Genomic DNA, 72089 nt, shown 5'->3' on the forward strand with positions numbered 1-72089 from the left:
ATTGGTCCATTCATTTTTTCCTATTTCTTCTTGGTTAGTCTTGGAAGATTGTACTTTTCTAAGAATTTGTCCATTTCTTCCACGTTGTCCTTTTTTTTTTTTTTTTGATATATAGTTGCTTGTAGTAGTCTTTTATAATCCTTTGTATTTCTGTCATATTTGCTGTAATTTTTCTTTTTTCATTTCTAATTTTATTGATTTGAATCCTCTCTTTTTTTTTCCTATGAGTCTGGCTAAAGGTTTATCAATTTTTTTGATTTTTTTTTGTAAGAACCAGCTTTTAGTTTCATTGATCTTTTCTATGGTTTTCTTTTTCTATTTCTGTTTCATTTATCTGTTCTGTCCTTTGTGATTCCTTTCCTTCTGATAATTTTTGGATTTGTTTGTTATTTCTCTAGTTGATTTTGGTATAAATTTAGGTTGTTTATTTGAACTGTTTCTTGTTTCTTGGGGTAGGCTTGTATTGCTATAAACTTACCTCTTAGAAATGATTTTGGTTTATCCCATAGATTTTGGCTTGTTGTCATTTGCTTCTAGGTATTTTTTTTTTTTATTTTCTCTTTGATTTCTTCAGTGATCCACTGGTTGTTTAGCAGTGTATTGCTTAGTCTCCACGTGTTTTTTGCAGGTTTGTCTTATTGTTGATTTCTAGTCTTATAGCATTGTGGTTTGGAAAGATGCCTGATATGACTTCAATTTCCTTCAAGTTACCAACGTTTAACTTGTGGTCCAGAATGTGATCTATCCTAGAGAATCTTCCATGTGCATCTGAGATAAATTCATATTCTGCTGCTTTTGGATTAGATATTCTATACATTTATATTAAGTCCTGTCTAATGCATCATTTAAGGCCTGTGCTTCCCTATTAATTTTCTGTCTGGATGACCTGTCCAGTGCTGTAAGTGGGAGGTTAAATTCCCCCTCTATTGTTGTGTTATTGTCAATTTCTCCTCTTAAGACTCTTAGCAGTTGCCTTATATATTGAGGTGATCTTATGCTGGGTGTATACACCTTTTTCTTCTTGAATTGATCCTTTGATCACTATGTAATGTCCTTCTTTTTTGCTTATAATATTCTTTATTTTAAGTCTATTTTGTCTGATATGAGTATTGCTACTCCATCTTTCTTTTGATTCCCTTTTGCATAGCATATTTTCTTCCATCCTCTCTTTTAGTTTGTATATGTCCCTAGAACTGAAGTAGGTCTCCTGAAGACAGCATGTATATGGGGCTTGTCTTTTTAATCCATTCACCCAGCCCTATGTCTTTTTATTGGGACATTTAATACATTTATTTAGAATTAATTATTGATAGGTATGTTCTTATTGCCATTTTGTTGATTGTTTTGGATTTGTTTTTATTGGTCCTTTTTCTTCTCTTCTCTTGTGGTTTGATGACTATCTTTAGTGTTGTGTTTGGATTGCTTTTTCTTATTTGTGTGTCTCTCTTGCAGTTTTTTGGTTTGCACTTACCATGAAGTTTTGTTATAAAAGTATCTATATATGCGAAATTGCTTTAAGCTGCTAGTCTCTTAATTGCCAGTGTATCTCCAGCATCCTGAACTTGTACCATCCTCTTATGATTTCTTGTTTTTGTAGCATATTTGTATGTGGATGATTTCCTAACTTTACTATATATATACCTTTACTTTAAGCCTATTCATTTTTAATTTTCTAATTTCTCGTTTTGGCTTTTTCTTTTCCACCTAGGTAAGTTTCTACAGCATTTGTTGTAAAGGTGGTTTAGAGGTGCTGAATTCTCTGAGCTTTTCCTTTTCTGGTAAGCCTTTGATTTCTTCTTCAAATCAAAATGAAAGGCTTGCTGGGTGGAATAATTTTGGCTGGAGGTTTTTTCATTTTATCACTTTAAGTATATCTTGCTATTCCCTTCTGGCCTGAAGAATTTCTGCTGAAAAATCAGCAGATAACGTTATTGTGGTTCCCGTTTATGTTATTGGTTTCTTTTCGCTAGCTGCTTTCAATATTTTCTTTTTGTTTTTAATTTTGCTCAGTTTGATTAATACATGTCTTGGGGTATTCCTCCTTGCATTTATTTTATATGGTAGTCATTGTTCTTCCTCAATTTGAGTAAGTGATTCCTCTCACATGTTAGGGAAGTTTTCAGCTATTATCTCATCAACCATATTTTTCCTGGCCCTTTCCCTCACTCTTCTCCTTCTGGTACCCCTATAATGTTGATGTGTTCAAAATAGTCACAGAGCTCTCTTAGACTGTATTCATTTCTTTTAAATCTTTTTTTCTCTTTTCTGTCTTACATCAGTGATTTCCACCAGTTTGTCTTTCATCTCACTTATTCGTTCTCCTGCCTCCTGTCATCTGCACTTTGTTCCTTCTAGTGATTTTTTTACCTCAGTTATTGTATTTTGCATCTCTGTTTTCTTAATCTTTAAATCTTCTATTTCTTTTTCAGTGTTTCTTGTAATTTATCAATTTTTGCCTCTAGTTTATTTCCAAGATCTTGAATCTTCTTTACTATCATTAGCCTAAGGTCTTTTTAAGGGATGTAAGACATCTACAGATCACTTAGATGTTTTTCCTGGGTTTTTTTTTATTTTTCCCTTTTCCGAGTTATAATTCTCTGCCTTTTCATTTTGTATAGATTTTGTGTGTGTGTGTGGTCTCCTTTTTGCAGGCAATAGGGTTATAACCTCTCCTGCACCTGATATCTGCCCCCTTGTGGCTGAAATTGGTATTGGAGCTTTGCAGGCTTCCTGATGGGAGGGACTGGTGCCTATCCACTGTTAGGTGGAGCTGATTCTTATCCCTCTGGTGGATGGGGCTTTGCCCCTGGGTGTGATTAGCAGTGGCTGTGTGCCTGGGACATCTTTAGGGAGGTTGTTTGCTGATAGGTGTGTCTATTTTCTCTCCCAGTTTTTTGTTTGCCTGGGACTTTTCAGCCCTGACTGGTGGGGCCAGATTTTTTCAAAATTACCACCGCTAGGGGAGCTCTTGATGATGATTACCCCTGAGACTTCTGCCCCACAATAAGCCACAGATGCTGCCTGTTTTCCCAGGAGATCAACCAAGATCACCAGGTAGGTCTGTCCCATACTGCTATGGAGTCTCTCCTTTGCCCTGGGACCCAGTGCACACAAAAGGGTGTGTGTGCCTTTCAAGAGGGTAGTCACCATTTTCTACAGTCTGGAGGAGCTCCTGCACCTAAGCTCCACTGGCCCTCAATACCAAATGTTCTGGGAGTTCCTCCTCCCAATGCCAGACCCCCAGTGTGGGAACATGGTGTGGGGCTCAGAACTGTCACACCTGTGGGTGAGCCTCTGTGATATAGTTACTTTCCAGTCTCTGGGCCACCTAGTGGGTGGGTGGGTTTGTTTATATAGTGCACCTCCTACACTCTCAATGTAGCCTCCTCTTTGTCTTTTGCTGTAAGATATCTTTTTTGGTAGTTTACAAACTATTCTGTTGATGGATGTTCAGCAGTTGGTTGTAATTTTGTTGTTTTCATGAGAGACAGTGACCTCCAATCCCTCTACTCATCCATTTTAACCCCATTCCTTTATACCCACATTATTGATAAATATCCCAGTATTTTAATTGGAGAAAAAAACTTGAAATTAATATAAATCTCAATCACTAGGAGATGATTTAATTAAATGTGTTATATTCATAGAATAGATCACTGTGTAGTCCTTATAAAGAACAAGGTAAAATATTATAAATTAATATGGTAAATATCTACATTATATTACCAGGTAAAAATGTGCTAGTTCAGAATAGTATATAATGTATGAACTCACTTGTGTTAAAGCATAATCTTATTTAAAATGCTGAAATGTATATAGAAAGTTAAAGAAAATTATATCTGGAATGATATCCATGAAACACTTAGTCTAATTTTGAGAATTGACTGGGGGAGAAGGAATGGGACATTATATTTTTACTTGGTGTTTAAGTAGTGTTTTTATTTTAAATATTTATTGCATAGCATTAATATATGACTCTGCCTTTAGGTACTATTCCTGTCATAAACAACATGCAAATAGCCATGTTATAATCAAAATAACTTTAACATTAGATGGATTTTCTTTTAAACAGTAATCAGACATTATTTTTGTAATTACTTAAGTCATGAAAATTTGATATTTTTACATTAAAATTTTAATTTTTTTAATTTTATACTTTCTCATTCTGTTTTCTTTATTATCTAATCTATTATTTTTTCTTCAGATCTCCTAGGAATATTGATATTTTATTTGAAAGATGCATTTGTGGAGAAAAAATCCTACATTGTCATATAAACAAATTTAAAAATTTGTCATCTTGCTAAAATTTTAATGATTTCTCTTTGGGTATTACATATTCAGGATTATAGGCATGAAGATATTACTAGTAGTCTGAATGAATGTTTCATTTGTTCCAGTTATAAAGAAATCCCTACTTGTTTACAATGTTCACATAGGTTCTGTACCCCGGGTCTCTTTATTTTCATAATTCAACTTACATAGGTTCAAAAGTTATGATGGTTATGCAATAAAGTAATAGTGCTTTAATGATATCCTGATGCATTAAAATGGTTAATTAATTTTCATAGGTGAGAAGTATATTCAGGAATAGTCATGTAGTTTGCTTACTCACAAAATGTTTACAAAGAGCTCCAAACTTTCCTAGTAAACTAGTCAACTGCAGGCCAACCAGCTATTTTTGCTTAGTGTCCTTTTACAGTTTTGTTAGGTAATTAGAGAGACAGAGATAGAGACAGAGACAGAGAAAGTGATAGAGAAAGATCCTTAACTTCCAGCCAATATGCAAAGCAACTTTCACTTTCTCAAATAATATGGTACTTTAAACTGAAGCCATGTTTTTCACCAGTGCATTTAAGACCACAAATAACATTTTTATGGAAATATTCTAATATCTGCTAACAATCACATTTTAGAATGTCAAAGCCTTGAGCATTAAATAACATTCTAGAATAAGTCATATTATTTTGGGTGTTGATTTATACACCTCTCTAAAACTACAATTTATACTAGTCAGAGCAATCAGACAAACAAAAGAAATAAAAGGCATCCAAATAGGAAGAGAAGAGGTAAAACTGTCACTGTATGCAGATGAAATGATACTATATACAGAAAACCCTAAGTACTCAACCCCAAAACTATTTGAACTGATCAGCTAATTCAGCAAAGTAGCAGGATATAAGATTGACATTCAGAAATTAGTCACATTTCTGTATGCTAACAATGAAATATTAGAAAAGGAATACAAAAATAAAATACCTTTTCAAATTGCACCCCCAAAAATTATATACATGGGAATAAACCTGACCAAGGAGGTGGAAGACATATGCTGAGAACTACAAACCATTAATCAAGGAAATTAAAGAAGATGCAAAGAAATGGAAAGATATTCCATGCTCCTGGGTTGGAAAAATTAACATTGTAAAAATGGCCATACTACCCAAAGCAATCTACAGAGTCAATGCAATCCCTATCAAATCACCCAGGATATTTTTCACAGAGCTAGAATAAACAATCCAAAAATTTATATGGAATCACAAAAGACCCAGAATTGCCAAAGCAATTCGGAGGAACAAAAACCAAGCATGGGGCAATATTACAAAGCCACAGTCACCAAGATAGTGTGGTACTGGTGCCAAAACAGACATACAGACCCAGACACCTATGGTCCATTAATCTTTGACAAAGGTGTTAAGAACATAAAATGGGAAAAAGACAGTCCTTTCAGCAAGTATTGCTGGTGCTGAGACCAGTTCAGCAGGTGAGGGCTGAAGAACAGGGGCTATGGAACTTTAGAAAAAAATTAACATAAAACAAGACACAGAGACATTTATCTAAAATAAAGGTGGGAACCGGGGGACTCAAGGTCTCAGGGACCAAGAGCACACCTCAAGAAATCACACTGCTTTTATTGTGCTCTTTAGGATTACATCAAGTGAGGAGGGGGCTATAGGTTCAGGATATATTTTTTTATTATTATTTTAAAAGTCACATAGCTGGTAGATGATTAAGCTTTTACTCTGACCTTTAGGCATTTAACAATCATTAGCATTTGAGGAAGATTGGCATTAGCTATCTGTGCATAGCATCTAGAGAATCATCACTGTGCTTCCACAAAAGGCATGCCTATCTGCGGCAAGCCCATGTGCCTAGGTTTGCACCTTGGTTCTCTTTGCTGATGCATAGTCTGCTAACTACCACTCATAAACCACTCGGGGCCATGAATTTCCTCTTATTTTAACAGGACATATCATTCTGTGCAAATGGCATGCCAATCTGGACAGGTCCAGCATGTCTAGACCAACGCATTATGTCCTCATTCAGCTGACTATATGAATAACTTATGACTTTTGGTCTTTGTTCTTAAGCTTAAGTCATTTACCATCACTGCAACTGTTTTTCAAGCAGGAATATGGGGTAAAATAAAGCAGGACAAGATGAAGTTTTCAGCATGGAAAATAGAAGAGAAGAGGCTAAGAAAAATTGTAGAAACATGTCTCCCGGCAGCTGGGAAACCTATACAGCTGCATGCAAATCTCAATGAAACCAGAATACACCCTCGCACCATGCACAAAAATAAACTCAAAATGGCTGAAAGACCTAAATATAAGACAAGACACCATCAAACTCCTGGAAGAGAACATAGGCAAAACATTCTCTAACATCAATCTTACAAATGTTTTCTCAGGTCAGTCTCCCAAAGCAATAGAAATAAAAGCAAAAATAAACCAGGGACCTAATCAAACTGACAAGTTTTGCACAGCAAAGGAAACCAAAAAGACAACTTATAGAATGGGAGAAAATAGTTTCCACTGAAGCAACTTACAAAGGCTTAATCTCTAAAATACACAAACAACTTCTACAACTCAACAGCAAAAAAGCCAACAACCCAATGGAAAAATGGGCAAAGCCTGAATAGACATTTCTCCAAGGAAGATATACAGATGGCCAACCAACACATGCAAAAATTCTCAACATCACTGATTATTAGAGAAATGCAAATCATAACTACCATGAAATACCACCTCACACCAGTCAGAATGGCCATTATTAATAAGCCCACAAATAACAAGTGCTGGAGGGGCTGTGGAGAAAAGGGAACCTCCTGCACTGTTGGTGGGAATGTAGGTTGGTACAAGCACTATGGAAAACAGTATGGAGGTACCTTAGAAAGCTATACATTGACCTACCATATGATACAGCAATCCCACTCTTGGGCATATACCCTGACAAAACTTTCCTTGAAAAAGACACATGCACCCACATGTTCATTGCAGCTCTATTCACAATAGCCAAGATATGGAAGCAACCTACATGTTCATCAACAGATGATTGGATCAGGAAGATGTGTTATATATACACAATGGAATACTACTTGGCCATAAAAAATAACAAAATAATGCCATTTGCAGCAACATGGATGGGACTAGAGACTCTCATCCTGAGTGAAGTAAGTCAGAAAGAGAAAGACAAATACCATATGCTATCACTCACATCTGGAATCTAATATATGGCACAAAGGGACCTTTCCACAGAAAAGAAAATCATGGACCTGGAGAATAGACTTGTGGTTGCCAAGGAGGAAGGGGAGGAAGTGGGATGGATTGGGAATTTGGGGTTAATAGACTAAGACTATTGCCTTTGGAATGGATAAACAATGAGATCCTGCTGTGTAACACTGGGAACTATATCTAGTCACTTATGATGGAGCATGATAACATGAGAAAAAAGAATCTGTACATGTATGTGTAACTAGGTCACCATGCTGTACAGTAGAAAATTGACAGAACACTATAAACCAGCTGTAATAAAAGAAAAACACATAATATAAAAAATAAATAAGCATAGAGGAAAATATATATATTTATGCAATTCATATGTGAAATATTATTATCCACATTCAAGTTTTTTATTAGAATTTAAAACCATTTTAAAAAGCAGAGTTTTTAGAAGTGCTTTTCTATGACTAGTCAATCAATTTATATTTAGTATTTATTTCCTACTTTGGATTTCAGTACTTGCCATGAAATTTAATACCTTAAATAATTTTGAACTAGTAATTATTTGTATGTACAAATAATGTTCCCATGGGAGAATATGCAATGTTATATGACATTCTTATTATGAAGATAAATAGGACCAACTATAGGTGTTGAGAATAAAGATGTACCATTTATTTAATACTTTAATTTGATAGAAAGCATGTGGTAGTGAAATAGAGTTTTAACTAAAGAACAACCCCCCTTGGCTAAGAAGGCAGCTGCAAGCCTTTCCAGCTATGCTCATCACTATACCACCCTTCTTGTAATAATGTAACAACTGTGTGCCCTATGTCCAAGCCAGCAGCTCTGCTAATCATGTACCCAACATTGCTTATCAGTTCTGCTTCTGTAACCTTGCTCGCTCAGTTTCTTAGGGAGGAACACTGTCTGCTTGGGAATGGGGGGAGGTCTGGGATGTTTATATGGGAAAATCAAGACCTTGTAGTGCATAAAAGTTACTGAGAACAAAGACCTGGTGCTCAGACTCTGGAGGTGCTGAGTTCACATCGGTGCTGAATAAAGCTTGCTTTTCCATGTCTCTCTCTGAGTGCTGTTTGCCTCCTTCCATTGACACGGTTTTTGCGGTTTCCACAACATTTTTGGTGTGTTGGCCGGTAAGCCGACAACCGAGCTGGCCTCTTGTGCTACCATTGTCGGGGAACCAGGGGAGGCCACAGTCGCTGGCCCGGTGACAGGTGGATAGCGTGCACCAGCCATTTTGCCGGATCCAGACCCTCACTCATGCCGTGCTGACCTTGGCTCACACCACTTCCTGAACGGACTCAGAAGGAGAGTGGAAATAGGTTCCAGGACAGGACGATGGACTGGTGAGTGCCCCGGGGACATCTGCCTGAGTCAGGACCCGTCATATGGCAGAAGGAGAGATTGATCACCTCTCAGTGATCAAAGGGTCACTTAGGTCAGGGTTTGAGACCTTGGGATCAGGAGGCTTGTCAATTCTGGTGTGTGTGTGTGTGTGTGTGTGTGTGTGTGTGTGTGTGTGTGTGTGTGTGTGAGACTGGAGAGAACGAGAGCCCATGCTCCACTGTCTTTGGACTATGGAGCCAGAGTGAGTCCTAACCGGCAGTTCCGTGGCGACCCTCATACAGCTTATGGTGGCCCTCTTTGGGGGGGATCCTGACATTGGGGTTTATACAGTCCCACCTATGCTAAGAGGTGCCTGAAATATCTCCTCTGGGGGAGTTGTCAGGCGGACTCAGCGATTGTTACCTTGTCCTCACTCTTTGTCTTGTGTCACCGTCACAGGGTGGAACTTCACACAATGGGTAAATCGGCTTCCAAGCCCACTGTCTTAGAGTGTATGGTTAAGAATTTTAAGAAAGGATTTTCTAGAGATTATGGTGTTAAACTGAGTCCTGGAAAACTGTGTACCCTCTGTACCCTAGAGTGGCCCTCCTTTGGTGTTGGCTGGCCTCTGGAAGGGACCTTAGATGTGTTCACAGTTGGAAGAGTATATAATGTTATAACAGAAGACCCTGGACACACAGACCAATTTCCGTATATTGATCAATGGTTGGAAATTGCCTATCTGAGGCCCCCATGGGTTCGGTTCTGCACCACAGACCAGGGACAATGTAGGGTGCTAGTAGCCCAGTCCAAGAAGAAAACCTTGTCTCAAAAAAAGGTGCCACCTATTTATCAAGGGGAACCTGAGGACTCGCCCCCTACGCCACCACCTTATGTGCTGCCGGCCCCACCTCTGGGAGCCGAAGGTCCCCAAATGCCAGATAGCCCACCGCCTTCTGTTTCTCCTCCTCCTCTGCTTCTGAAGTTCCCAAGGCAATGTCACCCCCACAGCCAGATTCTCCAGAACCAATGAGCAGGCGCCTCCAGTCAGCTCAGGGAGCAGCCACTCCAGCATTGCAAATGCCCTTGTGGGAGACACAGGGACCATGGCAAGTTGCCCCCAATGGGACCATACAAGAGGGGGGATGAGTTTTTTATTACCAGCCCTTTTCCACTGCCAATCTCCTCAAGTGGAAACACCATACTCCCTTATATTCTGAAAAACCTCAGGTGCTGATTGATCTCTTAGAATTCATTTTCCAGACACACTCTCCCACCTGGACAGACTGCCAGTAACTTCTTTTTACTCTGTTTGACACTGAAGAGCACTGGTGAATTGTAACAGAAGCCCAAAAATGGCTTCAGGCCAATGGGGGGGGGGTCAAGCAGACTTGGCAAACTGGGTAAGGGAAGGCTTACCAGAAGAAAACCCCCACTGGGATTATGACACTGAAGAAGGAAAACGTAACCTAGAGAGGTACCAGCAGGCCTTCCTATAGGGGGCAAAAGCTGGGGTTAAAAGGCCTACCAATATAGCTAAGATCAGTGAGATACTACAAGAGCCAAATGAAAGCCCAGCCAAATTCTTTGAGAGACTATGTGAGGCTTTCTGAATCTACACCCCTTTTGATCCCGAGGCCCCTTGAGAATCAACAGATGATAAATGCTGCCTTTGTGGGACAAGCCCAATCAGATATCCCTAAAAAGCTACAGAAATTAGAAGGATTTGCAGGAGAGAATGCCACTAAACTGTTGGAAATAGCCAACAAGGTTTTTATTAACCGAGACCAGGTGGCCCGCCATGATGGAGAAAAGAGAATGAAACAAAGTGACTCTTTTGGCAGCCGCCCTGTCAAAACCGGTGCCCCCAGTGGGACCACCCCGTAGGGGACAAGGCACAAGGCCAGGGAAAAGGAGTCCCCTGGAACATGACCAATGCGTTTACTGCAAAGAAAAGGGACATTGGAAAAATGAATACCCAAACTGTCCTGAGAAAAAGACCAAGTCCCCACCTAGCCAGTACCAATCTGAGCCATTCAGCACCAACATGATCGGCCTAGCTGAGTTTGATTAGGGGGGACCAGGCTCTCTCCAACTGGGCCCCCGAGAGCCTATGGTCAGAATTCAAGTAGGGGGCCACCCTATAGACTTTATGGTTGACACAGGTGCTGAACTTTCTGTGGTTACACAACCTGTGGCTCCCCTCTGGGGAAAGAAACCACCATTGTTGGGGCCACAGGTAACCAAACCCACAGACCCTTTTCAGTCCTCGACGATGTCGGTTAGGAGGCCATGGAGTAATACATGAATTTCTTTACCTGCCTGACTGCCCAGTCCCCCTGATGGGAGGAGACCTGCTGGCTAAAACGGGGGCACAAATTTCCTTTTCTACTGACGGATCGGCCCAACTCAAATTGACAGAACCCCCCTCTCCTTTAATCATGGCTCTTGCTGTAAAAAGGGAAGAGGAATGGCGCTTGTACTCTTCCCCTTCAGAAATGGGGACCATTCCCCCAGAACTGGAGACTAAATACCCATTGGTTTGGGCTGAAGGAAATCCACCAGGACTGGCAAAACACCATGCTCCTGTCTTGATTGATCTAAAACCCGGGGCTCAACCGGTAAAGCTATGACAATACTCAATTCCCAGAGAAGCTCGACTGGGAATCCAGGTTCACCTGGATAGGCTGCTTCAGCACAGACTGTTAATAAAATGTCAGTCTCCTTGGAACACCCCTTTACTGCCCGTAAAAAAACCAGGAACACAAGACTACCACCCAATTCAGGACTTGAGAGCCTGAAGCAACAGCCACATTACACCTGTCCGTCCCTAACACTTATACCCTGCTAGGGCTGATCCCCTCCACTGCTGAGTGGTTTACTTGCCTGGACTTAAAAGACACATTTTTCTGCCTCCGGGTGGCACCTGCCAGTCAGCCCTTGTTTGCTTTTGAATAGGAAAATCCATATACAGGGACAAAGGAACAGCTCACCTGGACTAGACTCCCACAAGGATTCAAAAACTCTCCCACTCTTTTTAGCGGCGCCCTAGCCACTGACCTGGCTGAATTTCCTGGACAAAAACTAGGCTGTGTTTTACTACAATATGTTGATGACCTCTTACTAGCTGGCACCACGGAGCCTCAGTACCTAGAGAGAACAAGAGCTCTCCTTTCCCTACTGATGGAGGCAGGGTATGGGGTATCAAAGAAAAAGGCACAAATCTGTAAAAAACAAGTCAAGTATCTGGGCTTTAACATCATGCAGGGCCGACAAATGCTGGGGATGGAAAGAAAGCAGGCAGTTTGTGCCATTCCTATCCCTACCACCCGCTGGAATGTTTGTGAGTTCCTAGGGGCAGCAGGATTCTGCTGGATATAGATCCCCGGGTTTTCAGACTTGGCCAGGCCTCTGTATGAGGCTCTAAAAGGGGAAGAAAAGGCTCCCCTTGAATGGGGACCAAGCCAGGAGGCAGCATTTCAGACAATCAAAACCAAACTCACTGAGGCTCCAGCCTTGGGACTTCCTGATGTAACCAGAGAATTTAACCTTTTTGTTCATGAGAAAAATGGGATGGCTTTAGGAGTCTTAACTCAAGAATTTGGGCCTTGGCAGAGGCCAGTGGCATATCTGTCTAAACAAATTGACTCAGTTGCGGCTGGATGGCCTCCCTGCCTCCGAGCGCTGGCAGCTACCATCTTGTTGGTGAGAGAGGCTGACAAGTTGACCCTGGGACAAAACCTCAATGTTTAAGTCCCACACTCAGTTGTAACCCTAATGGATACCAGCGGCCATCATTGGCTCACGCATGCACGAATGACTCAATATCAAGTGTTACTATGTGAAAACCCACGGTAAAACTGGAGGTTGTACGAACTCTGAACCCAGCCACTTTTCTGCCAGATGAAGTGGGGCCCCCAGACCATAACTACCTGGAGGTACTAGATGAGGTGTTTTCCAGCAGTCCTGACTTGACTGATAAACCATTCCAAAATCCTGACCTGGTTTTATATACTGATGGCAGCAGCTTTATGGAGGATGGAAAAAGGATGGCAGGATATGCTGTGGTATCTGACTTAAAAGTGATAGAAGCAGAGGTCTTTCCTCAAGGCTGGTCAGCACAGAGAGCAGAATTATGGGCCTTAATCAGAGCACTGGAGCTCAGCCGAGACCAGTGAGTTAATATCTATATTGACTCATGGTATGCCTTTGCAATTTTGCATGTTCACGGAGCCTTATATAAAGAAAGAGGACTCCTCACTGCTGAAGGAAAAGGGATTAAAAACCAGGCTGAAATCTTAAAGCTCCTAGAGGCAGTATGGGAACCTAAAGAAGTTGTAGTTATCCACTGTAAAGGCCACCAAAAGGGAGATGACCCAGTGACAAAAGGAAACTGTAGTGCTGATGCAGCTGCCAGACAGGCAGCCCGGGGACAACAGCCAGACAAACCTAAGGTCTTGCTGGCCCCAGAAGTGCCAGCTGTCCCCAGATATTCTCCAGAGGAAGAAAAATGGATAAGGGAGGAAGGAGGAACTAAAACTATAACAGGATGGTGGGTCACACGGGACCACCGAGTTTATGTTCCAGAACAGCTGGCCTACAAACTAGTCCACCAACAACACGAGCTAACCCACATGGGCAAAACTGCCTTAGAGACCCTACTGGGCCGGTACTATCTCATTGCTCATCTTCCTGCACTCTGCTCCACTGTCTCCCAAAGATACATAACCTGTTTGCAGAATAATGCCCACCAGGGGCCCAATAGATCAGCTGGGGCACAATACTGTGGACTGTCCCCATTTGAGGATATGGAAGTGGACTTCACTAAGGTCACCCCTCATAAGGGGTACAAATATTTACTAATTTTTATCTGTAATTTTTCAGGATGGTATAGGCCTTCCCTACCTGAACTGAAAAGGCAAGGGAAGTAACCAAGGCACTCCTGAGAGACACTATTCCCAGATATGGAATGCCTCTGACCATTGGGTCAGATAACGGACCAGCATTTGTGGCCAAAACAGTACAACAGGTGGCAAAAGCTTTACAGATCCGATGGAAACTACACTCTGCTTATCGCCCTCAAATTTCAGGGAAAGTAGAATGCATGAACCAGACCCTTAAACAGACATTAGCAAAGTTATGTCAGGAAACTAGCTTGCCCTGGATAGACATGTTGCCGGTGGCCCTCCTAAAAGTGAGATGCTCACCCTGAGTGGGAATAGGATTCTAACCATTTGAAATCTTATATGGGAGGCCACCTCCACTAATCAGTTTAAAAGGAAACACCTGGGAGTTGGGAGACTTGGAATTACACAAACAATTACAAGGATTGGGGATCACTATTTCTCAGATACATAAATGGGTCACAGACAGAATACCTGTGTCCTTAGGTATAACAGTACACCCCCACAAGCCAGGGGACCAGGTGTGGATAAAGGACTGGAGAAAGGAGCCTTTGAGGCCGGTATGGAAGGGCCCCTATACTGTAATTCTAACCACCCCCACTGCTCTTAAAGTAACAGGAATAGATGCTTGGATCCATCATTCCAGAGTTAAACTGGCTGGCCCAGCTGACAACTGTGGAGAGTGGGAGACTGCCCTTGATCTGGAGAGACCTCTTCACCCGACAATACAGAGGAGGAGACAATGATCTCAAAGCCCTGCCCTGACTGCACCAGAAGCTGGTCAGTCAACGCAGGGCTGAAGCTTGAGGAATCAGCTGCCTGGTAAAATAAACTGCCTTACCTACCTTCCACAAGAGACTTTCTTACTGTTATATACTGTTGTCTTATGACCAACATGAATTTTTGCTGCCTGTTGCTGTTAATCTGGTCCCCTTTGGTTCTGCCAGGATCCATTTCCTTATGTGACCCATGCATTCGAGTGATCCGATCAGATCAAGGGGTTCCACAGACTTTGCTTTACTCCACTCATTTCTCCTGTTCTGGAGAAATTCATGGAAATTGTACTCACAACAGGACCACTTATTCTATCTGTCAACAGGGGGACCAATATACTTGCTTTGATCCACTATACTCACCAACTGAGGAATGGTTAGAAGTCCGGTGCTCTCATAAATCAGGGCAGCTAATTAGTTGGACTCAAATTACCAACCCCAAGTTGCCAGTATCAATATTTTTTGATGCCTGTGAAACTATGAATGGGTCATGGACTTCTACTAAACCATGTGGAAGCCCATCATGGGAAAGAGAATATAGGCTCCAGCATAAATATGTGTGCTGGGGGACCACCTGGAGTGGTTGCCAGGAATGCACTTACTGGAGCTGCGTGACCTGGGCAACCTGGAATAAGGGAGACAAAACAGCTGTCTTTCAAAAGGGTACAGCCCCTCCAGACTGTCAGACAAAAGCTTATAACCCATTGACGGAAGAGGCCTAGACCCTGGAGCTGTGCTACATTTCCAGAGAATCGTGTTTGCACTCCAAGCTGCCTCTCACAGGGTCTTTCACTCCTTTTATGAAGAGATAAAAAACACCCCACCTCCCATTCTGGACACAACTAAGAACTTGTTCTTAGCCCTGGCAGAAACTATTGCACAAACTCTCAAGGTCTCCTCTTGTTATGTATGCAGGGGAACGAACATAGGAGACCACTGGCCTTGGCAAGCCAGAAAACTGGACCCATTAGAGCCTCATAATGAGACTGCATACCCCCAACTCACCAATGGGGTATGGCTCCTCAGAACTGCTATTAGAGGGAGAAATTGTCTTGCGGGGTGGGGAGGACAGTTTAATGTTTCAGTTGGAAGCCTAACATGTTTAGGTCTAACATATTATAATCTGACTGCCCAAAAGACTCAATGGTCTGCCCAATCTCTCAGAGCCCAAGCCTAATCCCTTGTCTAACATTTCCCACCTTCGACAAGCATGGGAAGATATCGGTACTAATATCCAGTGGTGGGCACCAAAGGGACTATATTGGATTTGTGGAAAAATGGCCTATTGCATACTCCCCCCGAACTGGGCTGGGGCATGTGTACTGGGAACAATCAGACCTTCCTTCTTCCTGCTCCCGCTGTCACTAGGGGAGCAACTGGGAGTTCCTATATATAGGGCACAGGGTGGCCAGAGACTGGAGGGTTCTTCAAATTGGAGACTGGAAAGATGATGAATGGCCCCCAGAATGGATAATTCAATATTATGGGGCTGCCACCTGGGCAGAGAATGGCTCTTGGGAATTTCGCACCCCTATCTATATGCTGAACCACATCATCAGACTACAGGTGGTTTGGGAAGTTATAACAACTGACACTGCAAGGGCCTTGACAACAAACTAAAATGCATAGTGCAATCTACCAAAATCACTTGGCCTTGGATTATTTACTTGCTTCTGAAGGAGGGGTTTGTGGAAAACTTAACTTAAGTAATTGCTGTCTACAAATAGATGACACTGGAAAGGTGGTAGAAGAAATTGCTGACCGCATGACTAAACTTGCCCATGTGCCTGTACAAACTTGGAAAGGATGGGATACAGTCTCTTTGGTAAATGGTTCTCTTGGTTGGGAGGAGTTAAGACAATGGTTGAAATAATCATGGTTGTACTCGCAGGGTGCCTGCCTTGTACCTCTCCTGATAAATATTATAAAAGGTTTTATAAAAACCATGGTTGAAAGAAGAATGGCCTCCCACCTGCTATTTATCAGAGGGTAACAAAGGGTTATGACTGATGATGATCTCTAAAGTGTGCAGATGCACCCTGAACATCAAGAGGAGGGAATGAAATAGAGTTTTAACTAAAGAACAACCCCCCTTGGCTAAGAAGGCAGCTGCAAGCCTTTCCAGCTATGCTCATCACTATACCACCCTTCTTGTAATAATGTAACAACTGTGTGCCCTATGTCCAAGCCAGCAGCCCTGCTAATCATGTACCCAACATTGCTTATCAGTTCTGCTTCTGTAACCTTGCTCGCTCAGTTTCTTAGGGAGGAACACTGTCTGCTTGGGAATGGGGGGAGGTCTGGGATGTTTATATGGGAAAATCAAGACCTTGTAGTGCATAAAAGTTACAGAGAACAAAGACCTGGTGCTCAGACTCTAGAGGTGACTCCTCTGAGTCCACATCGGTGCTGAATAAAGCTTGCTTTTCCATGTCTCTGAGTGCTGTTTGTTTCCTTCCATTGCCATGGTTTTTGCAGTTTCCACAACAGTAGAGTTTGTAACAAATTCAAATTCACTGACAAAGTACAACATTCTCTCAAGGTAGGAAAGTTTGCCAGAGGCATGTAAAGAAATAAGTTAAATAGAAATAAAGGAATCAATGTAACTGACCCAGTCACTAAGACCATGATGAGTATGGCCAAGTCATTGCCAAAGTTTTTTGTTTATTGAACTAATATTGGGATCTATGGTGGGAGACTTTAGAAAGCTGTTTTTTTACTCATCGTTAGAAAATTTTACATTAAACATAGGATTTGTGGATTTCCTTCTATTGCATAATGGGATCAGTGGCATCTTGGGAGCACTGGGAGACAGGTTTGATCCTTGGCCCGGCACAGTGGCTTAAGGATCCAGCATTGCTGGAGCTACAGCTTAGGTTGCAACTACAGCCCAGATCTGATCCCTGGCCTGGGAATTCTGTATGCTGTGGGGCAGCCAAAAAAGAAAAAAAAAATAGGATTTGTAATTCTGTTCTTCAGGAAAAGTAAAGTGCAGAATAAAAGCCAGTTGTAACATTTATAGACACTTCAAAACCAATCAATAGAGGGATTATCACTGTTTCTGACCCTTCAGCAATGAATATTTTTTATTTTTTTAATTTTATTATTTTTTTTATTTTTAGGGCTATACCCATGGCATATGGAAGTTCCAAGGCTAAGGGTCTATTTGGAGCTAGAGCTGTCAGCCTATGTCACACAATGCCAGATTCAAGCCATATATGTTACTTGCACCATGGCTCACATCAATGCTTGATCCTCAACCCATTGAGCAGGGCCAGGGATGGAACCTGCATCCTCCTGTGAGGTTCATTAAAAGTGAGCCACAATGGGAACCCCAGTAATGATCATTTTATAGTTAAAAGTATAAATATTTTACTCTGTTTTGAATCTTTAAATGTCACTTATGTTAAAAGTTTTCTTTATGATACTATAGAATTAAGGCAAGAATTGTCTTTATTAACAGACTATTCCTTATTTGGATTATGTTTCCCTTTAAGCACTGTAAGATAAATAAATATACATATAGAATAGCCTCGAATTTTTCTCAATTTCTCTTAAAATTATGGACATTCCAAAGTGCTGTGTGCCAGTGTTGGCATGTGTATTATATAAGATTCTTTTATTATTGAGTTACAGAAAAATGCAACTGACAATATGCAAGATCAATTAAATACAAGTCTACATGACACATGTAGCTTGCTCTTCACATCTGTATGTGTCATGGAGATTTACTTGGACATTAATCCTAACAGTTCATTCTATAATCATTCTTTTCCCATACCCAGTAGATGGACTACAAGCTCCCTCACCTCAGAGGAAATTAAAGAAAAGCACCTTTTTGACTTTTGCTATTGAATTTCCCTGCTTCTGGGAAGGATTATCCTGGGATAAGAGAGAGTGGATTTATCTAGACTGGGAGGGCTACAGAGGTCAGGAGGGAAATTCAAGGTCAGAGGCACTGCTTTACCTTGGATCTCATGAAACTTTCCCTTTGGAGTTTCAGGTGCAGGAAAGTGTTGCAGGACCCTGAGCTTCATTTCAAAATCATATTTTTTCCTCAACTTTTTCTTGCCATATAACATTGGCATGACAAAAATTCACACATCCTAAATGATTTTAGTCCTAATATATGTGTCCTTCTAACCACCATCTAGATCAAGATAAAGAAATTATATAAATTAATTGTATATAATTTCTTTATATTTATATCTTTAGATAAATAATATATTTATATGATATATTTATACTTTTTTCCTTTTCTCAAAAGGAGTTTTTCGAACTATGTATGTTCAAGTTCCTAAAACACTTGGATTCTTGCTTTTTATAAAGATAAAAAGTGAGAGGACTGAGATGAAGGCACTGGGGTCAGCAGATAGATCTCTACTTTTTTTTTTTTTCTAGGGCCACACCCTATGGAGGTTCCTAGGGTAGGGGTCAAATCAGAGTTGTAGCTACTAGCCTATGCCACAGCCACAGCAACACCAGATCTGAGCCGTGTCTGCAACTTACACTGCAGCTGATAGCAATGCTAGATCCTTAACCTACTGGGAGAGGCCAGGGATTGACTAGTGTTCTCATGGAGGCTAGTCAGATTCATTTCCACTGAGCCATGATGGGAACTCCTCTCTGATTTTTTTTCTTTCTTTCTTCTCCCCCCAACCCCCCGCCCCCTCTGGGCATGGTGTACACAGAGAGGAGCAGGGTTCCCACCCTCCAACAAGGTTATTGGCTACAAAGAGGATTCAGGAGAACAGTCAAGTCTTGACTATTCACTGCCAGATAGCCCTGGATGGTCTTTCCCAGAGATAATTATCAGTAAGACAAGACCAAAGAGTATTCCCTGACATTAAATTTTTGGATAAAATATCAGAATATTGGTAAAATTTAGGGTATGGCAAGTTAACTACAATACAGAATAACATAAAATTCATTTCCAACAAAACAGGATGGAGGCTTCAAGTTAAATTCTAGATTCTTATTCAGTGATAAAAACAGATAAAGGAATGAGATTTTCTTTTTCTTTTCCAGCCTGAACTTGTGTAAATAAATTTGCAATTGTTAGTGTTGCTGAACATTGGCCTTTGTTCACCAGTACCAAATAGAAATGTAGAAACAGAGTTTTGGGCAAAGGAGAAAAAAAGATAGCTTTTTTGCTTTGCCAGTCAAAGGAGGCCACAGCAAGTTAAAGAGTGTCCACCTTAGGGAGAAATTAAGAGGTGATTTTATAGTTTTAGGAGAGGAAAATAGGACCAAAGACAAGGATCATTCTTCAAAGTTGGTGTTTAGCAGACTCAGGACTTGCTCTGGTGGTCCTCCCCTCTGGTTTTCATTTGTTGGGGGTTTTATTTCTGCAGAAGAACTGAAAGATACTGTTATATATATATATTCCTTGAAGTGGAACCAGAACCCTGCCTCAAGGCTGCATGATTGTTCCTTGACCACTCCTCCCTGGTCTCTGTATTCCCTCAGTTCCCTGATTAGAAACTGTTAGAACCTGCCCTTTGGAACTCAGGGAAGGTCATGGAGGCTGCAGCTTAATCCCTAAAAATAAGAAATGGGGAATACAGAAAGGCTTATGCTCAGGAGCCCCACAGGGTCTTGCTCAGTTTCATTAGATCAGGTTGTGACAAAGCACATCACCAACAGCCAAGTCCTAAATCTCAGAAACTTAACACAATATAAATGCACTTATCGGCCTGGCAGACAGACACCTGCTTGCCTTGTCCATCTGTGGTCAGGGCATCAGAGGAAGGAAATATGGCCAAAAGTACAGGGGCTCCTAGAGCTGGTGCCCAGAAATTACATGTCACAAGATCTCCTTCAAGTTCAAAACTAAAAAGTATAGCCCTACCACATTTGGGTGATTGACACTAACCAGCACCACATAATTCATCCCAGTTACACACACTATAGCTTTCCCATTTCCCTCCAGGACCTATTTGAATGCTAATGCAGAAAGAAGCTTATTACCTTTTTTTTCATTTTAGAATATTCTCAATGAACATACTAATCTCTTCTGTGTGCCATTTCATTGTACTTCCATTTTTCCTGCCTGTCAGTGGAGAAAGTAATAACTGTTTTTCAATTTCCCAAAGCTGACTTGCCACCAGAGAGATTTTATCATGTTTTAGAATTTTATTCCAAGACAACCTAAGTATATATTTCACTTCTTTTATTGTTTCTTGAACATATAGTTGCTATATTCCTTTAGATGCTGATTTTAAGGAAGTACTTTATAAGAGTTTTGTGATTTATGCTTTATTTTGTATTCCATTTTTATTAGAAACAGACCAGTGGCTTCTAGTGTTTGAATTGGAATTTTGGTTCACTGACAGTGAAATAACAACCATTTATCATAAACTTTCAATCCATTCTTGTTCTCTTCATTATTTGAATGTTTCTCAGATCCATAAAAATGAAAAACAGCTTTCACACTCCAGGATAGACATTCTACTTAATGTTTGAGAGTCAATGGTGTATTTAAGTACATACATTCAGAAGCCAGACTGCCTGAGTTTGAATCCCAGCCTTGCCACCGTGTTACATTGGGAAGTTTGCCTAAACTCTCCATAATTCAATTTCCTCATCTGGGGGAGATAATAATAACTGCCTTGATATATTGCAGAGTCCATGAATAGACTTTAAACGAATGAATACTTGCAAAGTGTTAAGAGCATTTTCTACATAATAAATGATACATGAGTTTTTACTAATACTGTTACTGTTATCATGGCCATTATTATTTAAATCTGGGGTGAACCCTAAATGACTTTTTGCCAATCAAACTGTTTCACTGTATTATATAAAATTATGGCATTTGAAGAATGATTCCAAAGTATAATGTTACTGGAAATATTGTCACACAGTTTCAACTGCTCCCCCCTCCCCTGGCAAAAGAGACAGAAGAGGTTCAGTAATTTGTATAACGTTATATATTTCATAAATGATTTTTTATTACAGTTGATTTACAATGTTCTGTCAAGTTCTTCTGTACAGCACAGTGACCCAGTCATGCATATATATACATACATTCTTTTTCTCATTATTATCTTCTATCATGTTCTATCACAAGTGATTGTTTAGAGTCCCCTGTGCTGTACAACAGGACCTCAATTCTTATCCATTCTAAATGTAATAGGTTGCATCTACCAACACCAAACTCCCAGTCCATCCCACTACTTACGCCTCCCCTTCTCCACTTCTGAAACCACGGTTCAGTTCTCTAGGTCCGTGAGTCTGTTTCTGTTCTGCAGATAAGCTCATCAGTGCCATATTTTAGATTCTACCTATAAGTGATATCATATGGTATTTGTCATTCTATTTCTGACTCACTTCACTTAGCATGAGAATCTCTAGGTCCATCCATTTTGCTGCAAATATTGTTAATTCATTCTTTTTTTATGGCTGAGTAGTGTTCCATTGTGTATATGTACCACATCTTCTTATCCATTCATCTGTCAATGGACATTTAGGTTATTTCCATATCTTGGCTATTGTGAATAGTGCTGCAATGAACATACAGGCACATGTATCTCTTTGAATTAGAGTTTTCTCTGGATAGATGCCCAGGAGTGGGATTACTGGATCATATGGTAGTTCTTTATTTAGTTTTCTGAGGAAGCTCCATACTGTTTTCCATAGTGGTTTGTGTACATGTACTGAGACAGTCCAGTGCAGAATCAAAGCTCTCAATACAGTACACATTGCACCCCATACTGTGATTGACAGATAGTTCCAAAACATGTGGCTGATAAAAAGTGAGCTTTATGGGGAAAAAAGCCAGCTGAGTTAGGGCTGCAATAGCAATTGAAAATGTAGTGATTTTATTCTTGACACTTTGGCAAGAGTGTTACTTTACTCCTGGGCTATCTATCTGATGATAGCATTCCTAAAATAACCTCTTCATTTGGAAATAAATAGATCCACCATTCTATTATATACAAATATATTTCCTAATCAAAGAAATTTGTATAAATCTTCCTTTACTTTCTTTCTTTCTTTTTCTTTTTACACATGTATCAATGGCATATGGAGTTTTCAGGCCAGGGTCACATTGGAGCTGCAGGCCCACACCACAGCTACAGCAATGCCAGATTCGAGCTGCATCTGTAACCTATACTTCAGCTTATAGCAGCGCTGGATCCTTAACCCACTGAGCAAAGCCAGGAATCTAATCCACAACCTCATGGACACTGTGTTGGGTTCTTAACCCACTGAGTCATAAAAGAGAATTCAAAAGATGTTTTATTTCTTTCTTTCTTGGCTGCCCTGGAACACATGTAGTTTCCAAGCCAGGGATCAGATCTCAGCCATAATTGCAACCTAAGCTGCAGCTATGCCATGACAGATCCTTAACATACTGTGCTGGGCCAAGGATTGAACCTGCATTCCCAGATGCCACCAATCCTGTTGTGCCATGGCAGGAACTCCATAAATTTTCTTTCTTGATCAAAATGTTTCATGCTTGCTTGCTTTTAGTTTTGCTTTTGTTTTTCTGCTCTTTATGTTTCTCTTTGATACCAACTAACTAAAACCCCCTTTTTTTTATTGTATTTTCAGAGATAACTATTCTAAAAATTAGTCCTTCCATTGTAGAACTATTTTTTTTTGTCACACCTGGGGCATGTGGAAATTCCCAGGCCAGGGATAAAACTTAAGCCACAGCAGCAACCTGAGTGGCTGCAGTGACAACATCAGATCTTTAACCTGCTGCTTCACAAGAGAACTCCTAGAGCTGCTTTTGCCCACAAATTTAGGTATCTTGAGAAACAGACTCTTGATATTTGAATATTCTCTAAAATGTATAACATATGTTATATTTTCTATAGATGAGACTACTTCGTTGTTTTTGTTTTGCTTTTTTTTTCTGAAAAGTTTATCTCCATGAAAGAGTTAAGGATGATAGCCATTAGCTTGTGAAATCTTGTATAATGGCAGTTGAAAGGGGCTGAAATTTGGAAAAATTTGAAATTTATTGACTCCGATAGATTCTCTTGCTATGTAACCCCTAAGAATCCTCTCTTTTTACCTAGAGTGAAAATGGATGGATTTGAAAATGCATGATAGTATTTTAATTCATTCACTAACAGGATTTTATGATACCCATCATGTAGAAGACTGTTTCAATATTTTAGAAAATAGATAAAAGCCTTAGTCCCTGCTTTTAGGGCCATCACAATGCAATGGGAGGAAAATCCAATTAAAGTTATGATGATAATAGTGTGTGACATTTATATGGTAACTTATGGGAGCTGATGTGGAACAAGGTGAGGAAGCCTTCTTTGAAGATGTCACATCTAAGCCAAATCTTGAAACATAAATAGGAACTATACCCTTAAACTTTAGAAGAATCTTCTTTCCAGTGAAAAGAAGGAACGACAGGTGTAAACACTTAGAAGCAAGAAAGAGTGTGGCAGGTCAAGGAAGTGGAAATAGTTTATATGGGCTGGAGCATAGCGGGAGAGGTAGGGAAAGATGAGGATTAAACTGGAGAAGCAGATGGGGCTTGCTAGATCCAGCTAGTTAGTCTGTTCTAACTTGCTAACCGAATCTGGTCTGAAGCCTCAATCTGTGAATAAAACTTTACAGAAACACAGCCATATCTGTTTATATCTGTGTGGTCCATGGCTTTTTGTACAAGAACAGAGTTGAGTTGCTCCATCAGAGACCTATCATCCTCAAAGCCTAAACTATTTACAGTGTAGCTACCCTTTGTGTTCAGTTTTAAGATGGATGATATAGAGCCACAAACACCTTCCTAATTTTCTTTTTTTTTTCAGTTTTACCATGAGGAAAATTTAAAAAGCTATTAAATAACTTCAAACACAGGATTAGGCTGCATTGTGCATAATGCAGGGAGAGACTTTGCAAGTACAGCAACAAGGTCACCAGCTATGAAGTTGTACATGAAATGCTCCAACAGGCCTAGACTTGAGGTCAAGCAACTCAGGGAGAATGAAAAGGAGGAAGTGGGTTTGAGAGGCTCTAAACTCATCCCATCATTATGAGACTGTTAATTGGATATGTGGACTAAGAGAAAGAGACCCTGATGTCAAACAGGTGTTGGGTGTTTGAACATATCTGAACTCACTCATTACCGTGTGAAACTCAGGATGGATGGATTAGAGGAAAATCCATGATGATGAATTCTGTTTGAAACCTACTGAGTTGGGAGGTGGTTATAGAAAAGTAATTGTCCAGATCAAGAAGGCCTTTTCATATGTGGGCATAGAACTGATTAGAAATAAAGACTGAGATAACATCAGTTTGGTAGTTGAAAGTCACTGAGGAAGAGTTGGCAAAACAGAGGGGATGATGGCTCAGGATGTAGATGGAGCAGTACATGGAGTTGGGAGGTAGAAGGTATAGCAGGACAGTGTTCTGTTTTGGAAATTAGGGAGGGAGTACATGACAAAAAAAAAAAGAAAGGAAGGAATAAGCGACAGGCTGGAGATGAGCGAAGTCACAGAGAGGGCAGGAGGTGGCCGTCAGACCATCAAGCAGTAAGTCATTGCTGACCACAGAGCATTGGTGATAGAAACCAAACAGAATGGGGCTTAGGAGTGAAGGTGAGGAAAGGAAGGTGAAGCAATACATAAAATTGATTATGTTTATAAAGTTGGCCACAAAGAAAAGAGGAGAAAAAAATATTAAGGATTACTTCAGGAATAAAATGAAAAAAAGACTATTACATTTAGAATGGATAAGCAATGAGGTCCTACTGTACAGCCCAGGGAACTATATCCAGTCTCTTGGGACAGACCATGATGGAAGATAGTAAGAGAAAAATAATGTGTATATATATGGCTGGGTTGCTATGCTGTACAACAGAAATTGTACAACACTGTAAATCAAATATACTCTAATAAAAAAGAGAAGATGTGGTCAAGGTTTTGTTTAGGGATCTACCATTTTTATAGGGCAAATAAATGTGAGAAGAGATGGTTGCAATGTAAATTGCACAGACTTTAGAGTTCATGAGCCTTAGTTTGATTTCTGCTCTGTCATGGCTGGCTCTGCAGACTTTACGTTTTGCTAAACTATCCTGAGCTTCATTTTTTTTTTTTTTTTTAATGTAAATGCAGGCAGTCATTTCTATCTTGCAGGTTTATATTTTGAGTGAAGTGAAATAAAGTTGGTCAAGTATTGCATGATGCTTGCCACATAGAGGGGAGTTCAAGAAATTATATCATTAGTTATTTTTGTTAATAATGGTAATAATGATTTTTACACACTCATTAGTTGGTACTAATGTAGGTTATATCTTAGTGAACCAAGCTCTCAGGCATTTAGAGGGCAGGAACTTAATATATAGCACAGAAACATAAGACTATGAAGAGATTTTACTTATTATGAACTTGGAACATGATAAGGGTACAGGATGACTGTCCTGAAAAGAAAAAGTGGGATAGCTATTTCTGAATGAAGTTTTCTGAAGAGTGGTGTGTGGCATCCTTTAGGCAGGCTTACTTCTTTTAATTTTAATTTTTGTAAAAATGCATTTAGTGAAAGTGTTATTTGGATAAAAAAATGTGTTCTGGGTTATCATAATGGAAGTGCTCTTTATCTTTGGTCTAGAAGATGAAAATCAATTTCTCACAAGCAGCTGTGTACTTAGAAAAATCCTTGTCAATGTCTCATGAATTTGTGGAACAGCTCAAGGATCAGCTTCTTGATCCTTACAAAGAAAGGAGAAAACTCATTATATGTGATTCCAGACCTATTTACAAGTCATTCTTGGACCACAGAAATAGCACAGCCATGAATTCATCAATTTAAGGAAATTCCCTACTTTGTTTCCTTGGCTTGACTATAACGTATGTTTGTTTCACAGCACAGAGCTTAGAAATTCTTATGATTCCTTATTTGGAATTACCCTTCTGAGTCAAAACCAGATCATAAATTCTGTAATGGTACAGACTAAACATGAACAACATGCTTCCACTACTCTGACCAGAAGAAAAACGTTCTCTCTTGGTGTGGTAACTTCAGAGAAGATAAATATCCTAACACAAAACCAGGCAGAAACCTTAAGCATGTCTTACTCTTTATTCTTAAGCTTTGGATTGAATTCAATGTCAAGTTGATAAATATGAGTATTTTATCTTTTATTGTAGTCATTTTATCTCTATTTTAAAATCATTTCCCTTGGTAGGACTCTGTTGTGAGAAAGAGGATTTTTTTTTTTTTTTCTGACTTCCTATCTGCTCCATAAAGAAAACAAATATGCAAGGAAGCAATGTCATAAAAAGTGCCTGTGTGTGGTCCAGGGCCTGCTTAATGTAGAATCAAAGGGATCCGTGGGACTTAAGAGATTGTTCGGTTCATTCCACAACCTCCAGACAAGACTTCACCTAAACTCTCTTGGACAGACCAGTTTAAAGCATCTGGGTCAGGCATTTGAATAGTTATCCTGCCAGGGCATTTATTTTCAGGTTTGAATCTCGCTTAGATGCATCTTTGAACAATGAAATCCAGTCTCATGTCAGGCCTTAAATGAGAACCTCTGGCTAGTTAAAGCATGCTATGAATAATTTCTAACACCCCCATCTTTGAATTAGTTACACCAAATCAGTGATCTTGTTGGATCATCAGACATTTTAAATGCTAGCAGAACCTTCAAGAAGGAAAAGACATACAGGGGTAGAGAAGGAAAGTCTCAGTTTCTGTGAGAGAGAGAGAGTGAGTGAGCTCCTATGGGGGTGGGGGCTGGGCATATGAAAAAAGGAAAAGAGCAGGGTGTCTAAGTATAGGGATAATAGTCTAAAGATTTTTTTTTTTTGTCTTTTTTTTGCCTATTCTTGAGCCATGGAGGTTCCCAGGCTAGGGGTCAAATCAGAGCTGTAGCCGCCGGCTTACACCAGAGCCACAGCAATTCGGGATCCCAGCCGCATCTGCAACCTACACCACAGCTCACGGCAACACTGGATCCTTAACCCACTGAGCAAGGCCAGGGATCGAACCCGAAACCTCATGGTTCCTAGTCAGATTCGTTAACCACTGAGCCATGACGGGAACTCCTAAAGATATTTTTAAAATCATGATTTGTGGAGCTTTTTGCTGAGGAGAAGAGATATTTATATTTCAGAGGCAGGAGAGCTAATATTTGCAAGCTAAGCAGATGGACACAGTTAAATGAAAGGCAAGAAAACATCCATTTTTAAGAACATATGCTTATGGTTCACTTCTAGTGATTAGCAGTTAGCAGGCTTGTGAAGTTTTACTATTAAAACATAGAGAAGACAACATGAGATAAAGAATGCATATGTATGTATAACTGGGTCACTATGTGGTATAGCAGAAATTGGCACAACATGGTAAACCAATTATACTTTAACTAAAAACAAAAACAGGGTGTTCCTGTTGTGGCACAGCAGAAACAAATCTGACTAGGAACCATGAGGTTGCGGGTTCAATCCTGGCTTCACTCAGTGAGTTAAGTATCTGACGTTGCCGTGAGGTGTAGATCACAGACACGGCTTGGATCCTGTGTTCCTGCAGCTGTGGTGTAGGCTGGTAGATGTAGGTCCCATTGGACCACTAGCCTGGGAACCACCATATGCCATGGGTGTGGCCCTGAAAAGCAAAAAAAGAAAAAAGAAAAGAAAAACAGAAGTGTCCTCCTTGCAGAGCACAAGTGCCTTCTAGCCTACCTGTTTTTGAAGTTGTGCTAAGAACCTGGCCAGGTAAGCAAAGGTGACCAAGGAGGCCCCACTTGCCCCTTTGAAGTCTTACTGCTTGAGAGGCATTAAGAGCCAAACTTCAAAGACTGATGCTTCATCATGTTTGTGATCCAGTCACTGTATTCGGCTACAATTTATAGGCTGGTGATATTAAATCAGGAGTGGCTTAGATGCTCCAAATTATGCTTTGCAAGATGAAATTAAAAATTCAAAGTACCCAGCTGCCCGCAAAGTGAGTTGGCCAAGTTGGGAGAAAGGTGGGATGGTTTGCTTTGAAGTTTGTTTTGTTTGCCAGTGTGTCTTAGAGAGGTGAATTTAATGGGAAACTTGCTGAGTATTCTATTTTTCTTTTTCTTTTTTTTTTTTTTTGGCCAATAGAGTATGGGTCAGAAACAAGTTTATATTGGACTACATTCTTTCCAAAGGGCTGGATAAGATTATATTAAGGTAAAACCCCTCCCCCCAAACATAATCACACACATACCCATCACTTGATATATTTGAATCCTAGGAGTGAATTGAATTTCCAAATGTACCCTGACCACCCTGTGTGTCAGCTTTTGGGATTTGCTGTCATCAAAACCATCCATCACTCTTGGCTGGCTCCCCATCTTAAAAAGCTTTAGGGAAAGGTCAAAAGTTGCATTTTCACAAGATTAGAAGGAACAGGAATTATCGAATCAGATGCCAGGGAATATATATACTAGTACAGTAAATAAAATCTAATGGGCCCCATTTGATCAAATATGAATATGATAGAAGAAAGAGTTTCCTTTTTGTAGGAGAATGAGATTCTTAACTCTGAAAGCGATCTTTGAGTTGAAGCTTATGACATTTTCCAAAGAGAACTATCAAATGACTATTGGTAATTGTCTGAGTAAAATCGGTCTGTACATGAATACCGATCCTTTATTTGGGGCTAGGGGATATGGGGAAGGAAGGAAAAAAAACCGTAACAACAATAACCTGGCATTTGCTTTTAACATAAATACCTTATAGTTTATTATGGAAGTGAAATATGAGACAGACCCCAGGGGCATTGTATTAAAGCACTTCAAGCAATTCTTTGTTCACTGGGGAATATGTGTGCGTTTTCCCTCAATCCATCTGCCCACCCTGGAAATCTTCTGCTTTTCTATCGCTGCCTCTGCTTTTTAATATGTTTTCCAAGTTAAAATTGAATGCTTTCTTCTGATTTTCTCTGAATGGAATACATTTTATCTTTCTAGTACAAATGAGTATTCTCTGAAGAGTACATCAAAGATCTCACCTGAACCCCCAGAACTTTTCTGGGAAGTAGGGCCATTTTCATATGCTTGAGAGAAAGTTGTACAGTGAAATATGAGTCAGTCACTATGAGGTCCCAGGCTGAGCCAGGGCAGGAATTACTGTTTCCTGATTTCCAACCCAAATCTGATGCCTGGCCCGTGGCCACTCCTGTAAAAACAGTAGCAAAAACAAATAGTGAAAGATGGAGGCTAGGAAAATTGTTGCTTTTCCTAAGAGGGAAATTGTTCAAAAAAGAAAAAAAAGTCTGCCACTTCTATGCATATGTTTTCAACTGTGCTTTACATCCCAAGCAAATGTCATGTTGAAAGCTGATTTCCATCCTAAACTAAGGTAACCTCCCCTGGGGACACAGTCATGCTCTTTATGCTGTTCTTTCTCTGACATCATCTAAGGGTCTGCAGTGGTTGAAAAGCTGCTGGGAGTTCATAGTTTATGTGAGTGATCAGAACCCCTGAGGGTGACATGTCAGCCAGGGAAAGAACAGTTTTTTCAGTCCTAAATCATTCATTTTGTTGTAGTCACAGAAGTCTATGGACATAAAGGGGAAAAAATAGTACAAGGAATAGAGTGGCCCCAGTGTTTTCAAACCTGCTGAGGGAGGCACTGGAACAGGGACCTCTAGTGGGTCTCATGTTCACCAGCTCAGGATTTCGGGGTTTGGGGTATGCAGGGTGCCCACACCTGCCCCGTCTGCTCTGGTGGCTCCAGCTCTACCACTTGTGGCTTCAGGATACTGCCAAAAATGGCAAGAGCAGAGAGAGAGAGATGATGCCACCTGGAAGAAAAATCCAGGCTTACCTCCTTGAGTTGTTTTGTTTTTTGTTTTTTTCTCTTCTCCTTTGTCACCTTGAGGATAAGTAGAGGTGAAATCATCTCAAAAGTAAATGAAGCACTCACTTCTTAAAAAGTGTGGGGGAATTTCTGGTATGGGAACTTTTTACCTGTTTCCTCCCAGTATTCTTCTTTGGGTGACTTAGTCTCCCTCCAGTTTCTGAGAACTGCATAATCTGATAATGTGAGAAAAAGAATGTATATGTATACACACACACACACACACACACACTCACACATACATATGAATGGGTCACTTTGTTGTACAGCAAAATTTGACAGAACATTGTAAATCAACTACAATAAAAAATTTAAAAAATTAAAATCTATTTAATAAAATTATTTATTAAAAATATATTAAAACATTTTAAGAATAGATTATTAAAATCTCTTAAAATCACACTGAGGGGTATCTGAAAATAGGCATTTCCAATTTGTATCAGAGTCTGGAAAGAACTAGTCAATTATAGAAATATTAAGCTTTTTCTTTCACTGGTCTACGCATTCTTTAGTACTGAGGTCAGAGCATGAGCAGGCCTGTCCAAACTGAAAGACTACTTGAATTCTCTTCATTTATGGAGGTTTTTTTTAATTAAAAAAAAAAAAAAACCTACATATTAGAGTTCCCTGGTAGCATAGAGGGAAATGGATCTGGCAGTGTCCCTGCCATGTCTCTGGTCACTGCTTTAGCACAGGTTCCCCATTCCTGGCCGAGGAACTTCCATATGCATGGACACAACCCCCCCCCAAAAAAAATCAATCTATTTATTAAATAAATAAAATTACATCTCACTTATTAAAGATAGAATTAAGTTATTGAGCATTACCTCAGTGCTTTAAACTTTTCTTTCTTTCTATTTTTTTTTTGGACCACAGCTGTGGCATATGAATGTTTCCGGGCTAGGGGTTAAATTGGAGCTGAAGCTGCAGGCCTACACCATAGCCACAGCAACCCTGAATCCTTAACACACCGAGTGAGGCCAGGGATCAAACCCACATCCTCATGGAGACCATGTTGGGTTCTTAACCTGCTGAGCCATAGCTGAAACTTCCCTTTAACCTTTTCTAAATTCCACTAACATTGGAGCTCAGCATTCCTCCAACTATGAAAAAAGAAAAAGGACAACTTGCAAGTCATCTGCTGCATCATGACAGAGGTGGGAGGCATGGCCTGAACTCTGCTCTAGAATATTCTCCACTTGTTTTGGGATATATTAATATCAACAACACCAGAACTTTGCCATCCTTCTAACTCTGCTACCCTTGGCTGATGATGATAATACAGTCCTTAACTCTTGCCACAGGATAGGAAACAAGGATCACCTTAGTTGCCGTGGCTGGTACTGTAACATCCAAGGCCCCCCCTCTGTATTGAACAAAATGTGTGTTCTTAAAGAGGTGGTGCTCCAACAGGGTCAGAACAGGCACCAGGCACAAGGTGGGATCTTCTGTTGGAACCAGGGGTAATAATGCCTAGGTCTGTGTTTTCAATTAGGATTAGATGATTATGCACACAGTAGGCCCTCAATAAATGATGTAGTATTACTTCCATACCATCCAATTTATGTATTTTTTTTTTAGGCCTGCATGTGCAGCATATGGAAGTTTCCAGGGTAGGGGTCAAATCGGATTTGTAGCTGCTGGCCTATACCACAGCCACAGTAATGTAGGATCTGAGCCTCCTCTGCAACTTACACCACAGGTCACAGCAACACAGGATCCTTAACCCACTGAGCAAGGCCAGGTATCGAACCTGCATCCACATGGATACTAGTCAGGTTTGTTACCTACCACTGAGCCACAGTGGGAACTCTCTACTTTATGTATTTGGAAACATGTTGTATTTGGAAACATGTCAGATATTTCATGGGAGGAAGCTGACTCCTCTCTCCCTTAAAATATTAACAAAAAAGTGAAAATGTTTCCTAGTTTCTACGCAAGAGATTTTACAATTTTTTTTTTGAGGGGGGAGGGCAGGCAGGTGCAGCATATGGAAGTTCCCAGGCCAGGGATCAAACACATGCCACAGCAGCCACCCAGGCCACTCCAGTGACAATGTCAAGAATTTTATAGTCTCAATTTCTACCGGATACTTCAAGCTATATGAGTGAAAGATAAAGAAATGGTCCCTCAGAGTCTGTGACCCAAGACACTATTATCTTATCCATCATTTATCTTAAAATATCTCAACATAGATAGCAACATAGATAGTCTTATTTCATTTTGCACCTTGGGAAAATTTTATTAACATTTCAAGTTTTCTAGTCAGAAATACACACTCCAGGTGGTTCATCAGAACTTGAAAAAATATTTCCTTAGTCAGCACTTTGAAAAAGCAAAGGAGGAGTTCCCATTGTGGTGCAGCGGAAATGAATCTGATTAGTATCTCTGAGGATGCAGATTCAATCCTTGGCCTCACTCAATGGGTCAGGGATCCAGTGGTGCCAAGAACTGTGTGAGCCATGGTGTAGGTTGCAGATGTGGTTCAGATCCCACATTGCTATGGATGTGATATAAGCCAATGGCAGCAGCTCCAATTCCACCTGTAGCCTGGGAACTTCCATATGCTGTGGGTGTGGCCCTAAAATGACAAGAAAGGAAGAAAAGAAGAAAGGAAGAAGGAAGGAAGGAAGCGAGAGCGAGAGAGCAAGAGAGAGAGAGAGAGAGAGAGAGAGAGAAAGAAAGAAAGAAAGAAAGAAAGAAAGAAAGAAAGAAAGAAAGAAAGAAAGAAAGAAAGAAAGGGAAAGAAAAAGAAAGAAAGAAAGAAAGAAAGAAAGAAAGAAAGAAAGAAAGAAAGAAAGAAAGAAAGAAAGAAAGAAAGAAAGAAAGAAAGAAAGAAAAGAAAGAAGGTGAGCAAAGAAACAAAATCATAAACCCAATCAGTAACAACAAAAGGCTAGGAATCCACACTCCAGAACAGGCAGCTTCAGATCCTTCACTGCATTTACTTTCCCCAAACATCCAACAGTGGTTAAATTGCGTGGAAACGGCTAGAGATTACTTTTCATTGGTTTAAGCAGTGGTGTTTAAGAGAATCTGATTAGCTAGAAATATTGTGCCAGCATCCCTCACCTTTCTAAGTAGGATGTGAGCACATGGTGAGCCCAGAAGTAGGTACCATTCAAAATGATGCTCAGGTTTTAGGATTCCTTTATCCTGCTTTTATCACTTCTCCTTGAGGGAAAAAAAAATTGTTTTTGAATTCTGCCATTAGCCTGTTTTTAGAGCTGTCTTTGTAGAACAAGTGGGTGGCTGTCAGGTGAGAATGCTGAACTCTCACCATTTGATATAGGTCCCTAGTACTTGTCCTTTTGGAGAAAGAATTTGGCAAAGAGACTGAGGGTGGTGAGGCAAATAAGTGTTTATTATGAGAGAAGAGAGAGAAGGAAAGAAGAGAGAGAAGATAAGTGTGGAGAAAGCATAGGCAGGCTCTGGTGGGGATGGGAAGAAGGAGACAGAGAAAGGCAGAGACAGAAAGAGCAAGAGAGGAGAGAGCAGCACATGCTTTGGAGGTGGTTTAAATTACTTGTATGGGGGCAGTCCTGCCAGGCTTCCTCTGACCAATCATTTTGCTTCATCTGGACTTGAGCCCACAGTTGGCCTGACTCAGGGTCCTACACTGTGTGCACGTGCACATCTTTTAGCCAGGATGAGTTCTAGCACAAGGGTCTCTGGGAAGATGACATGGTATACTACAGTCTGGTGCCCCCTCCTTTCTCTGACCCCTGGGGAGCCTTTCCATGAATGTGTAGTTTCCTTGACCTCAAGAATGAGAAATAGGTGGTCTCTATCTTTTATCCAAGCAGGATGCAGCTCTTCCTGGTTACTGCCATCATCTTTATCTTGAAGTTATCTGTCCACAGGGAACAGATTGCAGTTGCTCAACTTAGGACCCATCTAGCCCCTGCTTCATCCTGGCAAAAACTTTTGTGCCATATGCTGTCATAGCAGCTAAAAGTTCAGAGACCTGTGCTTCATTGAGCTTGCATAATAAATTTGATAATTATTTTATTGTCTATTTAATGATCAGTATTTATGTCTGATAGAACTTGATCTGAGACATCTTTCATTCTAACATGACACCTGACAGTGATGTTGGAAGAGAAAAAAAAAATCCCACCTCCCTCTAACTAACTGAAACTTCACAATATTTTTAATAAAGCAACTGGATAATTCTGGGGGAAAAATTGACATATGTCGTAACAGTACCCTATGTAGTATGTGACACGATCCTAAGATCCAATCCCTATACTGACTTGCTGGCCTCCATATGATCATTATGTCTCTTAGAAGGGTGTCCTCTGTATTTATCACTGATCACATCCTGGGAAGTGGCTTGGACATACCTAGCCTGGATTTAAAAGTGATGACACCAACCAGGTGATATGAACCTGTCACTTTGACTTTTCAAGTTCTCTGGTCTCCAGAAGCAGCCTGTATGGTTCATTAACCTTTGATGGAAGTTTCAGGATTATTGCTTAGTGCTTCTGTGAGTGTGGTTAAGGTAGGCCTTGAAATTCATAAACCTTTTCCTTAAAACTTTATAAGTTGGCAGAAGGCAGTTCTGGAAAACTAATCTCTTTTTTCCCGTTGGGTCTATCATCTTACCTGTGGGGATTTAGGTTCCAATAGAAGCAAATCTAACTCCTATCAGCTAAGAGAACCACATCACATTACATCAATAACAGGAGTTCTTTCTTCTCACCCCTTTCCTATTTTTTTCCTCCCCTTCCTCTTTGAGTTTTGGAATCTGTATAATTCCCCAGCATCATAACATGTATTGGCCACCACCTGGTTCCTAGGGAGGAGATTTAGACCTGACCAACCAACAGACACACCTGGATTACTCAGAATTCAACACCCTTCCAGGTTGTAGGGGAGCTGCTGCCAGGACCATAGGCTCAGCCCTACGGGAGGTAACCTGAGTTCAAAATCAAGGGATTTGTCAAAGCTTCTTATGGCTGAGGAGGGGAGAAAAGAATCAGAATCTCACTGTTCATGAATAGCAATTTAAACAATCTGGTCACTCAATCTTTTAAAATTTTTATTAGCATATAGTTGATTTACAGTGTTGTGTCAATTTCTACTGTACAGCATAGTGAAATGTCAATCTTTTTTTAAAAATTACATTCAAATACTCAGAATATCCAGGTCATCTCTATTGACTGATTATTTCAAATAATCATAGACCCTCAAATATTGTTAGGTAAACCCTCCAAAACAGTACTTTGTTTTTAAAGTTTCTAAAATCTTCTTTAAGGAGTTCCCTTGTGGTGCATGAGTTAACGATTCAGCATTGTCACTGCCCTGGTAAGGGTTCAATCCCTGGCCCAGGAATTTTTGATGAGCAGTAAGGTATTCCCCAAACTATGGATCCCTAGCTTTATACATGCCAAACCCAGCACTCAGTTCAAATTGTAGATAAATTGCATTGCAGGGTTTTGTCAATGAGAAATGAAACCCATAACCCTATTAGTATTAGTACAAGTGAGATATAAGATCTCACCCCTCAGAGGAGAGGGCTTCTCAGTATAATTAATTAACATATTTAGAGAGATGATTACTTTTGCAACCAACTTGATGGGGATCACTGAAGTTGATCACAAGGATTAGACAGTATAAAGTGTCATCTGTTGATGGACTCCTGCTCAGTCCTGTTGCATCATTAGCTCAGTTTTATCAAGACTGAATATTGCCACTGGATATCTCTAATCTAGCTTTTATCAGCATGTGTTTGTCTTAACAATAGGAAACTGAGGGGAGCTGTGAATTAGGATATATATTTTGCCCTTCTGAATATTGGGAGAAAATGTTTGTTTCTACCCAAAAGAATAATAATCAAGCAAATGGAACAAATATTTTCCCTCAGTGTGATGAGAACAGTTTTAACAAGATTAAACCAACTTGTGTAAGACTTCTTTGAGCATCTTTTAGTGGCAAGAGATATCTCTTCTGAACATTTTAACAGATGTCTAGTGTGTAATAAACATTCTCCTAATCTCATAATCTATCATGTCGTCAAAAATATGTGCACAATTCCGGACCAAGTGTACCTAGTCAATTTCCTTTCAAACTCATCAACAACTCTGCTTTATCATCTCATTCCAAGAATTTTATCAAATACCATACAGCTTCATAAAGCTGTTTACTGTCTCCCAAACTAAATATCCCTGCTTAAAGGCCCACTCATGCCTAAAAATCAACATATTTAAATATGAAAACTTTACCTTTAGCCAAATCTTCTCTTCTATCCAGCTGGTCAATACCAGATAAGGATCCAGTGTTGTCACTGTAGTGGCTAGGCGACTGCTGTGGCATGGTTTTTAATTCCTGGCCTGGTAACTTCCACATACTACTGGGGGTAGGGGGTGGAGAATTAGAGCATTATTTTTACTCATCCTTCATCATTTCCTCAAAATGCCAATTTCCAAGTTTTGTCAATTCAACCAGATTGCTGTGATAGCCTCTTAAATTTTTTCACTGTCTTCAATCATGACCACCTTCAATTCCTTTTCTCCACAAATGACAGTCATTTTCTAAAACAAAATCTCACAATATTACTTCTGTGTGAAAAAGAACAACTTTTAATCAGCCTTCAGATAAAGTCTGCAAATAAAAAAATTTTTTTTTTACTAGTTTGAGGCCCTGCTTTTATTTTCAGGTTAATTTCATACTTCTCTTTTCTTCTTCTTCCTCTTCCTCTTCTCTCTCTCTCTCTCTCTCTCTCTCTCTCTCTTTTTTTTTTTTTTTTTTGGTCTTTTTAGAGTTGCAGCTGAGACATATGGAAGTTCCCAGGCTAGGGGGTCAAGCTATAGCTGCCAGCCTACATCACAGTCACAGCAACATGAGATCCAAGCCACATCTGCGACCTACACCACAGCTCACAGCAATGCCAGATCCTAGACTCGCTGAGCAAGGGCCAGGGATTTAACCCATGTCCTTATGGATATAGTCAGGTTTGTTACCACTAAACCATGATGGGAACTCCTGTACCTCCCTCTTCTAATTCTAACCTGTTTCAGGTCCTGGAATGAATGAGTTTGTCTCAGCTCCAAGCAACTACACATGACCTTCATGCTCCATGGAAACCTCTTCTGCTCAGTGTTCTGGCCTGTCCTGAACTTCTTCTCTATACAGATGCCACTTTTTAGGTTCCCACATCATTCTATATTTCTCATAAAGTAGCATGTTCTTTAATGTACTATCATTCAGGAAGGGAAGGTTCTTGTCTGGTCGCAGAAGGAATTCAGAAACAAGACGGAAATTGAGAAAGAAGAGTGAAGGTTTATTGAAATGAGAAATATCCTTCTTAAAGAGAGATGGGCAGAGAGGCAAGCAGCTTATAAGGGGCACAAAATTTCATGGGTAGATTATTCATTGGGAAGGAGGGATTTGGGGGTCATATTCCCTAATTTTCATTCTAGCTCAAATTTCCCAAAGGGAGGAGGGATTTTTGTCCTTATTTAGCTATGATCAGAAGTGTCCTGGCCTCAGTGCTTGATGGGTACCTCTTGTCTGCATAGATACTTTTATTATAATGAGGACATAATGAGAAAGAAGTTACATTTGGAAGATGGAGATGAGCGCCCTTTTCTACCTTTCTTTTTCTGCCTCCAGGGCACTTATCACCCAAAATGTGTGGTTTCCTGCCAGTCTGGAGGTTCCTGCTTTTCTTTGTCTCCACTGTTTACATGATGTTTTCTTTCCTGCCATCTGGCCCCATGCCTCCCTTTCCCTGTTCATAGCTAGCTGCAGGCTGTAACACTGTCATTGCTTATTTAATTATTTTTTTCCCCTAGAAAATATAAACTCTGGTAGGAGAAGAGCTGTCTGGCCTTCTGGGTGGTACAGTGCCCACCTCTGTACATAGCACCTTGGGGATTCACTCTGCTGTTCCCGCAAACTTGATTTATTTCAGGTACTTGAGGCTGCCCTGGAAAGCTTCTTCTTGTCAGTGTCTACAGTGATTTTTTTTTTTTTTTTTTTTTGGCCACCCCAAGTCCAACATATGGAAGTTCCTTGGGCCAAGGATCAGACCAGAGCCGCGGTTGCAACCTACACCAGATCCTTAAACCATTGCACTGGGCCAGGGATCAAACAGATGCCACTGCTCACGTTGTGCCACAGCAGTAGCTGCATCTGTAGTGATTTTAATGGAGGATTATCCCCTCTGTGTCCGTTAGGATTCTCCTCCTTGTAGGCAATGGAAATTCTACTTAAATCACCAAAGTTATTGTCAAAGATGAAATGCATTGGAAGATTTTGGTGTCAGTAAACTTGGGAAGAACTGAGAGGAGGGAGCTAATCTGGGGCACGGGGTGGGGGGTGCTTCTCCCTACCTCTTACTCTTTCAGCCCTTCACACATTAGCCCTATTCTTTTTCTAGAGAAATGTTCACTGCATGGGAGAATACCTGGTCACCTATAGCTCCCAAAAGGATGTTTATAAATCCTGGGGAAGAAGCATCTGACCCACATGAGAGACAGAACAGAGTTCCTGTTTTGTAAGGTCAGTTCTGCATAACCCCACAGATAGAGCCACACCAGTTGCCATGACAGAGATGGCATGGCAAACCTGAGTGACATGCCAGATTCTCAAGCCTCCTCTGTTCCATCTTTGACTTCTCCCAGACAGGAAATGACTCAGCAAGTGAGAGAGTTCCTTATGGGAGTTCCCATTGTGGCTCAGTGGTAACGAACCCAACTAGTATCCATGAGGACATGGGTTCCATCCCTGGCCTCATTCAGTGGGTTAAAGGATCCAGTGTTACTTTGAGTTGTGGTATAGGTCATAGATGAAGCTCAGATCCCACATTGCTGTGGCTATGGCATATACCAGAGGCCACAGCTTAGGAACTTCCCTATCCCACAGGTGTGGCCCTAAAAAAATACAAAAAAAAAAAAAAAAAAAAAGGGAGGGGGAGAGAGAGTCCCTTTCTGCTTCAACTAAACTTAATATTGTTTTAATAACCTATAAGGGAAAAGAATCTGAAAAAAAGCATACAGGTAAATATATGAGTTTAGCCCTGTTCTTTTCACTCAGAGCACTGAGGACCTCTCCATGGGGGTCCATCTACACAGGGCAGCCAACAAGAACTTCCCCCTGATAGAAATGACCTGGAGCCTAAGATGCACATGTCCCAAATCTCAGCCTCTCCTGGAGCATCCTTGTCACACCCACTGCCACCCCAAAAACACCAGACAAGAGAGGAAGACGTGTTGGCAGGTGCAAGGCAATGGATTGTGTTTTGAGTATCTTTTTCTAGACCTTTGAAAAAAACAAGCCCATGGGCCCATAACTGGAGGCCCTCTGAGGGCCTCACATGAGTCACTTGTGCAGTGAGATACTGTCGCTGGAAACTTGTGTTTTATTAGCTTCATGGTAAATCCATCTTTGCCACCTGCTACAGAAATATCTACAAATGCTACCATAGACAAGCACTCAGGAACATGAGAAAAAAAAAAAAGGCTGAATATTAAAAGGTTTTTTGTTTGTTTGTTTGTTGTTTTTTAAATGTAAGAAATAAGCACCTGTTTCTAGGTTATGCTTTCAAAAGAAAATAGTTCTCTTCTGCTGTTAGTTCTAGATGACTGAGTATTTTCACAGGGGCTGTATCAAAACACCGTCTCTGTTAGCTCACCTCTAAAGAACCTAATTCTGGTATAATAAGAAAAATAACAGGAACCTGTAATAAAAATAATGCAAGGGATCAATGGGTAAATTAATTTTGGAAATTAAAGTAAAATTTTTGGCATTGAATAATTATTTGGTATCCTTAAAAAATACCTAGAAGTAATTGGGAGAATAAAGGGATCATTTCTGAAAAAAAAAAAAAAAAAAAAAAGAAAAGAAAAAGCAAATGAGTAAGAGCTTAAAGCTCTTTAAAGTAGATCTGGCTCATGTTAATGAAGTATCAGTGGAGAGAGAGGTGTCAGAGGCTTGAGAAGGCACAAGAAGCTGTGAAATAATTTTGCTGGAAAATGAGAAAAATCCTATTAGAAAAACAGAAGGACTGGTTGAAGTGATGCATTTAAATTTAAAAGTACCCATCCGGTTCTGTTTAAGTATAGTATAAATGTAAATATTTATATTGTCTCTATTTTCTTTATCTAACCCTATTTTTCTCCATGAAGGATAGAAATTTTTCCTGTGTTCTTTTTAACACTCAGTGACTTAAAAGTAACTGATTTAACTTAGTTTTGTTAAATTAAATACTTTCATGATGAAAGATTCTGAAAGTTGAATCTTTATGATTGAGTTATAAAATTGAATTCAGAAAAAGATCAAGCTGTATTTTCTGGTATAAGAATTTGGTAGATATGCTTAAAATCATCTTTTTTTATTTTGAAGACTTGAAAAACTGGTTCTCCAAGGAATGAGAGGCAGAGAGCAGCAGCCTGTTTGTTTAGGACTTCTCCAGGGTGAAGAGCTGGTCAGGCTGTTGAGATTGAATCTCTGAACAAAAAGCATTTCTTCACCATCTCTGACATGGCCTACATCTCCTCCAAAATCAGGAATCCATCAATAAGGATGTTCTTGCTGCCAAAATTAAATAGCATTTTGTTCCACTTCTGAAATTTCAAGTGAAAATGAATTTAAAATTTCATTCTGGGAGCCAATACCGCTAGAAGTGAGTAAGTGTTTGACCTTTTTCTGTGTATTCTCATTGATTTTAACAGAGAGAAAAAGAGTACACAAAAGAGATTTAAAAAAATCTTAAACTTCAAAGTTTACAAGGCTGTTTTCAAACTGTGTGAGTCAGGTCATTTTGTCTCTTAAGCAATTCCTTTTATTCACTTTTGCTACCTTCGGTAGAGAGAGAAAACCACTCCATTATGGAAGAAAAAAATTTCCTCCATCCTTCTTGCCTTTCTGGCTCATCTAACAATCAAATTAACCTAGGACAGATTAACAGGAGAACAACAAATTTAATTATGCATGTGTGGGAGTGTCACAAGAATATGAAACCCTACAGATGGCCAAGCTATTGAGGTTTATAGGCTTTTATGCTAAGGAGAAAAAGGACAGAAGTCTGAGACTCCAAAGGGGAGGAAGACAATTCACAGGAAGATAGAGAAGCAGAAGTTCAATAAACAGGTGTTTGCTGGGCTCTGTAGGGACAGTGGGACACAGGGAGGAATCCAATCCCCAGGCCCTGCTGAGCTCACTCTGGTTCCCATACCTCACCCACAGTATCTGCAGTCTTTTCCAGTGACTGTTCTCTTCCTGAACCAGGCTCTCTGTCTAAATTCTTTTAGGCAATTAAGGGGAAAGTAAAAGTTTGGGTTTTTTTTTTTTCCTTTTATTTTAAAATTTACTGGATCTTGAATGTTTTCAGCTCAAAATAATCCACATGCCAAAGTGGCACTTTTTGGGACACTTATTCTGAACCCCTTCACTAGATAGGAATCAAGAAACTTTTAGTTTCAGCTTTCTTTGGGAGCTGTCTCCCATTATCCCAGGATGTAGTATACAGCCAATCTGGTGATTCTCGATCTTCATCCCACAGAGTTCTACTTCCTCCCAAAGCATCTCCCTTCACCATCCTGCAGTTTCCACCTCGATGAAAGGCATCTTTGTCCATGCAACTCCTGCCCTGTGTGCCTGAACATCAGACTGGTGCCTCATGTATCCCCCAGGTTTAGTTACTCATGAGACTCTATCAGGCCCATATGTTTGAAAACTCTTCAATTTCTCCACAATCCTCTTTCCATACTGCCACTGTTTTGTTTTACACACTTTCCCCAACCTGAGTTAATATACTGCCTTCCTTCCTAGGGTCTCTGCTCCAGAGGTACTCACTCTCTGCCAGTCTTTTTCTGATGGGACACTGAGTTTGAAAATATTCAATAGGATCCTTGCCAGTGAAAGGAGCTGAGGTTATCAAGGATTCCTACCAGGAATTCCCACCACGGTGCAATGGGTTAAGAATCACCTGCAGCAACTCTGATTGCTTCAGAGGTGCAGATTTGATTCCTGGCCTAGTGAAGTGGGTTAAATGATCTGGCATTGCTACAGATGTGACATAGGTCACAGCTGTGGCTCAGATTCAATCCCTGGCCCAGGAACTTTCATGTGTCACAGGTGTAGCCATTAAAAAAAAAAAAAAAAAAAAAAAAAAAGGATGCTCACCAAACATAAATGCATCTCAGGAACCTACCTTCAAAAGGATGAGAAGATGAAACAGGACAGGAACATCTAATTGGCACATTTTGGCATCAAAATAAAGATAGCTGCAGGAGAAAGAAATAAGTGACACTTTTTTGTCACCCTTTAATTTTATATTGGACTTGCTCTCCAGAGAGAAGACAAATTATTTACAGTTTCACTTTGTCTGACGTAAAAATTCTGTCGTTATCCTCTTGTTTTCCTGAACTACTTTTTTTGTCTTTATTCTCTTGTTTTCCTGAACTATTTTTTAAATATTTTGTTTATGTTTTTTTTCTGGACACACCTGTGGCATCTGGAAGTTCTCAGGCCAGGGACTGAATCCCAGCCACAGCTGCAACCTTTGTCATAGCTGCAGCAATACTGGATCCTTTAACCTACTGAGCCAGGCCAAGGATTGAATCTGCACCTCTGTAGTGACATGAGCCACTGCAGTCAGATTTTTAACCCACTGTGATACAGTGGAAACTCCCTTAACTTGTTTTTAATATGACTATCTTTCTACAGCCAATACTCTGATGCCAATTGGACTGAGATTAGATTGTGAATGGGTAATCTATCAAGGTCAGCAGTCTACATATGTCAACATCTATGTATATATACACACAAATACATCTAAAAATGTTTGATATGTAAAATACACTAATTTTACATTAACCTATACAAAAGACACCTTTGGTTAATAGAAAGGCCATTGAATGACTGTAAATACTACAGTATTTGAATAACTAAGATGTGGAAATAGCCTCAATTGAATATTATAATGATATTCCTTAAAATAAAAATTCACCTCTTCTTTAAATCTTGCCATGTCCTTAGCAACATTCGTTAGAAATTTTCTAGAGCCCAAAAGCCAAAGGAGGAGTTCCTTTGTAGGGCATCTGCTTAAGAATCTGGCACTGCCACTTCTGTGGCTAGGGTCACTGCTGTGGTGGTGTGGTTTGATCCCTGGCCTGGGAACTTCTAAGCAAAAAAGAAACTTGAAGAAACATTTGACTAAGCTGTTTGTATGTCTATTAATTTGTACTAAGGTGAAAAACTGATTCTCGTTTTAAAATAACTCATAGACTACTAGAGAATACAGACTCAAGGCAAACAAATTTCAAGGCAACAGAGCCCAAGAGAAGTATCTGCAGTGCACTCATGAAAGCACAGGAGGGAAGCAGCCTCCTCAAGTTAAGGAAGATGGATGGCTGCACAGAGGTACCAAATGTAACACAAGTCACCAATGGGTGAAGAGCAGCACAGGTAGTTGTGATCAATGTTTCATACCAAGGGGCCAGTCTAGCATCATTTGTCCCAGAATTGCTTGGGAGTCCAGCACTCAGATTTCTTTTTATTCTGAGGTTTCTGGAGATTTGGAATTCAGGACAACCCTGGAGCCAGACCTTGTGTCCCACCTATGATTCACACCTCTTGGTTGGTTTGTGCATACCTGTTCATTTCAGAGTGGAAGGCATTCAAAAGAGTACAAAATGGGACCATGACCCCAGTGAGAACTGGCATCAGAGACATGCCCAAGATTCACCAAGACCAGAAAGTTACCCACAGCTATTGTCTAAATGATATCTGAATCTTGCTAATGAGAAGTTTCAGAGAGGCAAACAAAATATTATCATGGGAAAGGGGTCTTTTATTTCTGTTCACTTCTTTGGCTGAAAGTGGTTCTGTTATCTTTAGTTGATAGGTTGTAGTAAATGTTTTATTTTAAGGCTGCCCTAAAGGGGAAGCAAGCTAGCAGTGCACATTATTAAGTTTGATATATGACAAAGGAGTTACCAGGAATTTCAGGACAATGAACATTTAATATTCAACTCTTGACAGTTTTTAAGATGACTGACTAATATATCTTCAATAAATAGATGTGACATTTTTTCTGCCTTTTCATAGTGTGGAGTATTTTTTTAAGTTTGATAATTTGGTGGCCAAAGTAGTTATTACTATCAACACACATACACAAACAACATGATATTGCCTTATATAAACTAAATATATATGCTATATGTTTGTATAAGTATGTTTCTTTTTGATGCAGTAAGTTACTTTCAGCCAAAACTGGCTGTATTTTTATTCAGTAAAGATATTGACATATTGCTCATATTTTTAAATTATTTCAAAAATGTTTATCGTTCACTCAAAATTATTTCTAGAAATGTATACTACTTACTTCAGTTTTGCTAAGATATTAAAACTAACAAGGAAGGAAATATGGAGGATATAAAATTCAATATGGAGTGGAACCCTATCTTTACCACATAAAATCACGTATACTATTCTTATTCTTCCTCCAAATTTTGGTTCTTTTTTCTTAGAATTGTATTCTTTTCCACTTGTTTGTGAGTCAAAGTAGATTTTATTTTTATTAAAATGTTGTCTATTAGGACACAGAAAATGCCAGTGAAGCTTATCACCTATAGATCTGCAACCACTTTGAATAACCATGTCCATGGCGATTTAATATTTTTAATCCTTCAGAGTGATAGGCTTTATAATAACTTTCTCAGGGTTGATTTTATGCTCCTGAAAGCTGAGTGGCTGCAAACATTTAGAACTGATCTGTGCTTGAAATTTAATGGCCAGGGGTTGAAAATGAATACCATGACTAGTGTGAAATTGGCAAGTACTTTAATAATTCTGAGGCAAATTCTCCTCAGATGATTGTGAACATATCATCAGATTGTTCTGTGAAATGACATTGAAAAATAAGTAAATAATCTGCAAAACCACAACAAATGTTAAATCATATTCCCTGTACTATCATAGACTCTAGCCTCAACTGACAGACCACATGGAATGACCTAACGAAACATTTTCCAAGTGGCTCAATGACATGCTATAAAACACCTTTTGAAAATAATTTTCACTGTTACACAGCTTTAGAAAATGTATATTCTACTTAAAAATATTTATATTTCAGCACATGAAAGGCTCTGAGATGTTCTGCAGTAAAGGAAACTCATATTGTTTAACAAAGGCTTTCTGAACTTACTTGATCTAGACACCCTCCATTTTTTTGCATGATACTTCTCATATTCATTTTAACTTATGTGCCCAGTAAACAGGGGGAAATTAAGTACTTGCAGATAACTATCTGTGAGCTGAAGTTTGGCACTTGCCATCAGCCTCTACAAACCCGCAGCACCCCCTGAGAGGAGCTCATGGTGGATACCAGGTGTGAGGCACTTCATGCTTTGGGAAAGCTGGAAGAATAGGCCTTCAGATAGTCAGATATTTTTAGGAGAATATTTTATGTGCCTAGTTCTTGCACCTCATCATATCTAGAAAAACACTGAAATCCTTCATGGTGATGACTGTTCCTTGTGACTGTGGTAATCTTAAGGAGATCAGCAACAAACTTTTATAAAATGTGTGTATGTTGCATGCACCTCCTCCTCACCTTTGTCGTATCTTCATATTCCCCCTTTTCCTCCTTGGGTGGTATTTCAGTCCAGTCTATAGTTAAGAATAAAAGAATGCCACAGTCATCTGTGAATGCAGTCACCTCTAAGGGTGAGACCCCGCAAGTCCTGCAAACTGTGAAAACTCAGGATACTAGTGGAGGTGCATATCAAAGGAATGATTTCTATGAGCCCAGACCTCTTTTGTTCCTGCTACCTGTTTGCAGGTAGCAAAGACTCCACTGTTGCAAAGACTCCTACATATCCTAGCTCCTCCCTCACTACATCTTAGTGGTTTCTCTGGGCCACCTGAAATGTTGTCTCCCGGACTTAAGTCCTACTTTTGCCCCAAATAAAATTTGACTATCAACTTTCAGGTTGTGCATTTTTTTTTATGTCGACATATCATACAGAAAATTAAAATGATTGTTTGCATCAGTTACACTCTAGATTTTGTACAGAGAAACCCAGGAGACATCCACGGAGAATGTACTGAGGCATCCTGAATGTCCTGGCAGCCATGGCTATTTCTGTATTGCACAGAGGAATGGAGGGCATGGGACCAATCCTAGAAAGCCCCCGAGTAGGTAGTCTGCAAGGTTGCATCTTGAAGAAAGAGAAATCATTAGCCAAGTGGGACGGATAGAGAATTCCCGTTAAAGCAGATGAAATATGATGGTACAGAAAAGGCAAGCAAGTCTCATGTGGGGATGACAGCAAGCAAATTAACTTGACAGATGTGGAATCTCAGGCTGGGAGTAATGAGAGAAAGCTTGATGAGACTGAGTGAAAATAGAAGCTTTGGGGTTAGACCAGCTAAGGAAACTGATGTTTTTCATGGAACGTGACTATCAAAACATCTATAGGCATTTAATCAACTAGTCACCAGTGTTCACAATCCATCATAAGTTATCCTTTACTTTAAATACTAATTATTCCTGTCTAGACATTCAGCAAGTTATGTGTATGGTTTTGGGAAAGCTCGATAAATATTTTGAGTCTGATTCTGTGCATGGAACAGAAAGCCTTTGTGTGTTTCCCCCAGCCAACTAAGTGAGAGAGACATGAAAAACACGCAGAGGTGTTTTTAACTAGACTTATCCCCGTACACTCACCTTCCTGTAAACACTGAGCTTCCTTTTATGAATCCACCTGCTCTCCTGAAGCCTGATGTCTAGGAAAACTGCCAACATTTCTATTTTTAAATATGATAGTAGAATAGTAAGATGTGAGTGCTTTTAGCCTCTTTTAGCATAATACATCCCATACCAAGGTAAACTTTTAGAAAGATAATTAGAGATTTAAATACTTCAATAATTTCAGCATATTTCAAATCAACAAACCATGAAACATCCTCATGACAATATACTCTTTATTATTTTTTTTAGCCTCCATAAATTTTGAGCTTATAATTCAGATGGGGCTGTGGTAAGTTTTAAGGAGTTTGTCAAAAGAGAAATGAACATATAGACACACTATTGTATATAGAATGTATAGTGGACAGGAACCTGCTGTGTAGCACGGAACTTTACCCAATATTTTGTGATAACCTATATGGGAAAAGAATCTTAAAAAGAATGAATGTGGGTATATGTGTAACTGAATCAGTTTGTTGTACAGCAGAAATTATCACAACATTGTAAATCAACTATACCTCAATAAACCTGAAAAAATAAAAAAAATTAACAGTGAAAACAAAGAGGAACTGTATCATATATCTGAAAGTAAGTTGTATTTAATACATTAAAATACATTCACCATGACTATTCATAAACTTGTTATTAAAACTTCTCTGGCAAGGCAGAATATTATAGAACCTGTATTTGGCACTTTGCCCCTGGCAAGTGAGTCCTGTTCCCATAAGTGCTTGGCAATAATATAATCATATCTCCATGATATAGTCCATAATCTTTAGTTCTTTCCAATTACAATATATCTCTGTCAATTATTCTGAATTAATTAGGTGGAACCTATTTTCAGAGTGTTTTCAAAATCAGTTGTAGAAGGAATCTCACATGAATTTAAGGAATCATTGTAAAATGTAAAAATAGATGTGAAGGTCCATGTTGGTTTTTGTCAATTATATTCTTCCAGAAAGCCAAGCTGAATCACCCTGTGAGCAGCATTTAGATAATAAGATCCTAAAATTATTCTTGGCTAGTTTTATAAACATAAGTCCAAACTTGTGAAATTAGCTTTTTAAAGGCATTTCTATAATCTTAAGAAAGGAAAAAAAGTTTTTGACTGTTTTGATAAATAATAGTGTCATTGAGGGTGTGTTTACACAGCCAGGGCCTGGTTGCATAGGTCACTATAACCAATCTGTCCCCAGGACTAGGTCCACAACATGAGTGGGAGCAAGATGTTCGCTGTGTTCCGGCCACACTGCAGAGTACCAATATATTTAATTATTTACCACTTCGTTCCATAAAAGATTTGCATTGGCTTGTAAATCTCAAAGTATTAAGTCCAGATGAAGGAAGGATGGAGGTACTCACACTAACACCAGTGTGGTACACACAGAGACACACAAGACACACCATAGAGAGTCTCCTGCAGTTTCTATATGAGGACCTCATTTCTGGCTCCAGGTAGCCTAATAACAAGAGAGAGATGGAGGTAAAGCAATTATTCAGAGTATAAGGTATTTTTCTAAGCTTGATTAGAATGGCATGCAGTATGGAATAGCAGACAATGTCTTTGGCAGACAATGTCAATGTCAATGTCCACATGATGAGAAATATTGAATTTGATATAGCAATTCTAAGTGAGGCCATTTAAAGATAAAGGCAATTCTGCAGCATTCTAGATGCCTTCCTTTGCTTTATGTCACTAACCTACATAGAAAGAAGTTTCCTGGGATTTTTTTTCTTGAAACTGAAAGCCCCCTGTGGGGCTTCTGGGCACACAAGCCTTTCTGTGTCCCCCACTTCTTGTTTTTAGGGAATAAACGTGAGCCTTCTTGAGCTTCCCTGAGTTCCAAAGGGCAGGTTCAAACCATTGGTAATCAGGGAAGGGAGGGGTACAGAGACAAGGAAGGAGAAATTAAGAAACAGGGGAGCAGCCTTGGGGCAAGGTCCTGGTTCTTCTTTAAGGGATATATGAAACAATATATTTGAGTCCTTCTGCAAAAACAAAAATACCCAATAAATGAAAACCAGAGAGGCAGACCACCAGAACTAGACCTGGGGCCACTAAACACTAACTTTGAAGAAGAACAAAAGCAGCTTGCATCTAACCTCATCCTTAGCAGTGGCCCAATTTTCTATACCCAAACTGTAAAACAACTTCCTATTCTCTCCCAAAGGAGGACACAGTCTTTAGGGCAATAGCTGCTAGCAATAAAGATATTTTTTTTCTCCTTTGCCCAAAAATCTGTCTCTGCATTTCCATTTGGTATTGGTGGACAGAGGTCAAGTTTCAGCAAGAGCACCTCCCTTAGAATCCAGATAAATTATTTATGTAATTAGCTATTCCTTTGACACTTGGTGAATCAGCACTGAAAAGCTTCTTTTTAAAATACAATTAGAGTGAAAAAGCATTGACAACAGATTCCATGGGAGTAGTGCAAAATGTGCAAATTATAACAATTTTTATTTTAACTGATCTATTTTAAACCATTTTACATCATTTTTTCTTACACCAGTTTTTAATCTCAGTTTTGATGATTTTATCTGCTCTTCAAAATTTAAGAAAGAGATAAAGATGTGAGAGGTTCCTGCTAAATGATGGAACTCTGCTTACTCTCAGCTGTATTTTATGGAGAGCCTTTTCTGATGCTCAAACTACAAAGTTTGGCATATTTTCCTCATTAAAGATTGTCTCATAATTCTCCATCTTTGAAATGGAAGAAAATTTAGCTTCTGAGGTATTTCTCCTTAATCATCTAAATGCTTCTAGAAGATGATTAATTATGTAGCACACAGATCTATAATCTTTAGCAGATAAAAACTGTAGGACTCAGTCTTCCTGCAGCTGTTCACTTTATATGATCACTTACCAATAAATTTAGCTTTTCTTGGTGTTTGACTAATTATTTTCACAGACATGGCTTGACAAATCATTTTTATCTATATAATAACTGTTAAGAACAAATCCTTCTGGTTATCTCTAAATAGCATTTTTTTTTTTTTTTTTTATAATCTGGACTCAAGCTGGTTGCTAAAGAGAATGGAATTATGTAAGTTTCTCTGCCACTATATGATGTTGTAGGTTTGAAAATGTGCCATCTGTCAGTTCTTGGGATTCAGAGACACAGAAAGAAATACCACCAAGAAAGTATACTTGAGTTGCCACGGTCTCCACCCTGCCCGTAAGCCCTGCTGAGGCAATGGGCCTAGGCAACTATGTTGTGTTCTGTGACTCAGTCTTTCCCTTTGTACCACCAGTGAGTCCATTGTTAAGCACCTGATCCATACATAACCAATTTAATAGATTGAGCTAGACAGAGAAACACAAATATCATATGACATCACTTATAAGTGGAATCAGAAAGAAAGAAAGAAAGAGGAAACTTTTTACAAAACAGAAATAGACTCAATGGCATAGGAAAAAACCTATAGTTACCAAAGAGGAAAGGTGGGGGATAAATTAGAAGTTGGGATTAACAGATAATCCTACTGTTAGGGGACCATGGACTGAAACTGCCCACTTTGGTCAGGCATGATAATAGCCACTTGCATGAGTTGTCTCACAACAGGAGGCCCTGATAAGAAACATGGTGCTGCCCTGAAAACTAAGAGGATTTGGAAGGGGCCAAGAGAGGGGAGGAGACAACCAACTTCCCAGGATTCTTGGTGCTGGAATCCATCTTGGCTGAGAGGTGTGCTTGACACCAAGAAGAACCCTGAGCCAGATTAAGTAAGGGCCAAAAAAAATGACTGGCCAGAGACAACCTGGAAACTAAACACATTCCCACAAAACCAGAAACTTCAAGCCATGTAGCAGAGCAGTTCTTCTGAATTCTCTCACCCTGCTGCTCTCTACCTGGGCTCCCTTTCCAGTGAAGTCTTTTGCTTTGTGTCTCCTCAGGCAATTTATTTCCGAGTGTTAGACAAGAGCCCTTCTCAAGCCCTGGAATGGGTCCCCCTTGCTACAACACTACTTACATAAAATAGATAAACAATAAGGACCTACATTCCATATCTTGTAATAATCTGTAATGGAAAATAACAGGAAACTGCATTCCATGTCTTATAATAATATATTATTGCACAGGAAACTACATTCCATATCCTGCAATAATCAGTAATGGAAAATAATTCTTGTATATATTATACAAATATAATTATAGCTATATTACATAACATATAATATATAACTGTATAATATAATATATTGTGTGTATATATATATATATATATATACTGTATATATAATTGACTCACTTTGCTATCCACCTGAAACTAACACAACACTGTAAATAAATCAACTGTACCTTAATTAGAAAAAGAAAAAAACATCAGTATTAATATCTAAAAAAAAAAAATCCCAAAAAACCCTACAATAGAAAAATAAGTATATCTGTGAGCTGAAATAAACAGCCTAATAAAACTTTTTCTTTAAGATTTAAAGGATTTCAAAATCACTCTATGGGTAGGAGAATTGTATTGAATACCCAGTACATATAAATACAAGCATTATATTTACAAACATATATATGTCTTATGTGTATATGTAATGTAATAATTTATAAATCTTGGAGCTCCCACTGTGGTGCAATGGGATTGGTGTCATCTAGGGAGTTGCTTGTGATGCAAGAAGGTTCAATCCCTGGCCTAGCACAGTGGATTAGGGATCCAGTGTTGCTACAGCTGTGGCTTAGGTCATGACTATGGCTCTGATCTGATTGCTGGCCTGGTAGTTCCATAAACTGCAGGGTGGCCTGAAATGAAAAAAAATATATAAATCTTATTTTATGAATAAAAAATATAAGAGATTGAAAAAGGACCTCTTACATATAAATTATGATATGTGACTTGTAGACTAAAAAAAATATGCACAACCTAAAATTTGAGAGTTATGTTTTATTTAGCAGACATTCTCAGTATTTCAATCCCGGCAGGCAGCATCTCAGGTAACCCTAAGGAAAAAAAAAAAAAAAAAAAAAAAACTTCTAGGAAGCAGGGGGGGAATCTAGAATATATAGGAGTTTTGCAACAAAAGGCAGGTAGCTGGAAGAAAAAAAAAATAGATATCTCAAGGAATTTGTCACTCTTCTATATATAGGGAGATTCAACAGTCTGGGCTCATCAAAACCATTCCTTTGATATGTACCACTGTAGACACTTTGATTTTTTTTTTTTTTTTTAAGAGCACAAGCTGCCAACTAATTTTATTTCCACATGAAGTAAAAGATGTAATGTAATCAAAAGGAAGACACTGGATCAAGGTTTACATTTTGTGATCTACAGAAGATTTATGTTTTATTTAAAAATGACGATGTGGAATTCCCATCATGGATCAGTAGTTAACAAATCTGACCAGCATCTATGGGGATGCAGGTTTGATCCCTGGCCTTACCCAGTGGGTTAAGGATCTGGTGTTGCTATGAGCTGTGGTGAAGGTCACAGATGCAGCTCAGATCCCGAGTCGCTGTGGCTATGATGTAGGCTGGCAGCTATAGCTCTAATTCAACCCCTAGCTTAGAAACCTCAATATGATGCAGATGTAGCCCTAAAAAATAAAATTAAATAAATAAAATAAAAATGAAGATGGAAAACTGTTAGGGAATTCAAAAAAACAGCCTATATTCATGTTTATTCATTTTAGCACATCAATTTTCCAAAGAGAAACAGCCACTGTAGAAAAGGCCTCTTCCAGTTGCCTGTAAAGATGTGCAGGAGACTGCCTGGCAGTTCTGTGCCCATCCAGAGCTGGGGCTGTATGAAGTCAGTAGTGATTCAGGGTAATGAGCACAGGATGCCTGCAATGCAGTCACCAAGCACTCTGTTTGGCCTCCAGGGGCTTTGGGGGGTACTTCAAGAAGTCCAAGAGGTTTTTGCTTTTTCTTAAGATTTTTATTTTTTCTATTATAGTTGGTTTACAGTGTTCTGTCAATTTTCTACTGTACAGAAAAGTGACCCAGTCACACATACCTTAATTTATTCTCTTTTCTCACATTATCATCCATCATGCTCCATCACAAGTGATTAGATATAGTTCCCAGTGATATACAGCAGGATCTCATTGCTTATCCATTCCAAATGAAATAGTTTGCATCCATTAACCCCAGATTCCCATTCCATCCCATTCCCTCCCCCTTCCCCTTGGCAACCACAAATCTGTTCTCCAAGTCCATGAGTTTCTTTTCTGTGGAAATGTTCATTTATGCCCTATATTAGATTCCAGATATAAGTAGTATCATATGGTATTTGCCTTTCTCTTTCTGACTTACTTCACTTAGTATGAGAGTCTCTAGTCTCATCCATGTTGCTGCAAATGGTATTATTTTGTTCTTTTTTCCATTGTGTATATATACCACATTTTCTTTATCCATTTATCATCTGTCCATGGACATTTATGTTTCTTCCATATCTTGGCTATTGTTAATAGTGTTGCAATGAACATATGGGTACATGTGTTTTTTTCAAGGAAAGTTTTGCCTGGATATAAGCCCAAGAGTAGGACTGCTGTGTCATAAAGTAGTTCTATGTATAGATTTCTAAGGTACCCGCATACTGTTTTCCATAGTAGTTGTATCAATTTACATTCCCACCAAAAGTGTAAGAGGGTCCCCTTTTTTCCATACACTCTCCACCATTTATTTGTGGTCTTATTAATGATGGCCATTCTGACTGATGTGAGGTGGTATCTCATGGTAGTTTTGTGTTGCTCTAATTATCAGTGATATTGAACGTTTTTCCACGTGCTTGTTGGTCATCCATGTATCTTTGGAGATATGTCTTTTGCTCATTTTTCAATTGTCATTTTTTTTTTGCTCTTGAGTTATATAAGTTGTTTGTATATTTTATAGATTAAGCCCTTGTCAGTTGCATCACTTTGAACTATTTTCTCCCATTCTGTAAGTTATCTTTTTTTTTTTTTTATGGTTTCCTTTGCTGTGCAAAAGCTTGTCAGTTTGATCAGACCCTGTTGGTTTATTTTTGCTTTTATTTCTCTTGCCTTGGGAGACAGACCTGAGAAAACATTTGTAAGGTTGATGTCAGAGAACGTTTTGCCTATGTTCTCTTCTAGAAGTTTGATGGTGTCTTGTCTTATGTTTAAGTCTTTAAGCCATTTTGAGTCTTTTTTTGTGTGTGGTGTGAGGATGTGTTCCAGTTTCACTGATTTACAGGTGGCTGTCCAGTTATCCCCGCACCACTTTCTGGAAAGACTGTCTTCTTCCACTTTATATTTTTACATCCTTTGTCAAAGATTAATGGACCATGGATTTCTGGGTTCTCTATTCTGTTCCATTGGTCTCTATGTCTGTTTTGGTATCAGTACCACACTGTCTTGATAACTGTGGTTTTGTAATATTGCCTGAAGTCTGGGAGAGTACACCTTCTGCTTGGTTTTGGTTCCTCAGGATTACTTTGGTAATTATGGGTCTTTTATTGTTCCACATAAATATTTGGAATGTTTGTCGTAGTTATGTGAAAAATATCCTGGGTAATTTGATAGTGATTGAATTGAATCTGTAGATTGCTTTGGGTAGTATGGCCATTTTTGATATTAATTCTTCCAATCCAAGAGCATGGAATATCTTTCCTTTTCTTTGAATCCTTTTTAATTTCCTTGATTAATGTTGTATACCTCTCAGCGTATAAGTTTTTCACCTCCTTAGTCAGGTTTTTTCCAGGTATTTAATTTTTGGGGGTGCAATTTTAAAATGTATAGTATTTTTGTATTCATTTTTAAATATTTCATTGTTAGTATACAGAAATGTGACCAATTTCTGAATGTTAATCTTATATCCTGCTACTTTGCTGAATTAGTTGATCAGTTCATGTAGTTTTTGGGTTGAGTCCTTAGGGTTTTCTATGTATAGTATCATGTCATCTGCATAAAGTGACAATTTTACCACTCTTCTTCCAATTTGGATATCTTTTATTTCTTTTGTTTGTCTGATTGCTGTGGCTAGTACTTCCAATACTATGTTGAATAAGAGTGATGAGAGTAAGCATTCTTTTCTTGTTCGAGATTTTACCAGCAAGGCTTTCAGCTTTTCTCCACTGAGTATTATATTTGCTGTGGGTTTGTCATAAATGGTTTCTATTATGTTAAGCTATGTTCCTCCTATACCCACTTGGGTAAGAGTTTTTGTCATGAATGGATATTGGACTTTGTCAAATGCTTTTTCTGAATCTATTGAAATGATCATGTGGTTTTTGACTTTTCTTTTGTTAATGTGGTATATAACGTTGATTGATTTTTGTATGTCGAACCATCCTTGTGTACCTGGGATGAATCCCACCTGGTTGTGGTGTATGACCTTTTTTATATGTTGCTGGATTCAGTTGGCTAAAATTTTGTTGAGAATTTTTGCATCTATATTCATCAAAAATATTGGCTTATGATTTTCTTTTTTGGTAGTATCTTTGTCTGGTTTGGGTATTAGAGTGATGGTGGCTTCATAGAATGCCTTCGGGAGCATTCCCTCTTCTTCAACCTTTTTGAAAAGTTTAAGGAGGATGAATGTAAGTTCCTCTTTGTATGTTTGGTAGAATTCACCTGTGAAGCCATCTGGTCCTGGGCTTTTGTTTGTAGGGAGGGTTTTTATTGACATATTCAATTTTGTTTCTAGTGATCAGTGTGTTCCATTGATCTATTGCTTCTTGATTCGGTTTTGGTGGCCTCTAAATCTCTAGAAAGTTGTCCATTTCTTCTAGGTCGTCAAAATTGTTGACACATAATTGTTCATAGTATTCTCTTATGGTTTCTTTTATTTCTGCTTTATCTATTGTGATTTCTCCTTTTTCATTTCTTATTTTGTTTATTTGGGTTTTTTCTCTCCTCTTCTTGGTGAGTCTAACCAGAGTTTTTTCATTTTTGTTTACCTTTTCAAAGAACCAGCTCTTGGTTTCATTGATTTTTTCTTTTTTTTTTTGAATCTCTATTTTATTGATTTTCTCTCTGATCTTTATGATTTCCTTCCTTCTGCTGACTTTAGGTTTTGTTTGATCTTCTTTCTCTAATTCATTTAGGTGGTGGATTTAGTTGTTAATTTGAGATTTTTCTTCTTTTTTGAGGAAGACCTGTATCTCTCTGAATTTCCCTCTAAGCACCACTTTTGTGGCACCCCATAGATTTTGAATGGTTGTGTCCTCATTACCATTTGTCTTGAGGTATTTTTTAATTTCCTTTTTGATTTTCTCATTGACCCATTAGTTTTTTAGTAGAATGTTGTTTAGTCTCCTTGTAATTAGTTTTTTCTCATTTCCTTTCCATGGTTGATTTCTAGTTTTATGCCATTGTGGTCAGAGAAGTTACTTGAAATAATTTCTACACCCTTAAATTTCTTGACGTTAGTTTTGTGCCCCAGTATCAATCCATGGGAATGTTCTATGTACACTTGAGAAGAATGTATATTCTGACTTTTTGGGATGTAACGTCCTGAAAATGTCAATTAAATCTAACTTTTCTATTGTGCCATTTAGGATCTCAGTTACCTTATTGATTTTCTGTCTAGACAATCTGTCCATCGATGTGCGTGGGATGTTAAAGTCTCCTGCTATTATTGTATTTCCATCAATTTCTCCTTTTATGTCTGTTAGTATTTGTTGTAGGTATCAGGGTGCTCTGATATTAGGGACATATATATTGATGATTGTAATATCCTCTTCTTGAATGGATCCTTTTTTCATTAAATAGAGTCCTTCTTTGTCTTTCTTTATGGACCTCATTTTAAAGTCTATTTTGTCTGATATGAGTATTGCAACTCCTGCTTTCCTGTCTTGTCCATTGGCATGAAATGTCTTTTCCCATCCCCTCACTTTCAATCTATATATGTCCTTTGCCCTAAGATGAGTCCTTTATAGACAGCATATTGTAGGCTCTTGCCTTTCTTTATACAATTTGCCACACTGTCTTTTGATTGGAGCATTCAGTCCATTTTTATTTAATGTAATTATTGAAAAACATGGATTTATTTCCATTTTAAACCTTGTTTTCAGAGTTTCCATGGTGGTTCAGCAGTTAATGGATCTGACTAGGAACCATGAGGTTGCAGGTTCAATCCCTGGCCTCGCTCAGTAGATTAAGGATCCAGTGTTGCCATGAGCTGTGGTGTAGGTTGCAGATGCGTCTTGGATCCTGCATTACTGTGCAGTGCTATAGGTCAATGGCTACAGCTCCAATTAGACCCTAGCCTGGGAGCCTCCATATCCCATGAGTTCAGCCCTGTAAAAGACAAAAAGACAAAAAAATAATAATAATAATAACTTGTTTTCCACTTGACTCTTTGTTTCTCCTTTGTTTCTCTCTCTCTCTCTCTCTCTCTTTTTTTTGGGGAGGAGGGGGGGTTGGGTGATTTACATTTGCTTTAAGCTTGTGTACTTTTCTTTCTTTTTTTTTTTTTTTTTTTTTTTTGTCTTTTGCCATTTCTTGGGCCGCTTTCATGGCATATGGAGTTTTCCAGGCTAGGGGTCCCATTGGAGCCATAGCCACCAGCCTACACCAGAGCCACAGCAATGCAGGATCCAAGCTGCGTCTGCAACCTACACCACAGCTCATGGCAACGCCAGATCCTTAACCCACTGAGCAAGACCAGGGATATAACCCGCAACCTCATGGTTCCTAGTCAGATTCATTAACCACTGTGCCACGACAGGAACTCCTGTACTTTTCTTTTTAGTTTTTGTGAATGTAATGTTTGGTTTTGATTTGTGGTTGCCCTCTTTTTCAAGTATGTTAAGCCCTTACTATTTCTGCCTGCTTTAGCCTGAGAGTCATATAGGCTCAAGCATATTATTACAAGGAAAAGAGTCTAGCTAGATGTACTTTCCTTCCTCACATGCTATGATTTTGAAGTCCTTTTTTAACATCTGCATGTTTGTCCTTTTGCTGTACCTTATGTTTATTGTCACTTTTACATTAGGGTTTTTTTTAATCTTTTATGTCTGTATACTGGCTTATATAAGTGAGTGCTTTCCAATGTTATTTCCTCCATCCTATTTCTTCTTACTTTTCTATTCAGAGAAACTGGTTCAGTATTTCTTTAATAATGGGTTTAGTATTGCTGTAGTCTTTTAGCTTTTGTTTGTTGGAGAAATTCTTTATTTCTCCTTCTACTTTAAATGATACTTTTGCTGGGTAGAGTATTCTAGGCTGAAAATTTTCCCCTTTTAGGACTTTGAATATATCTTGCCACTCTTTTCTGGCCTATAGTGTTTCTGTAGATAATTCAACTGATATCCTTATGGGGGTTCCCTTATGATTATACTTTGTTTTTCTCTTACTACTTTTAGAATCCTCTCTTTATTTTTAACTTTGCCATTTTTATTATAACATATCTTTGTGCAGGCCTGTTTGGGTTCAACTTTTTTGGGGCCTTCTGTGCTTCCTGTATCCTGATATCTGTTTCCTTTAGATTTGTAACATTTTCAGACATAATTTCCTCAAATATATTTTCAATTCCCTTTTCTTTTCCTTCTCCTTCTGGAATTCCTATTATGTGTAGATTGACCCATTTTATATTATCTCATAGATCTCTCATATTGCTCCCCCCCCTTTTTTTATTTGGTTCTCTGTCTGCTCTCCTGATTGTGCCATTCCCGTTATTCTATCTTTCCAGTCACTAATTTGTTCCTCTGCATTATTCATTCTGCTCTTTTGTGCCTTTAGCACAGTTTGCATCTCTACAAAAGAATTTTCTAACATTTCTTGGTTTCTCCTTATATTTTCTAGTTCCTCTCTAAAGAAATCTCCATTATTGTTTATATCTGTACTTAACTCCTTCATATTCACCCTTAATTACTTCAGTATTTTCACTATTTTCCTTTTGAACTCAGTGTCTATTGGACTGTAGAGATCTCTTTCATTGTTTGCTGCTTCAGGTGAATTCTCCTGTTCTTTTAACTGGGAATGGTTCCTGAGCTTCTTCATCTTGCTTGTATTTTTTTCTTTTTGTGTGAGCTTAGGGAAACTAAACTATAGTTTTGGAGAGCTATTTCCATGAACGAGTGCCCCTTTGTATTTTGTGGGGAGTTATTATTTATTTTTGGCATGGGAGTTTGGATATTTGCTGTCTTTCTTGGTCTAAGCAAAATGTTATTTCCAGGGTGCCAAGTGTGTTTCCAGGGAGAAGGAGGCAATGGGTAGGACTAGTGGTTACTACCTGGTTGATGGGCTCTTAACAGTAGCAAGGACCTCTAGAAAGGTGGCTTAGGGTACTCCTAAATTGCAGGGCCCTAGGAAGTGACAATGAGTCTCAGGCATGTTTAAGAAGTGCCCAGGGCATTTGCTGGTGGCAGGGTGTGTGAGTTCCCAGGAGAGAGATCACAGCAAGAGGTGGTGTTCAGTCAAAATACCCTCCTCTGTGGTCCCCTTTGAGGAGATTTGAACTGCAAGTGGTGCCTCTTCAAGGACCCCTAGTAGTGGTGGGTCACACCCACCTCTGAAGTCAAAGATAACTGCAGTGTTTTGCCCCCGCCACCTGTAGACCATGCAAGAAACACCTTTCCCATTCAGCCCATGCAGAGGGTGCTACACAGCCTGCTTCTAGTTACTGGATCCTGGGGAGTGACAGTGATCAAGCATGTGGGTGCTGCCTGGAGTATTTGGCAATGGCAGCAGCAGGGAGAGTGTGAGAGCTCCCAGGGGACAGAGAGCAACAATGGGTGGTGCTTGGTTGCAGTGCCCTCTTTTTTGCAAATCTCTGAGGTGACTGGGGCCACAGGTGGGGACTGTCCACAGACCTCTAGTGGTAGCAGGCCATGCCTCCCTCTGGTTTCTGAGATGACTGCTGTGGTTTGTCCTTAGTGACTATAGATCATGCAAGAGACACTGTGTTTCACTTAGCCCCCACTGCCCTTATCCCACACAAAGGGTGCCTGACCATCTGCAGCCCACACGAGAAGTGCCTGGTCTCCCATAGCCTGAGCAGGTGGCCTCTCACCACCCCTAGTCTGTGCCAGAGGCACCCTGATCTCTGAAAACCCATGCATGTTCAGGGAGATTCCTATGGTTTTCCCTCTCTCCTCCTCTCACTCTCCCCAACAGTGGCACCTTTCTTGTCCTGCAGGCCCAGACCCCCTCCTGGGTTCACTTTGCTGTGGTGTTCCACTCCCCAGTCCATAGCACACTAATCCCTAGACCCTCAAGCCGTCTCCACATAGCCAATCCTCATCCTCTCCCTGTGACTGACCTCTGGATTCCTGAGTTTCAGCACCCAGCCTCCTCCCAAGTGTCTCAGGCTGTGCTGTATAGGTTGGTGGTACAGATGATCTGTGTGGCTCACTCTGATTTTCCCTCCTCAGTCCAGCTGCTGTGCTTTTCTCAGTGACTTTGGGGTCCCTCTATCTCAGCTGACCTTCTGTCCATTAGGTGGTTTTCCAAGGTGTGTGTTCTTTTTCTCTTTCACAGCATTCACATTCTCTTGAATGTGAAATTCAAGAGAATTTTCATTCTCTTGAATGCTAGTCCTATCCTGATTCCTTTTCTCTCTCTTTTCTCTTTTTCTACCCAGCCAAGTTGAAGATTTCTTGCCCTTTTGAGGTTTAAGTTCTTCTGCCAGTGTTCAGTAGATGTTCTGTGTGAATTGTTCTACATTTAGATGTGGTGTTTTTTTGGTTTTTTTTTTTTTTAATGTGTTTTTGGGAGAAGGTGACCTAGACGTCTTACTCCTCCACCATCTTGGTCCTCATTCCTGATACTTTGATTCTTTATGATCCAAACGTTCCAGTTGCTAATGCAGGCATATTTCTTTTGTCACTGAGCAGAGCCTTGTGGAGCTTCGGGTCTCAAAAGCCTTCCTGTGTCCCCTATTTCTTGTTTTTAGGAAATGGGCCTCATTCAGCTTCCATGACCTTCCCTGAGTTCCAAAGTATATGTTCAAACACTTACTGATCAGGGAAGGGAGAGGATGTAAAGACAAGCGAGAAACAGTCAAGAAACTATAGTGCAGTCTTGGGGCAGGGTCCTGGTTCCCTCTTAAGGGATACACATAATGACATAGGCATCTTATACACCTAAAAGTTATATTCCTTACGCTTCTTTTAGAAATGAATACTTTAAAATTGAACAACTTAGAGCCCTTCCTTGAGTTTCTCCCCTGTTGGAGTGCACCCTAAACACAATCACCTGTAAACTAAAGATTAGGCACCCTGAGCACAATTGCCTGTGGGCTGAAGATTATTAGCACATGATGTTTTACAGGTACTTTCCTAGTTTGTTCTAATCTCCGATCAATATGTCTTTTTCACATACCCCAGAAGGTCACCACCAGGATCACACCCAGATCCCCTGATGCCAGTTTGACAACTAAGATTCCCCTAAAGAAAGAAGAATGCATGTTTGCCCCAATCCTGATTCTTATCTGAAACTCTGTTTTCTCCTTTTAGACTATAAAACCCCCTTCAATTCTTTTCCAAAAGAGGGCACAATCTTTAAGGCATTATCCTGCTGGTGGCCACCTTTGCCTACCAAAGCAATAAAGCTTTTTTCTCCTTCACTCAAAATATTTTCTCTATTTCTTTCTATTTGGCCCTGGTGGACAGAGGTTGAGTTTTGCCAACACTGTGATAAATCTTGAGTTGCTTGAACCTACTGGAGAAGGTCTTTGTTTTAGGGCCCAAATTGCTAGGCAGCAGATGTGCTTGCAGAAGGGATTATGGCCTAAAGCCATATGCAGATGATGAAAATTCATGTGGCTGCAAAAAAAGTAAAGAATAGCATAAGTAGTCAATTAGAAGAATGTCTGGGAAGCCCAAGAATAAGAAAAACAAAGTGATGGAGAATGTGGTGTGGATTTTACATGGAATTGAAGTCTTAAGCAGATACCAATTCCATACAGAGGGAATGAAACTGAGAAAGTCCCTGTGGGGCTCCTGGGCTCAAAAGCCTTCCTATGTTCCATTTCTTGCCTGCAGAGAATAGGCTTCAGCCTCCATAACCTTCCCTGAGTTCCAAAGGGGGTTTCAAACTGTTGCTAATCAGGAAATTGAGAGGATGAAGAGATAAGGGAGGAGCAGTAAGAAATAATAGAGCAGACTTAGGGCAGGGTCCTGATTCCCCTTCAAGGGATATACCTAATAATATCTTTGAGCTTTTCTGAAAAATTAAAACCCCCAACAAATGGGAGATATTACTTGATAAGGTGTTGATAATTACTTGATAAGGTGTTCTTCATTCCAGAAAAGAGGACCATCAAAACCAGTCCTTGGGGACCAATAAACACCAGCTTAGAAGAATGAAAACTTGTATCTACCCTGATCCTTATCTGCGGCCCTATTTTCCACTCTCAAAACTATAAGATCACCTCCTATTCTCTCCATAAAGAGGGCATCTTTTAGGCACTAGCCTCCTGTGGCCTCATTCACCTGATAAAACCATAAAGCTATTTTTTTCTCCTTTTCCCAACACTCAGCCTCCCTGTTTTTGTTTAGCACTGGTAAACAGATGATGAGCTTTGGCAACAGGATTGCAGTGTCTTGGAAGAGGAGTGACAGAAGCAAGGCTGGGCCTGGGTCTTTAAATAGATCATGGGAACAAAATTCTTAACAGCAAACAAAAATCTGTGGGTGGAGTCTGGGCACATGGAAGAGAACTACACTCGGAAATTCTCAATTAGAGACAAAATGGGCATGCTGAATTTGTATACCTCTTTTTGGGACTTGAAGCCATGGGCTGGGACTCAAACCCAGCCAAAACCCAGATTAGGACTTGAACCCACTGTTTTCTGTTTGTTTGTTTTGGATTAAAATTTCACACTTATTCTCAGGACTTACTGAAGTTCTTTATGTCAATGCAGAAGGAATTCAGCAAGAGGCACAGTAATGTGGAAGAAATAGATTTATTGAGGGATGAAGAAAGTATGTGCCATGTCAGAAGGTGAGATGTGAGAGGGCCCCCAAATATGGGGTGGTTAGTTTTATGGGCTGGGTAATTTCATAGGCTAATGAGTGGAAGGATTATTCCAACTGTTTCCAGGAAGGGGTAAGGGTTAGCAAGAATTGGACTATCACTTATTTTTGGCCTTTTATGTTTAACCTCAGAACTGTCATGGTGCCTGCCAGTGTATCATTTAGCTAATGTGTTACAATGAGCCTATAGTGAGGCTCAAAGTCCAGTGGAAGCCAAATCTTCTGCCATCTTGGACCTCATTGGTTTAAACCAGCTTTTGTAATATCCTCAAGGACTGTGTCATTCTTTTAAGGCTTGTATCCTGCCCCCCTTCCCTCCTATTTCAATGCCGTCACTGGAAGTGAGTTTCAAGAAGAGAAATGGAAAGAGGGATTTGGTCTCTGAAGTCCTGTTTCTAAGATCTATATGCTAGGGAATTTTAAGTGTTGAAGAGTCTGAGAGGTAAGTCAGTGCTTTGATCAAAAAGGCTGATAGGGCTTGACACCAGGAGGGAGTGCCCTTCAATAGGACTCTGGGCCCCCAAGGGCTTCCAGGTTCCAGACAGGGCTCCATAAAAGAGTTACTTGAGCCTGCAAGCGTCTGCTTTGGGGCATCTTACCCATCATACATTCTTTAATCTCTTTCTCTGTTTCTCTCTGTGTTTGCTTTGAATTTTGCTTTTGCTCACTGTCCATGCTTTTGGTCCTGACTTTTTAATGGTCAGCTCAGTCATTCCCAGAGAAACAGCCCACGTCTCTCTCACTCGTGATTCAGTCTTCTCTCTCCTTGCTCCCATCCAACAAAAGTCTGCTCATCAAAGCTGGCTCTGCTCCCTGCCTTGCCCCACTCCTGACAGCTCCGTGATAGCCAGAGGCTCCAGTCCTGGGATGGGAGGTGAGGAAACATGGACAAGGACCACTTGACCTCTTCACTAAAACCACATTGTCAGCCAAAAGGGAAATTTTTCAGTGGCTACTTGGTCATGGGAATGATGCTATTGCAATCTTCTTGAGTCTTCTAGCCATAGACAGGGTGTCTTGGAAAATCAATGGCCCACCAGCAGGGAAGGTGGGAGTTAGGGAGTCAATGCTTAAAACTGCGGCAGTGTAGTAAATTAGTACTCAGTAATCAAATTGTGAATGTATGTGATTAAAAAAAGTCAAAGACTATATGAAGGCTTAAAAAGAAAGGCAGCAACTGATAGATGTGCCATCCTTTCCCCTTTATCTCAATAAAAACAACAACTGCCAGGATGGCAAATATTGTCCCCTGAGTGAATATTATTTCTCACACAGTGTTTGCAATAATTCAGTAAAGGACTCTTTCACACTATCACCCTTTTCACAGATGTTGAATGGACAGTCAGCACTAACCAACAAAGGTCAGATTTCAAAGCTCACACAATTACATTCCAATTTGCATTAACATACGTAGCACATGCACACAAACAAATAAAATTTAATGCAAATGAAGTTTCCCCCTCAAACATTATGTCAGTCACAATAAAAGGACTTCATTCTAAGAATAAGAAATATAGAACCCCAATTTTAGTACTTCAGGTATAAAGAAATTAAAACAAAAAATCCTTACACTTACTTTATTTGACTGTTCTGGGCATAAAGAAGTTCCTGGACCAGGAATTTAACCCACACCATAGGGAGACCTGAGCACAGCAGTGATAATACCCAATCCTTAATCCACTAGGTGACCAGGGAACTCCCTTATGTGATTTTAGAGTAAGTCACTTTTTAAATTTCTCAAATGTGTACGCTTGCTAACAATTCAAGTAAGATGTACTTTTAGAAATCATAAAACTATTTAAACATTAAATATATAATTTGATTAATTATGGTCATACTAAATTTCATTATTCATCTTCAAAAATCTTCTAAGCTTGAAGGTAAAATTGTGTGTCATGGCTGAAATATAAATAGAGATTTTGTTTCATCTCATAATTTTCCATTGATGTTACAATTTGACTTCCTCATAAGCAGACCTCTAAATTGCCTGGTGCCAGATAGCATCACTGACCACAGTGTCAATATTTATATTAATTATGGTGATTTATTTCTTCCTCTAAAATGTATTAAGAGCATGATCTTTCTGAAGGGATATCAAACGATGATTCTACAGGTGATATTTACTTTGCAACTGGCCAAAGTTTAAAATGTGTGAAGTTTTAATTAGGGGATATGTCTTAAATGTGGACCCACTGTTCTTTATTTTTATACATACTATCTCCCTACTTATGTTTTACAAGAGCTTTTGTGAGGAAATTTTATAAACATAAACTTTGCCTCTATCCAAATAAGCATTCTACTTGTTCATTTATTGTTGAGCCAAAAGTAAATTCAATCGGAAAATTTTACAAACATTTGTGGCCAGCTTGGAGCATAAACATAAAAGCACTATTTTAAAACTGAATATTTCTAGTGTCACCATAATGGGATTCATTTTAGTGTGATTTAGACTAATGTAACATGAATAATTTGCAGTTCAACTTCACAAAGGGCATTCTTAGACTATTATCTAATTTACAACTAATATTCAGAAGGTTCTTATGGTATTATCCAATTTACAACTCAATAAGTGCCTTAGTAATACTTTGAAATAAAGATCTGAGGTAATTTTCCTATGATAGAACAAGATGGAAAATAATGTGAGAAAAATAATACATATGTATATATGACTGGGTCACTTTGCTGTACAGCAGAAAGTACCCAACATTGTAAATCAACTATAGTTTAATAAAAAAAATTTTTTAAAGGTATCTGAGATAATCACAAAATTACTCTAGCTATGCAGTAATAATTTCTATTGTTTTCAAAATTGCATAAAATCAATAAATGTTGCTCTTGTTAAAGGGAATAATTATAAATATTATATTTTATAAATATACAGTAATGTATCTATGAATATGGAATTAGGAGGTCTTTACTCTGTAGAAAATGTCTCATATGGGGACAATCCAATCAAAGTCTTATTAAAATGATTATTTTGTGTTATTCATCAATTCCTATAACAGTACATATGGAAGATATTGAAAAGAAATAAAAATTTCTGGAATGTAGGTCAGTATCACCCAATTTTTTTCTTTTTTTGGGGGGGGGGCGGCATCCACGACATATGGAGGTCCCCAGGCTATGGGTCTAATCAGAGCTACATTTGCTGGCCTTCACCACAGCTACAGCAACACCAGATCCAAGCCACATCTTCAACCGACACCACAGCTCACAGCAACACAGGATCCTTAACCCACTGAGTGAGGCCAGGGATCAAACCCTCAACCTCATGGTTCCTAGTCGAATTCATTTCCGCTGTACCATGATGGGAATTCTAAAAGATTGCCCAATTTTGAGCCTTCAGTTTTCACAGTTTTCAAATATCAACCCCAAAATTCAGTGCACAACAGTTGAATACATCAGAGAATTATTACTGGCACATTCAATTGATTTCTGTGTATAATGAATCCAGTCAGGGCTTCAGCAATGCATGATTATGAAATGGGACATATTCTTTTTCCCCCAGCTTGGACACTTTTGATGGAGGTACTTAGCCTGATGGGAATATAGTCTAAAGTGGAAGAGAATGAAAAGAACAGAGGATATAGAACAATTGCAGGGCAGAGATTGTTAGGAAGGGTCATAGAGAGGGGGATGGGTAGAGCTTGCTTGGTTGTTCAGTGCAACCAGCCCCAAGAATATGTATATCCTTAAAACACACAGAGATAACTCTATTTAAAGGGCAGTGTTGAAGATGGAAGAATTTTGGCATGATTCTCTTCTGTGGGGTTCCGATCAGAGTCAGTGGACCTTGAAGTTAATGGAATTGATGGTTTCCGGGCTATTGGTCATTTCCTGAAAGAAATGTTCTCTTCTTGAACAGATTATGTCAATAAAGTTCAAGGGGAAATCAATTAGAGGAACAAGTCTCATAACTTTGGAAGACTTTATTTTTTTGCCTTTTTGATATAGACCATAATAAAATGAAAATTAAATTATAAGATGCTCTAGGGCAAATTCTTCCTACATTATCTAAAAATGTGACTGTAATAGTAGCCTTGAATAAACTACTGCATTATTGATAGCTATTTAATTCATGTATTTGTTCACATTTTCCTTTCACAGCCTCTAGAAATTCAAAGTACTTGTTTTTTAGGGTTTTTATTTTTTAAAATTATTTGATTGAAGCATAGTCGATTTATAATGCCATGTTATTTTCTGCCTTATAGCAAGGCAATTTGGTATATATATATATACACACACATATATACACATTATATATATATATATATATACACACACACATAATTTTTAAAATATTCTCTTCTACCATAGTTCATCACAGGACATTGAATATAGTTCTCTCTGTTATAGAGTAGGACTTTATTGTTTATCCTTGCTATATACAATAGTTTGCATTGGCTAATCACAAGCTTCCATTCCATCCCTCCATCACTCTCCCTCCCTGTTGGTAACCACAAGTCTGTTCCCTATATCTGTCTAGTCTATTTCTTATTCATAGATAAGATCATTTGTGCCATATTTTAGATTACACATGTATGTGATACATGGTATTTGTCTTTCTCTTCTGACCCACATCATTTAGTATGATCATTTCTAAGTCCTTACATGTTGCTGCTAATGGTATTATTTCATTCTTTTTATGGTTGGGTAGTATTCAATTATATATATCCTCTTTCTCCATTCCTCTGTTCACAGGCATTTAAATTGTTTCTGTGTCTAGGTTATTGTAAATAATGCTGCTGTGAACATAGGGATGCTGGTATGTTTTTGAATCAGAGTGTCTCTGGATGTATGCCAAGGAATGGGATTGCTAGAACATATGGTAACTCTATTTATAGTTTTTAAAGGAAACTTCAAGCTGTTTTCCAAAGTAGCTGCTCCAATTTATATTCCCACCAATAGTGTAGGAGGGTTAACTTTTCTCCATATTCTCTCCAGCATTTGTTATTTGCAGAGTTTAATGATGGGCACTTTGAGCCCCAAAGTGCTTGTTTTTGATAGTATAGATAATCATCAATGATTATGAAAATTATTTGGATTATGATATTCCTAAAATATTTAGTGGAAGAAAAAAACCAGCTATAACATAAACAGATTATAAGAAAATGGAAACATTCTATTAAAGGAATAAAAAAATCACTTAATAAATAGTTGGCTTGCAGGTTAGGTATTGTAAAAGACAAGCCACTGTAAGTTGTATTGTTAAAATAACTAACAAAAGAGTGTCACAGTTGAAATAAATAAAATAATAGCATAGGGTTTCAGGGCATCTAGATCTGGCAATGAAATGTGCTGAAGCCTTGATTCTGCCACACTTTTGTACTACAATTTGTCATTCCTCTTAGGGCTCAGGATGATATATATTCAGGTTGTTGGCAACCACAATTTGTGCTAAGATCTGGCTGTTCCATTAGTTTATAATGAGGAAGGCCCAAATCCTGAATGTTTTAGGACCATTCAAGTTGATATTGTACAGGTGGTGAAGGACCATCCAAGTCTCTTAAGGTCAGTTTTATCTGAGAGCTGCCTTCTTTTTTCAAATCCATGGGGAGCCGTTTATAACAACTGCTGAAAAAGCAAGGGGCTGCTTAATTCTTCATTGTGAGAAGCACTCACCCTTAGAAAGATATTTAAATGTGCAACTTTACAAAGTACACTTTGCTATTAAGCCTGCAGAATACCACAAGGTTTATGAAAACATAGATCAATGCCAACTACTTTATTAAATGACATTGCTAATAGCAGGCACCTGCAGTGCAGTTTTCTGTTTTTAGAAAACGTCCTTTTTTTTTTTCTTTGTAATTTGTATCTTTGGATGAGAGATTTTGTACCAAGAAATCTCCCATGGTTATTACTTCATATCTCAGCCCATAATTCATAATTTAACCACACAGTTATAATTGCCTATATTGAAGACATCTTTAACTCAGTAAAAGAAAATATAAGCCAAACTTTATTTTGAGAAATAAAAAGAAAGTAATATTTAGTCTTGATTTTTAAAATCTCTTAAATAAGCTAGTGAATAGTTTTGCATTTTTCAGCATTAATGCTCCTGAAATGACAAGCCAGAGAATATTTTGAGTGTATGTACTTCTCCTAACTATGATAACTGTGTGTTATTTAAATAAAATACTGATAAGTTAGGAGTTCCCATTGTGGCTCAGTGGCAACAAACCCAACTAGTATCCATGAGGTTGCGTGTTTTATTCCTGGCCTTGCTGAGTGGGTTAAGGATGCAGCATTGCCATGAGCTGCAGTGTAGGTTGCAGATGCACCTTGGATTTGGCATTGCCATGGCTGTGGTGTAGGCCAGCAGACACAGCTCTGATTTGACTTCTAGCCTGGGAACTTCTATATGTCATGGGAGCAGACCTAAAACAAAACAAAACAAAACAAAACAAAAAACAATTAAGTTAATCTTAAGAGTACCAAATACTCATATCTTAGTTAATACCTTACACTAAATCAAATGCTTAGCTATTTCTTATAACCCTAGAACTTCCTTCCTCTTCAAATGACCAAATCTCACTAATTTTAAGATAAAAATGTGGTGTTTTCATCATGGCTCAGCAGAAATAGATCTGACTAGCATCCATGAGGATGCAGATTTGATCCCTGGCTTTGCTTAATGGGTTAAGGACCCTGCATTGCCATGATCTGTGGCATAGGTTGCAGATATGGCTGGGATCCCATGTTACTGTGGTTATGGTGTGGGCCAGCAGCTGCAGCTCCAATTCGACCCCTAGTCTGGGAACCTCCATATGCCGTGGGTGCAGCCCTAAAGAGAAAAATTTTAAAAAGAGAGGAAAAATGTGCTTTGAGATGTTCATAAAAGGTATTTAAAGAAAATCATAGCATAGTTTTTGTGTATTTGTCTGTGAGTGTGGGTGCACACAGTTATACACACACAGGTGTGTGCTTTAGAGAGCCAATCCATCACTTGTTAACTACGTTTTAACAGTTTCTTCTTGTTATGATGTTCTTACAACAGTTAATACACTCATAGAAAATAATTTTTTAAAAATTATCTGTTGAATGTGTCTGTGTGTATGTGTCTTTTTGGCTATTCATTATTGCTTAACAACATGAATGTCCATCAATAGATAAATGGATAAAGAAGATATGGTTTATATATACACAATGGAATACTGCTCAGCCACAAATAGAATAAAATAATGTAATTTACAGCAACATGGATGGACTTAGAGATTATCATACTAAGTGAAGTAACCAGACAAAGGTAAATATCATCTGATATTACTTATATGTGGTATCTAAAAAAAAATGACATGAATGAAGATACTTACTAAACAGAAATGACTAACAGACATAGAAAACAAATTTATGGTTACCAAAGAGAAAAGAAAGGAAGGGATAAATTAGGGGTTTAGGATTAATATACACATACCGCTATAGACAAAATAAATAATCAGCAAGGACTTACTGTATAGCAGGATATTAAACTTAATATTCTGAAATAATTTATAAAGGAAATCTGTAGACAGAAATTGACAGTAACAGTAGCTCTGTCTTATATTTCAAAAATCTATTTTTGCTTTATCAGAAAATTTAAAGAAAGTATTTTATAACAAGAATTTAATATTATGGGTAAAATATAATTATAAAATTAAATATTAATAGTACAAATGATATTTTTTGCTTTTTTTTTCTTAGGGCCACACTCATAGCATATGGAATTTCCCAGGCTAGAAGGCAAATTGGAGCTGCAGCTGCTAGGCTACACCATAGCCATAGTAACACCAGATCCTCAACCCACTGAACAAGGCCAAGGATTGAACCCACATCCTCATGGCTATTAGCGGGCTTCTTAAATCACTGAACCACACAATAGGAACACCCACAAAAGATTTTTTAATTTACACGTGCCTACTAAAAAATCATATTTAACTAAATGTTACAAATTACATTATGCAATAGTAATTATAAAAGTGTATCTCTGTATATTTATCCCAGAATAAAATTAAATTGTTACTTAAAATGTCAATTTATATTTCTCACCATATTCTAAATTGGCTAATTGGCTAAATAAGTTCAAACGAAGAAAATCTTTTTGAAATTGTTTGCATTTTTCTGATAAGAATAAAAAAGTGACAGAAGAGTTTGTTGTATAATCAACATAATTATAATGAAATTATAATGTAAAGAGCTTTAACTTTTTTCATAAAATTAACATAATTCTAGTACTGAAGTAATGACAGGTTTATATTTTTAAAGTGAGACAATAACATCAAAATGACCAATTTGTAGATGGAAAGAAATTGGCATGGAGCAAGTTCTGGTTTGAATTTTCAAAGGAATGGTGAGAATAATCCTAAACAAATTCAGGTCATATCATGAAGCATCATGAAAGCTAAAGAAATGTAACATGAGAGGAAGTAAGTTTTAAACAGATCTGCTTTATAAAACCTTTTAATAGCAATTAAATGCTGTAACCTATAAATGCCGACTTTAGATTTACCAAAAAATATGTTTTATTATTGAAACTATGAGGTCATACCCTCAATTCAGCTTTAATTCTGCTTATTTTCATTTGAAATTTTATTTATTTATTTATTAATGAGAGTTTCAATGTTATTTCAGGTTCTCACTCTCTCTTTTTTGTTTGTTTTTTTTTTTCTTTTTCTTTCTTTCCACCTATAACATGTGGAATTTCCCAGGCCAGGTATGGTGAACCTGTGCCACAGCAGCAACCAGAGCCATAGTGGTGAAAACATACAGGCCTTAATCTGTTACGCTACCAGAAAACTCCCTGAAATTATATTATATTTTGATTGCTTTCAAATTTTTGCTACTAAAAATATTATTATGATGGACATTCTTCAACATATTTTTTTGTTCAAATCCATTGTTATGCTTCCATATTAACTCCTTCAAGAAAGTCTCATCGTGGCACAGAGGAAACAAATCGGACTAGGAGCCATAGGTTGTGTGTTTGATCCCTGGCCTCACTTAGTGGGTTAAGGATCAGGTGTTGCCATGAGCAGTGGTGTAGGTTGAAGACTTGGCTCAGATTATGCATTGCTATGGCTATGGTGTAGGCCAGCAGTTAGAGTTCAGATTCAACCCCTAGGCTGGGAACCTCCATATGCTGCAGGTGTGGCTGAAAAAAAGCAAACAAACAAACAAACAAAAAAAAAATCTCCTTC

This window comes from Sus scrofa, chromosome 8, assembly GCF_054392235.1.
Source record: "Sus scrofa isolate SSC_HxYL_T2T_F1_AM1 chromosome 8, Sscrofa_HxYL_maternal_Yorkshire_Landrace_v2.0, whole genome shotgun sequence".
Lineage (NCBI taxonomy): Eukaryota > Metazoa > Chordata > Mammalia > Artiodactyla > Suidae > Sus > Sus scrofa.